Source organism: Trifolium pratense, linkage group LG7 (genome assembly GCF_020283565.1).
Source record: "Trifolium pratense cultivar HEN17-A07 linkage group LG7, ARS_RC_1.1, whole genome shotgun sequence".
NCBI classification, from domain to species: Eukaryota; Viridiplantae; Streptophyta; class Magnoliopsida; order Fabales; family Fabaceae; genus Trifolium; species Trifolium pratense.
This window is the reverse complement of record NC_060065.1, coordinates 4,182,714-4,243,661: the sequence shown is the minus strand read 5'-3', so window position 1 is coordinate 4,243,661 and position 60,948 is coordinate 4,182,714. Positions and strand designations below refer to the sequence as shown.

The window sequence follows — 60,948 nt, the reverse complement described above, 5'->3', positions numbered from 1 at the left end:
AAACTCACCGGAACAATTATACTTTCTATATTGTGGTAATCAGCCTACTATTATGATTTAGAACACTGATTTCTATTTGATGAAATTCTTATTCCATGAAACCAATTTTTTTTAATCAAATTTTGAACGAATTGAACATGCCATTACAAGCTAATTCCAATTTTATTTTCTGGTTCTTGATTTTAATTTTGTGTTGTAGCCTATATTATTAAATTGATTTTGGCTACAACGATTCCAAATTGACAACTGCTACAGATGCAATTTCAATTCCTATAATAATTGTCTTGATGGGAGGGGATATAAATGTGTTCTTCATAGTTCAAACACAAAAGATGTTCTAATCTTTTTTCCTGCACTAGAATTTTTTCTCTTTGGATTTTTTTAGTAAGGTTTTAATGATCCATATCTTCGATGAACATCAAGGGGGAGTGTTATGAATAATTAAGAGGGAGTGGTCTTTAAATATATTTGATCATTCACTCGCTTATTTGTGTCTTATAAATAAGACTCATGTTTTAGTGTAAATGTGTAATAACACAAATATGAAGAAAATAATACAAAGTTCTCACATTCTCTAGGTCTCGAAGTTTATTTCTAACAATTATAAAGAGATTGAAGTATATTTAGGATAAATGCAGAGACAATTGAGAGATACAGAGAATAGTGCCTCTAAAGGAAAGTATAGAGAAAGGTTAAAAGACATGATCCAAATTATACATAGTTTGTTTAGGAAGAACACTAATTGAATTTATGCAATCAAATTTAAAATTTATTGTAAATGAAAGGTTCAGACAATTCAATATAATAAGAAAAAAATTCAACACTAATCAAACTAGGATTGTTTATAATAAATAGCCTTACAAAAAGAAATTAACCAACACAAAACTATAATTACCGACTCCATTCAGCTTTAAACAGAAGACATATGCTTCTAATGGGGACGCTGTTTCTTGCACATCTGGCATGCGATGGCAGATCTGACATTCGCAAAGGTACATTGCTCACAAAACCAATGATCATCAGTTATTCCATTGCTATTCACATCACATAAACCATTCTCTAATGCCCTAACCAAATTCTCAAAGTAGTTTCTAGTGACAATGGTCAATCCAGTTAGTTTTTTACGAAAATCAATGAATTCTTGAGATGTGGTGACATAGTCACTGTTGAATTCTTTAGATGGGTTGACATTGTCACTGAGGAATACTTGGATTTCCTGTTCAGCACATTGATGAAGTCTCTCCAAACCTGATTCTGCCTCACCTTGTAAGTACTCAAATAATTGCTTTTTAGTATGTTCATTTTCGGGTAAATAGTATCCATATGCATATGTCCACTTCAATACCCGCCTGCACTCAACTATCTGTAACCAGGCCTCAGTTATGAACTTAAGCTCCGACTTAAGTTGGCACTGTGTGCGTATAAGCTTCTCAATTTCAACAGATTGCGTCTTTTGTAGATCAGCAAGAGCTTTTTGCCTTGAAGATTGGTTGCTAGCCCATCGCTCATAATAATGTGTGTACCTCTCAATTGATTTCTTTGCCCTTTCTTTTCTTTTTTCAGTTTCATTTTGTTTATCTGCTTCATAACGATTGCAAGAACCCCCATGTTCTCTCCATGCACCAAGGCATAGCCAGCAAAATTGAAAGTTACAAGGTGATTTACATGTCATATGGCTGCACCCTTGGTTTTTTTCAATCGGTTTTTTGCACTCGGGACATGGCTTTGTGTAAGCAAGTATCCAGTTGGTGTTTGCGGATTCTGCATTGTTTTTTAGAATCCACTTTGACACCGTATCACAGTCCACCGGACGGTGAGCATCCTCAGTGCAATTCCAACAAAAGCTATACGAACAGAGACAAGATACATCATAATTTCCAAGTCCACCGTCGAAATTAACAGCATGTTCACAACTAGGAGCAGGACACCACTTGGTCTTCTTATTGTCTTCAACGTATGATCTAAGAAGGTAACGATCATATTTTTCTTTATCTTCACCAGATGCTACAAGATTAATCATATCTTGATCAACAGCTGCTTTACAAGCAGGATCAGGACATCTCAGCATCAAGCATCCCGGACCATCGCTAATTGAAGTCCTGATATATCCTCCCCAGCATGAAAAACAGAACGGATGACCACAAGAAGCCGTTTCAATCTCAGAAAGAGGGTAAGCATCAAAACAGATGCCGCAAGTAAGCTCATTGGCATCAGCAGGATTCTGGTAAACTGGCTTCTCCAACAAACCAACTGTCATTCGAACTTTACTTTCGTCGGCGAACCAAGCATCATTAACCTTATTGACACTCCAATTATAATGACGAAGAAGAAGGCTTGCAGCAACATGCGATATGGAAAGAAAATCTGCTAATCTACTGATATCATCTTCCTGACGTTGCCGTATATCTGATTCTTTCAATACAGTGAAACTTTGCTCGGTTCGACGAGACTCATCATCATCATCATCATCATCATCATAGTCGCTGTAGTTATCCGCGGGATCATCGGTTTTTCTTTTTTTTGATACAGGAACATCTTCGGTTTCACTATTGTAGAAATCGTCATCCAGAGACTCAATATCATTGGCATCTTGCATATCATCTTCGGAATCCATGGAAGAACCCTAGAGGGAGAGAGAAGATCGAATTGATTGAAAAAACGGTCGACAAAATCTAGGGCATAGAATTAGGATTGGGAATCGGAACGATGAAGAAAGAAAGAGTGTAGGTTTATCAGTTTATAAGCCCGCTGATTTAAGCCCAAGATTCAATTTTAAGATGAATCTTTCATATTAGTCACAAAAAAAAAAAGATGAATCTTTCATAATTGAAACATTATTTTACTTAAATAATTAAGATGCGAGGTCTAAGATTGTGATATCGGTTGATTTACTTAAATAATTAAGATGTGAGGTCTAAGATTGTGATTAAGATGTGATGTCTAAGATTGTGATATCGGTTGATTTACTTATTACATGGTCTTGATTAGATTTTTTCACCCTGTAATAGGTTACTCTCTGACGTTAATCGGAAATCATTTGATACGTTCATAAGATTCATCAAAATTAACTCATTTTTTGAAAGTACTTAAGAAGAAGGAAATGCGCGCTCAATTGGAAAACGAGGGAAGGAAGAAAGGGAACATCGGTTTTATGAAATAAAAATTAGGGATATAATAGTAATTATATAATTTAATGTTTTCCATTCCATTGGATACATTCCAATTTGGGTGGAATGGAAAATTGGATAAATGGTGGTATTGGATGGAATGAGTTTCATCCTATTTCATTCAATTTTTGCAAAATCAAACAACGGAATCTAATTTCATTCCATTCCGCTTCATTCCATTCCACCACTTTCCATCAATCCAAATAGAGCCTTAAACCCGAATCGATCCAATCCGGTGGTGAGCGGATTGAGTCAGGTTGGATCAACAGGTCATTACATATAAATTTATTAAACAATTCTCAAAAACATATATGATATTTTATTACATGAACATTTTAAAATTTAGACTGAATTTTACTATTTAAAATTTAGACATTTGAAATTACATGAAATACTTAAAATTTAATATAAAAATTTAAGATTTTAAAACATAAAAATATTAAGCTATATTATAAAAAATATTAAATGGATTTGCGCGTTCATTGGTTTAAAATCATATAACCTACCTGAACCAAACCGCTTCGAGTTTAAACGGATTGATTCGGATTGAACTCGCACATGAATGAGTCCGGATTAAATGCAGGTTGAATTGGGATTGAACGGACCACCCGCACTCGCGAACACCACGAGTTAAGTATACGTAACTAAAATAATAATTTGTTCTCTTTCACATATAAATGTTTTTAATTAATTTTTTAAAATAAATAGAAAATGAGTATAAAATAATAGTGGCAATATTGTGTGTTGTACTCCCTCCGGCCTTAATTATAAGCAAAAGTCTTAAAAAAAGTCTGACCTTAAATATAAGCAAAAGTCAACAAATTCAACTCTATTTAATACTTGTATTCCAAAACTACCCTTTCTTTTAAATTAAGTTAATTTTTAGGCTTAAATGCAGTTTTACCCCCCTATTTTGATTAAATCGGAATTTTACCTCCCCCGTTTTAAAACGCGGACTTTTACCCCCCATTTTATAATTTTTTGGATTTTACCCCCCTTAAAATTCTGCTTTCGAGTAACAACTTCAAAGCGTCACACACAACTCAATTTGGATCAATAATTCGCCAAACGTATACTGAAATGATCGTAATCGAGTTATCTTTCCACATAATCAAATCCCACTAAATTTGGAGTTACAAAGAGAGATTAATTACCATTTTACTATAGGTATGTCCCCCAAAATTCTACACAAAATCTGCTTTCGAGCCACAACTTCAAAACTTCAAAGCGTCGCACACAACTCAATTTGGATCAATAATTCGCCAAACGTATACTGAAATGATCGTAATCGAGTTATCTTTCCACATAATCAAATCCCACTAAATTTGGAGTTACAAAGAGAGATTAATTACCATTTTACTATAGGTATGTCCCCCAAAATTCTACACAAAATCTGTTTTCGAGCCACAACTTCAAAACTTCGCACAAAATTCCATTTAGATTCATAATTCACCAAAATGGTACCAAAATGACTGCAATCGAGTTAGTTTTCCACAAAATCAAACTCCACTAAATTTGGAGTTACAGAGAGATATTAATAATCACTTTAGTGAACGTATGTCCAAATCAATTATTGTATGGAACTACTACTGGTATGTTTGTCATGTCTCTCACCCTATAGCTCATTTTTCAATAGTATTTACATGCCCGGAAAGCTAACGACATTACCCTTGTTGTCTTTTAAATTTTGTCAAATTTGGAGTTACGATGTGTTTGGTAGACGATGTTGAATTTGAAGGTCATAAGTAGATTTCTGCAAAATTAGTAATTGGACAGACATTCACTAAAATGTTAATTAATCTCTCTTTGTAACTCCAAATTTAGTGGGGTTTGATTCTGTGGAAATCTAACTCGATTATGGTCATTTTGGTATCCGTTTGGTGAATTATTGATCCAAATTGAGTTGTGTGCGAAGCTTTGAAGTTGTGACTCGAAAGCAGAGTTTGTGCAGAATTTTGGGGGACATACCTTCACTAAAACGGTAATTAATCTCTCTTTGTAACTCCAAATTTAGTGGAGTTTGATTCTGTGGAAAGATAACTCAATTACGGTCATTTCGATATCCGTTTGGTGAATTATTGGTCCAAATTGAGTTGTGTGTGAAGCTTTGAAGTTGTGACTCGAAAGCAGAATTTTAGGGGGGGCAAAATCCAAAAAATTATAAAACAGGGGGTAAAAGTCCGCGTTTTAAAACAGGGGGTAAAATTCCGATTTAACCAAAACAGGGAGGCAAAACTGCATTTAAGCCTAATTTTTAATACTGACATCTTTTAAAACGCGATGAAGAGAAAATTATTCATATCCATGTTACGGTAAAAACTACCAAATATTAGTTGGTTCGGTGGTGATTGGTGCTGAACTCGGTAGGGAGGATCACGGTTCGATCCCCCGCAACTGCATTTGAGAGGGGACTGGAAATGCCAGAACTCGTCCCGAACTCTGGACTACTAGAGCCCCCTTCTCCTAGGAACGAGAGGGTAAAAACAAATAAAAAACTAACTAAGTGAAGGGAAAATTATTCATATCCATGTTACAAATCATTTTATAGTAATTAGGTGTACTTAGTTTTTTTCTTCAACCAGTCTAGTGGCTAGATATTCGATCTTAAAGGTGAATAATTAAGTTTGTGTCTTGGTGGATGTCCATCATTGATCTTTCATTTTTCTATGACTTCCATTAGTGTGTGATCTTTAAATGTATTTGATCATTCACTTGCTTATTTGTGCCCTATAAATAGGACTATTGTTTTAGTATATTAACACACATACGAATAGAATAATACAACTCTCGTCTTCTCTATCTCTATTTTCTAGCTCTCGAAAATTTATTTTTAACAATTATAAAGAGATTAAAGTATATTTGAGATCAATGCAGAGAGAATTGAGAGATAAAGATAAAAGAGTATAGTGCTCTAAGAGAAGAGTTAAAAGACATGATCCGAATTATACATTTGTAATAAATTTAGGCAAAAAAATTAAAATTTATTGTAAATGAAGGTTAAGACAATTCAATTAAAAAAAATTCGATGATAATGAAATTAGGATTGTAATCGACTATGGTTAAATAGCCTTACAAAACTATGTCTATGATTCCTGACTCCATGGACGCTGTTGATTGCACATCCGGCATGCGGTGGCAGATACGACATTTGCAAAGGTACATTGCTCACAAAACCAATGATCATCAGTTATTATTCCATTGTCATCCACATCAGATAAACCATTCTGAAATGCATCCACATTAGATGAACCATTCTCTAATGCCAATTCCTCCACATCAGAGAAACCATTCTCTAATGCCTCCACATCAGATAAACCATTCTCTAATGCCCTAACCAAATTCTCAAAGTAGTCTCTAGTCACAATGGTCAGTCCAGCTAGTTTTGAACGAAAATCAATGAATTCTTTAGACGGGCGGACATCGTCTGCAGATGGGGCAACATTAATGTCACGGAGGAATACTTGGATTTCCTGTTCAGCACATTGATGAAGTCTCTCCAAACCTGATTCTGCCTCACCTTGTAAGTACTCAAATAATTGCTTTTTAGTATGTTCATTTTCGGGTAAATAGTATCCATATGCATATGTCCACTTCAATACCCGCCTGCACTCAACTATCTGCAACCAGGCCTCAGTTATGAACTTAACCTGTGACTCAGGTAAGTCCTGTGAGGCTCTAATCTTGTCAATATCAACAGATTGCATCTTTTGTAGATCAGCGAGAGCTTTTTCCCTTGAAGATTGGTTGCTAGCCCATCGCTCATAATAATGTGTGTACCTCTCAATTGATTTCTTTGCCCTTTCTTTTATTTTTTCAGTTTCATTTTGTTTATCTGCTTCATAACGATTGCAAGCACCATTATGTTCTTTCCATGGACCAAGGCATAGCCAGCAAAATTGATAGTGACAAGGTGATTTACATGTCATATGGCTGCACCCTTGGTTTTTTTCAATTGGTTTCTTGCACTCGGGACATGGCTTTGTGTAAGCAAGTATCCAGTTGGTGTTTTCGGATTCTGCACTGTTTTTTAGAATCCACTTTGACACGGTGTCACAGTCCACCGGACGGTGAGCATCCTCAGTGCAATTCCAACAAAAGCTATACGAACAGAGACAAGATACATCATAATTTTTTCGAATTCCAGCATCGAAATTAACAGCATGTTCACAACCAGGAGCAGGACACCACTTGGTTTTCTTATTGTCTTCAATGTATGATCTGAGAAGGTAACGATCATACTTTTCTTTATCTTCATCAGATGCTACAAGATTAATCATGTCTTGATCAACAGCTGCCTTACAAGCAGGATCAGGACATCTCAGCATCAAGCATCCCGGACCATCGCTAATTGAAGTCCCGATATATCCTCCCCAGCATGAAAAACAGAACGGATGACCACAAGAAGCCGTTTCAATCTCAGAAAGAGGGTAAGCATCAAAACAGATGCCGCAAGTAATCTCATCTGCATCACCAGGATTCTCATAAACTGGCTTCTCCAACAAACCAACTGTTCTTCGAACTTCACCTTCGTCAGCAAACCAAGCATCATTAACCTTATTGACACTCCAATTATAATGACGAAGAAGAAGGCTTGCAGCAACATGCGATATGGAAAGAAAATCTGCTAATCTACTGATATCATCTTCCTGACGTTGCCGTATATCTGATTCTTTCAATACAGTGAAACTTTGCTCGGTTCGACGAGACTCAACAGGATTAGAATCACCTTCGGCAACATCAGCAGCATCTTCATCATAGTCACTGTAGTTATCCATGTAGAAATCGTCATCGAGAGACTCAATATCGTTGTCATCGTGAATACTCCTATCATCTTCAGAATCCATGGAAGAACCCTAGAGGGACAAAATCTACGGCACAGAATTAGGATTGGAAATCGGAAGAATGAAGAAAGAGTGTAGGGTTTATGGTGTTTTTTTTCCCTTGGATTGGACTGAGAGCTGTTTATATAAAAGATACACGTAAATATAGTAACTTAATGTAACATATAAAACTATTTATACACAAAAAAAAAATCTAATAAAAGAAGATACTTGTGGAAATAAAAAAGATTTTTTTAAAACAGTTGGAAAAAAGATTTGACCAACTTATATGAAAAAATATATATAATATCTATAATAAAAGATTAAGAAAATATATTACCAAAAAAAGGAATTTACTACTAATAATATACTGTATCTAATTTGTTGTCATCAATTTTAATAATATTTTAAATCTTCTACACTTAAATGTAGTTTTACCTCTGATGATTTAAAAGATAACATATAGCAACTTTTTACTTTTTTATAAAAAATTATGCCAACAATAAAAGATTAATAAAAAAAAAAAGAAAGAATAAAAGATTAATAAGTGGAACAGAGACGACATAATTGTAGGTATCAAAAAAAGAAAAATAGGAACAGAACGATCATAAAAGATACACATTAAAATAGGAAATCAATCTAATAACATCAAATAAGTTATTCTAAAGCTTATCAAATAAATAAAAAAACAAAAATAAGTTATTATTAAAAAATAAAAATAATATCAAGGCATAAAAATAGGATAAAATAAAATATTACGCAAAACAAAATTATGAAGAATAGTATATAGAATAAGGTTTTTTTTTTTATATCTATTTTATACCTGTATATAATGAGGATACAAGATTTTTTTGTGTGGACTTTTCATGATATCAACAATACCCTTGTTTTTTTTAATTAGAAAAAAATATTTTATTAATAAACTCACCGTAACATAAGACATGTCTTTTTTTTAACATAAGTTTACATTATCGGAAATATGGATCACACAGACGGGCGCTGTCTGGCCGCTGGTAGTCTATAAAGAATAGGAACCAAATCTAATGTATAACAATTTTTTTTTACTTATAATGTATAACAATTGAATATCTATGTCAAAAAAAAAACAATTGAATATATATTTGTTATTGATAATTATAATTTATTATTAAAATATACAAGAGCCATATTTAACACTAATCAGTAAATTAAATTTATTCCTTCAAAAAAAAAAAGTAAATTAAATTTATTAAATTTAATATAATGCAGTTAATAACATAATGAAAAACGTAAAAATATTAATAATCAACTATATATTTAAGAACTATATAAAAAAAAACTATAAATTTAAGAAACGCAAAAGAAAGATGTGCTTATTAAGGTGTGCTTATATTGCTTAAAAAAAAGTGTGCTTATATTAATTAATATAATTATATTACAGCATAACATAAGTTTCGATAAACTAAGTAGCTAAAAAGAAAGATGGTCTAAGTGAGGATATAAAAACTCTAAAAGAATCTCCAGACATAATTGATATTTCATTTCTATTAGAGACTGATCAGATACCTGAAATTCATTAAAATAAGGAGATTTCAATAAATTATGTCACTAATGAAATATAATGGAAACGCCAAAAGGAAATCAACGTTGACGATATTTTATATCGATATATGTGATAAGAGATAATGATGATTATGAATCAAAGTCTATTGAGAATTATAGACGATACAATGATTAACTAAATGAAAAGACGTAATTGCTATGTAATTAATCTCGCTTTGAAGATGAGATACAAATCAATTTTTTCGTGTGAGTAAAAAATTATGAAATCCAAATATTAAAAGTTTAAATTGTTATTCAAGAATATTGGTAAAAGTTTCTCATTAACAGTGAAGAGAAATATTCAACTGAAGTGAAATCAATTTTTTTTTTTACTTGATTAAGTTTAGTAACACATGAAAAGATTCAATTTATTTGAAAATTGTGTTAAAATATATTTGTATGATTCACTTGTTTTTAGTGAGGATTATATGAAACTCCTTAAAGTATTTAATTTCCATGTGACATACAATTCGAACTATTGAAGAGATCACTTAATAAAATGAATATGTATTTGTGTGAATGTTGTATAATATTTTTAGTGAGTATTTCCAAATGAGGAAGATGAAAATGACAACATTGTCTATTTTTAAAGGAATTGGAAATGAGTTTTTTTTTACTATGGAAATGAGTTTGTTATAATTTATTTTTATGATGATAATATAAATTGGATCAAAACTCCTAAAGAGCTTATGAAATCTGTTGATTAAAGAAAAGTTTGAAAGGTTATATGTTGAATGGTCAATGTTTGTTTGGAATTGCAAACTTAATATTTTAACGAGGTTTCGTGCATCAACACTACAACATTTTTTATCATAGACAACATGTCAAAAAGGGTGGTCCAAAGGCAAAAAAACAGTGGCCTAACGTTTAGGCCACGATTTTTTCACGTTAGTCCACGGTTTATTGGATGTGGTGTATGCAGCCGTGGCCTTTTCTCGAAAGTCGCGGTTTTGTTCAGTTTAGTCCACGGATAGCAAAAACCGTGGTGTATAACTTTCAAAAAAGCCACTGTTATTTGACTAGTATTAGGCCACGGTTTGGGTTAAGCACAAAATTCAAAGGAAAAAATATTTAATAGCCAAACTATTTATAATAGTAAATGTGGGTTATTTATATGCTTCCTTATTAACTTTCAGCTTTAGGTTATCTTATCTGCATGCTTCCTTTCTGTCTAAAATAGCCAAACTATTTATAATAGACAATGATAATGAAGAAAGAATTAGCAACTTAGCATGTACCAGTGACAAGAGCCACACTGCATAGCAGATACTTTTTTGCATGATTATGCAGATGAAATATTGAAATCAAAGCACAAACAAGCCACTATTCTTAGATGGTATCAAAATGAACTCCACCCCCTCTTTACAAAATGGTTTTTAAAAACTATGTCAGAAAGAACAAACTTCAATGTTTTTCTAAGCCACCCCCCACATCTGCTACATCATGACAAAGTTTCTTTTCTTTTACTTCTAAAGCTTCCTTTCTACTTCCTTATTAACTTTCAGCATATAAAAAATATTGTAATTGAAACTAAATGTGTTCAACTGCGATCGGGAGGGGGCTGGAACCACTTGATGCCAGAACTGACCCCCGAACCAGATTAAACTGGTGGTGAGAAACTAAATGTGTTCATAATTCATCTTACACTAAATGCGTCTGTCCTTAATTCATATAGTTTTAACTTGGTGTTAATTGTACTTGTACATCATATGTAGGACTTATTGTACTTCTATTTCTTTAAAAAAGGAAGGAAAAGGATTATTACCGAGGGTTTTGTGATGGAAGATGATTTGTAAAGGGATTGGGAGAGATTTTGTACATTCAGAGCCTCCAATCTTTTTCTATTCTCTTCTATCTTTTTGTTTCATGCATCCAAATATGTCGATCCCATCGTGAGACTCCAAACATGCAACACTGCAAGCATTGATAACAAACAAGTCAGAACGATGCAAATAGCTAAATTGAACAAAGTGGAAACTAATAGGGGAAGGGACAAATATTATTAAAAAAAAAAAAGACGTGAAATCAACATATTTCCAAAGTTAGTCTTTTTAGTCCATGAAGTCTAATAAAGTATCATCCAGATCAGAATCATCTTCAACTTTGATCCACCTTTTGTCCATCACTTTAAATCTAATAGGAAAAAAAAAACATATAGTTTGAAACTACATACGAAACTATAATACCATTGCAATTTCAACAGGGTAACAAAAACTAAGCAAACATTGAATGGAAAGCTAACAAAAACTATAACAACATCTCTAAAAAGATAGATACATTTTGCTTTTGCTCAATGAGATTAATTAGTATCATATTAGAGTTCATATATAACAGAGGTCAAAAGCACCCAAATCACAAACATACATGCTAACTTATAACATGTGTTTATAAGGTTTTGTGGCTCACTTACCTAAAGGTTCAAAGCAATGCAAATATCAGGGAAGAAAACATTGCGACTGTCTGGGTAAAGAGAGGTTGAGTTCTGCAGAAACAAAAAATTGATTAGAAATCAGAGGTTCTAAAGAAAAAGACAGACCACTAAGAAACATATATAACCATAGTTACGTAATCGTATATGCATGATCTAACACATTGTTCTCTAACTTGTCAAAAGAAACATGGAGTTTCTTACTGAACTGTCAAAAGAAGCTATCTCAAAATTTGGAGAATTGGCACTTGAGTCTAAGGTGAAGCAGTTTGAAAAAACAACCCAATACTATCTCTCAAAACAATCAGAACCACTACTAGTCCACTACTATTTGTCACAATAACATGAAATGAAACACTCCTACTACTCTCTTAAGTCCAATTAGTCAAACAACAAACTCCACAATTGTTAATCTTAAATTCATCATATTTAGCTTCCCAAATTCCAATTAACCAAACCACAAATAAGGCAACAACAAACAATGAGCTACAACAGTCCGAGTTTGAGCTTAATAGAGAAAGATAAATAAAGAAATAAAGAAACAAATAAACCAAACCAAATGGGATTCACATTTAGCACCATAACACTATTTTTTTTAAATCAGCAAACACTATATTAAAACTAGTTAACCCATCACAAGGAATGCTAGGGAAAACCAAAAGTAATTACAAACAGGGGAGACCTTATGCACCTCATTCTTTATGTTTAAGACTAGAAGTGCTATATAGGCCACCAGAGTACAAGAACAAATATAGTGACTTCCTAGTCCAAAACAAGCAGACCACGGGCCATCAGCAAACAGCAAAATAACAAAGCTAATACAAATAAAGCATGCTAAAAAGTTGAAAACAGCAAACTACCCCATCCTAGAAATAAGCATCAGCAGCTAGGCAACAACTGTGAGCCGAATGGCAGAAAAACAGATCTATCTCTTGTGTTTGAATTAATTTCCCCATCTCTATATTATGGAAATTATTAAGACACATTTGGAAGTAAACTCTACCAAGAAACCTTCCTTCACTAACCAAATTACAAACAAGATAATTATAGTCTCAGGTGTTATTAATTTCAGCTTATTTTTCAAATAGTAATTATTTACTTTTCACAATTTACTTCCTATACAATTCTAATGTCATTCACACACACAAAATAGCTATAGCTTATAGGAGTAACTGCAAAAGATAAAAGAAAACTGTTAAAATGCCTAACTTTGTGATTCACAAGTACAAATTTTTTCCTCCCAAAATAAGAGAGTGGCAAGGCAATTAAGCACACAAAAACAAACATTCCACACTAAAATAATACACCAGCAGAGGGTAAAAAGGGGAAAATAGAAAGAAAAAAAATATTAGTAACAGATGCCTTATAATGAAAACAGTTCAGATCTATTACTATACTCACATCTCTAACCAATTGTTTCATCTCAGTTCACAAAATGGTAATCACTTTAACTCAACAATAATCACTTTATACCAACAAAAAAAAAAAAAAAATTGAAGTCAACCAAACAAAACAAATCACTTTAACTCAACAAAATAAAATAAAATCAAAACAAAATCACTTCAACTCAGCAAAATCAAACCAATACAAAAAATCACTGTCAAACGAAGATGTTGACATTTGAATCAGTAGAAATCTGAAAAAATGAGTTACCTAAGTTAGGGATTTTGAGAAGCTAAACTGCCTAACACAAAATGGCGAGTTTTTGAATCGGTCTTGTAGTACCATATTTTAGTTTAGTTGAGAACACTATTGGATTTATCTAATTATATGTCATAGTACCATATTTTAGTTCAGTTGAGTTTTGTGATTCTACACATACAAGAAACTTGAAGAAGATGATATCGTACCACTGGCTAATTCAGAGAAGAGTATATTAAAGGAGATAAATAGATCTTTCTACAAAGTCACCATCAAGTGAAGTTTCTAATCAACTATATAGATGATTATCTTTCTTACAAAGTCACCGTCAAGTAAAGCTTTCGATCAACTATATATAAAAGATTAATTTGTCTCTTTCGTCTCATATATAATTGTGTGGAGATATAAATGTGTTCTTCACAGTTCAAACACAAAAGGTGTTGTACTTTTTTTCTTTCACTATAATTTTTTTTCTATGTCCATCATTGATCTTCCACTTTCCTATAACTCCCATTAGTGTGTAATCTTCAAATGTCTTTGATCATTCACACATATATGAAGAGAATAATACAAAACTCTCATATTCTCTATCTCTATTTTCTAACTCTCGAAGTTTTTTTTAACAATTATAAATAGATGGAAGTATATTTAAGATAAATGCAGAGTGAATTGAGAGATATAGAGAATAGTGCCTTTAAAGACAAATATAGAGAAAGTTAAAAGACATGATCACATTTGTACTAAATTTATGCAATGAAATTTAAAAATTCAACAATAATCAAATTAGGATTGCAATCGACTATGATTAAATACCCATACAAAAAGAAATTAACCAACACAAAACTATGATTACTGACTCCGTGGACGCTGTTGATTGCACATCCGGCATCCGGTGGCAGATATGACATTTGCAAAGGTACATTGCTCACAAAACCAATGATCATCAGTTATTCCGTAGCCATCCACATCACATAAACCATTCTCTAATGCCCAAACCAAATTCTCAAAGTAGTTTCTAGTCACACTGGTCAATCCAACTAGTTTTGTACGAAAAACAATGAATTCTTTAGACGGGCGGACATCGTCACTGTTGAATTCTTTAGATGGGGCAACATCGTCATTGAGGAATACTTGGAGTTCCTTATCATTGAATTCTTTAGATGGGGCGACATCTTGAAGTTCCTTATCATTGAATTCTTTAGATGGGGAGACATCTTGGAGTTCCTTATCATTGAATTCTTTAGACAGGGCGACATCTTGAAGTTCCTTATCATTGAATTCTTTAGATGGGGCTACATCGTCACTGAGGAATACTTGGAGTTCCCCGAGGAGTACTTGGAGTTCCTTATCATCGAATTCTTTAGATGGGGCGACATCTTGGAATTCCTTATCATTGAATTCTTTAGATGGGGCTACATCGTCCCTGAGGAATACTTGGAGTTCCCCGAGGAGTACTTGGAGTTCCTTATCATCGAATTCTTTAGATGGGGCGACATCTTGGAGTTCCTTATCATTGAATTCTTTAGATGGGGCTACATCGTCCCTGAGGAATACTTGGAGTTCCCTGAGGAGTACTTGGAGTTCCTTATCATCGAATTCTTTAGATGGGGCGACATCTTGGAGTTCCTTATCATTGAATTCTTTAGATGGGGCGACATCTTGAAGTTCCTTATCATTGAATTCTTTAGATTGGGCTACATCGTCACTGAGGAATACTTGGAGTTCCTTTTCGGCACATCCATGAAGTCTCTCCAAAACTGATTTTGCCTCGCCTAGTAAGAACTCAAAGAATTGCTTTTTAGCATGTTGATTATCGGGTAAATAGTATCCATATACATATGTCCACTTCAATACCCGCCTGCATTCAACTATCTGTAACCAGGCCTCAGTTATGAACTTAAGCTGTGACTTAACTTGGCACTGTGAGTCACTAAGCTTCTCAATATAAACAGTGTGCATCCTTTGTAGATCAACAAGAGCTTTTTGCCTTGAAGAGTGGTAGGTAGCCCATCGCTCATAATAATGTGTGTACTTCTCCACTGAATTCTTTGCCATTTCTCTTCTTTTTTCAGTTTCATTTTGTTCAGCTGCTTCATAACGATTGCAAGGACCATTATGTTCTGTCCATGCACCAAGGCATAGCCAGCAAAATTCAAATTTACAAGGTGGAATACATGTCATATGGCTGCACCCTTGGCTTTTTTCGATCGGTCTCTTGCACTTGGGACATGGCTTTGTATAAGGAAGTATCCAATTTGTGTTTTCGGATTCTGCAATAATCCACTTTGACACGGTGCCACAATCCACAGGACGGTGAGCCTCTTCATTGCAATTCCAACAAAAGCTATACGAACAGAGACAAGATACATCATAATTTTTACCAGTTCCGCCATCGAAATTAACAGCATGTTCACAACCAGGAGCAGGACACCACTTGATCTTCTTATTGTCTTTAACATATGATCTGAGAAGGTAACGATCATACTTTTCATTATCTTCACAAGATGCTAAAAGATTAATCATATCTTGATCAACAGCAGCACCACAAGCAGGATCAGGACATCTCAGCATCAAGCATCCCGGACCATCGCTAATTGAAGTCCCAATATATCCTCTCCAGCATGAAAAACAGAACGGATGACCGCAAGAAGCCGTTTCAATTTTAGGAGGAGGGTAAGCTTCATAACAGATGCCGCAAGTAAGCTCTTCGGCATCAGCAGGATTCTGGTAAACTGGCTTCTCCAACAAACCAACTGTTCTTCGAACTTTACATTCGTCAGAAAACCAAGCATCATTAACCCTATAGACGCTCCAATTATAATGAACAAGTAAGATGCTTGCAGCAACATGAGGTATGGAAAGAACTGTTGCTACTCTACTGATATCATCTTTCTGCCGTTGCCGTATATCTGATTCTTTCAATATGGTAAAACTTTGCTTGGTTCGACGAGACTCATCAGTAACAGCATCATCACAGGCGCTGTAGTTATTCATGGGCAAAAACTAGGGCTCAGAATTGGGACTGGGAATCGGAAGAAAGAAAAAAGTGTGTAGGTTTTTATGGTGTGTGTTTTCGTTTTCCTTCAATTGAGAAAATAATTTATATATTAAAAGATTAAGAACGGAAAAACTCTTCAAATTAATAACTCTCTAAATTTATAAATTTATTAATTTAGAGAGTTATTAATTTATCGATAAATTAATAATTATTAATTTAAAAAGTTTTTAAGTAATTATACTGTACATACCAAACAAAAAGGTAAATTAGTCTATGTCTCTTAGAATTACGTTGCAGCGAACCTTGAGACTCAACGTAAATTAGTAACTACTGTGTTTATATGCTTTGGAAATCAATAAGGGTTTTTGAACTTTAAAGGAAACCAGACAACTATTGAATCATATTTAAATAGAGTGTAATATATTTTTTTTTCAGTTTCTATGAATTATTAATTTATGATTTTCTTGGGACCGGAAATTTTAAAGGGATCTCCCGAAAAATTATTATCTTATTATTTTATCGAATTTTTTAATTTTTTACATTGGCCCAAGTTAGGACCGGACAAATTTATTATTTTAGAGAGTTTATTAATTTACCGAGTATTAATTTAAAGAGTTTCTACTGTATATTAAAAAAAACAAATAGAAACAGAAAGTGCAATATAATAAAAGGAATTTACTAAAAACATTTTTTTTTACAATATTAAAAATAATTACTGTTGTAAAAAAATATATTAAAAATAATTACTACTAAAATAGATAATCTGTCGTAATCCAAAAAAAAAAAAAATTAATCTGTCCTTATTAATTTTAATAATATATCAAAAATTTTACCCTTAAAAAATTATGCCAACAATAAAAGATTAATACAAAGAAAAAAAAAATAAGTGGAACAAAAACGGCAATGAATGGTAGGTACCCCTCTGTTTTTTTTTTTAATTGTCCATTTAAGAGTCCGTTTGGATTAATTTATTTTTGAGTTTATGCAAACACCTAAGTTGGATTTAGCATTCCTATTTAATTGTTCATTTGATATTTTAAGAGTACGATTTGTCAATCGTACCCTTTGTCAATAACTCTTATTCCTATTAAAAAAAATTTGTACATGATATATTAAATTTATTGGAAAGAAAAAGTATGTGCAAAAAAATATGAATTTATTGGTAGATTAAAATTAGGATATATCACGAAGATTATATTAACCACTTGGACCAGTTCATCATTGGTTAATTTCATTATGTTTTTAAGTACATTCTATTAACTTCAATAAACACAGCTTAGAGTAAAACAAATAATTTGTAACATATGTGTAAAAAAAAATTATTAATTAATATAAACACACCTTATAAAATAATTTGTAACATGTTTTACCATAAAAATAAAAATAAATTGTAACATGGATATGAATACTAATATTAAAAAACTATCCATTGAATCTCTATTCTATGCCTGTGGTTTACTCACCTGCATATTTATCTTAAATATACTTCAATCCATTGAATCTCTTTATCCATTGTTCAAAAAGATTAGAAATATATCAATATGCATACATTATACATAACAGTTTTCAAGTGAACAGAATCAGGAAAAATAACAGCATCATAGTAGAGCTTAATCAAAGAAAACAAATAAAGCATGTCTGCATTATTGTGGACAAGAACCATAAGCCAATTCACAGAAAACAGCTTAACTGCACACTAGTTCTTCAGTTTTTACAGTCATCTAAACATTTTACAAAGTTAGTGGAAGCTAAACATTCGATCCGTTATCCAAACCTAATTTTATGTGTGCTTTGTAAATAGTGCCTAATAGCCAATTTATGAAAATGTACAAGTCTATGACTCATCTTTAAAGGAATGTGCATTCAGAGGTAACCAATTTAGACCATCACAATCATACGATGCGTAACCAAAACCTTCCGCACATCCAGCCGGTCAAACCAAACCAGTCGTGATTCGTGAACACTTCATCAAACAGCAAGAAAAGAAAAAGATAAGAACATAGTTCAGTTTACAGTCACTGCTTGCAGTCCGAACTTATATGGAAAGAAAATAAAAACTCATTAGGATTTTGGTTAGGGAGCCCCAATAACCAATGCGTCATGTGGCTCATGTCTGCCTAAGGGTATCTATGCTGCATTAAACACAGAAAAGTATTTCAAATGTGATTACAATCTATTTTCAAACTTACAAATGCACACTTTCTTCTCCTACCTCCCTTAAAATTAACTATAGCACGGTACTAAGGCTAAAGATTTATCAAATTCAGTAAGTGTAAGTTTTATGGTATATGAGTTTCTATCATATTTAGGGGTGGGAATACACTAGGACGACAGACAAGGGCTTATGGCCTAGCATTCATAATGAAGTTCATGAAACAATTTCCAAACTCATACAAGCGCATTCATCAACTTGGAACAAGCAACCCTCTAAATAATTTCACGAGGGTTTTCCGCATACCTCAATTGTAGCAAGGAGTTTTGCAGATAACTCGGTTGTATACTCCTTAAAATTTTGAAACCTAGAACTCAACATAAAGAAGCAAGAAACAAGGTTGAAGTTTTTTCTAGTTTTTTCTCAAAATTTCTCTCTTCTGAAAATTTCCATCCTAAAAAATTATCTTGAGCGAGAGTTGAACCATTGCAGATATAATTATGGTCTCGTATCCTCTAACTTAAGTGATGTTTTTCTTTTTCTGGTTCATATCTTATTGAAACAGCCAATGAGAAAATTGTTGATTTTAGTAGTCATAACTCATAACACAAGCAACTATTCCAATGCAACCCTTTGAACTCAACACGCCAAATTCTAAAGAATAATCACTGTTGTATAAATAAGTGTGAACTGTGAAGGCCACATAAATCTACCCATGGACTTATTATATCCTTAATATCTCAAACATTGAATTACTAATAGCACAATTTCAAGAGAGCAATACAATACAAGTATACAACATCAAGTTTCAAATAATACATTACAGACACAAATAACAACTACAAACAAACATAAACATAATAGATGCATAATGCATTCACATTCAACACAGATTTTCCTTAACTACTAGTACATATGTATAACCAAAAATCAAAGACAAAGAAGTTACCTAATGCTTGGAGGTCTTATTAAATCTTCCAATCCTAAAATGTTTCAAATCAACCTCATTTGTTCCCCCATCCACCACAAGCTCAGTCAATATCTTCCCAATAACAGGAGCCATCTTAAACCCATGACCCGAAAACCCGGCACCCAAAACAACCTTTTCACCAAACTCACCACCCAAAAAATCAATCACAAAATCCTCATCAGGAGTCATAGAATACATGCAAGATTGTTTCACAACAGGCTCACTTGAATCAACCAACCCACCAAATCTCCCTTCAACCCACTCTTTCATCTCATTCATCATCACACCTGATCCCCAAGGTCTCTTATCCGGGTCACACGGGTTACCATCATGAACCGCAACTTTAATCAAACCCGGAAACTCCAAACTTGGTGATCCATACAATAAAACACTGCCGAAGCTAGAAAACGTCGGAAAATCGCCGCTAATTGTAAATTTACCTTCATGTCCTTCCTTTATCCTCCAGTAACAAAGAAGAGTCTCCAACGGTTGAATCGGAAGTTCAACTCCACTAACCTTCTTCAGTAATTTGTTCACCCATGCTCCTACCGTAACCACACATTTTTTACCGCGAAACTTTTCACCGTTCGCGGTTGAAACAACAACACCGGCACCGTCGTTTTTTATATCTGTAACTTCAACATTGTCCTTTAACACTGCACCGTGGTTACGTGCGAGTGTCTGAAACATTGTAACAGCTTTTGTGGCTTTGATTACTCCGCCGTACTCTGTTGACAAACCAACCCAATCGTCTGGGATATTAACCCTGCCGGAGAATTTCTCGTTGACTTGTTCACGGCGAAGGAGTTGATAAGGGAGGTTATTCTCCCGGAAGTTTTCAATGATGGAAAGAATAGTGGGATCATTTGATGGGCCCATATCAAAGTGATGGGCTTTGTAATAAACGTTGAAGCCCACTTGGGCTTGGGTTTGTTCCCAGAGTTTGTATGATTTGATGACTAAAGAGGAGTAATAGTGTTCGGGATAGGCAGCACGGATGTTGCGGGATTCACCGTGAGAGGAGCCACGGTGATGGAGGAAGTCGAATTGTTCAAGCAAGAGAGTTTTGAGGCCTCTTTTGGAAGCTTGATATGCGGTGGAACTGCCCATGACTCCGGCGCCGATGACAATGACGTCATAGTCGGAAGGTGAAGAGTCCATCTTTAGTCTGTAATTTTGATTGATTGATTAGTGAATTGGTGCGAGTGTGTTTGGAGGTGAAGAGGTAATAAATAAGTCAACATATTATAAAGTTCTTAAAATATAAGAGTATTTTTCTTTTATAGATAAAAACACCAAATTGGTGGAAGTGGTAATTGTCTTGGTCCTCTTAAATATGTGGTCAGAAGTTTGATTTCTCACTTATGCGTATTGAGAAAATTCAATTAGGAGGAGAGAACTCACCTTGTGTGCCTCACATGTTCTCCGACAGAGATTAGTCATCGCTAACGATAGTGGAAATTTCGTAGATAAAAACAATAAAGTGAATACGAAATTGAGAGAGAAGAAAAAAATTGCATCTTAATGATTGTTCGGTAGGTTTAGATTACAGAGATATATAAATTGTTGACCTGAAACTCGACCTGCATTAGACCAAATGCTGCGATGTGTTATCGATTATATCGAAATCGAATCGTGAGTATGTGCTCTACCTGTCAAAACTCTCACAAGAGCTAATGAGAATACCCAACTAGCATTAAGATGCAGTCCTCTCCTCAAATATATTTTTTACTACAAATTTTTATTAGTTGTGCAAGTTGAATGTCTGCCTTGCTCTAGGCCTTTGACCAAGCCACCACTATGACAGCAGTCGGCTATCACGGTGAATGAAGCAACATGAGAACATGTTTCGTTACATCGTAGCCACACATCATTTATGTTGTTATTGTCTGCCATAACCACATATTTCTTGTAACGAATGTTTATCGTAACATATTTAAAATGTATTAGAGTCGGTTAAGGACTACAATGATGAGTAGGTGAGTGTTGAATATGTAGTTGTGTTGTTGAAGTTTATTTGAACTCTCACATTGCTTGAATTCCCGAACAGTCGAGTGTATGAATATGTAAAGATTGTTTAACATTGCTGTGGAGTTTGTTTGAAGTCCCAACTAAAAAAAATGAACCGTTAACGTGTTTATGTTAGTAGAAAATTGAAGAATTTCATTCGCATATCACTTATATGGTGGTACAGTGGAAACCCATGGTTGAGGATAACACCGAGAAGAAGATCCAATCACTATGAACATAGTGCAATAGTAAAATAAAAGTGAATACATCATTTTATTAATAACTATTAATTAAAAGACGGTGGTTGTTTTTGTTGTGGTGGTGTCGGTTGGCTTTGTGTCGATGAAGATGGTGATTGTTTGAGGAAGTGATAGAAGGAAAGATTTGATGTGAAAATGTGCACGATAAATTTAGTGGTAAAAGACACGTATTACCGTGTTATTGGCTAACAACGCTCCATTAGCGCTCTTTAAAAAAAATTAATCGTAGGGATCAACTTTGATAACGAAAAATATTGTATGATTATTTTTCACCATAAAAAAATAGGGAGTATTATTGACTATAACCCAAAATATAAAGATTAAAAATATATTTAATCTTTGTACATAAGTCATAACTCAACTGATAAAAATGCCGAAATTGTTAGGCCGAACGTCGTGACCCCGGGTTCGAATCCGATATCTCACAATTATATTTGAGTTTATTTTCAGTGGATTACCACTCCATCTAAGACCAAAACAAAAAAATATTTAACCTTTGAATTATTATATAATTTATTGATAATAACAATTGAGACAAAAATAATGAAGACATTGAACTCAAGTGATTAATATAAAAAAAATTGGTACAAAAGTAATTAATAAATTTCTCAATAACAAATTGTTTAAAATAACTCGAGTTAATACAGATAAAAATAATTCTTAGACAAAATTTAATTATCTCGCAACCAAATTTTAAATTACCGAGAACCCAAGTTAGGTAAAATAAGTGGACTAGAGTTGTAATTAAACCAAAATATTGGGGGCGAAAAAACACAAAAAGTGTATGAAAAGAGTTTGTTTTTAGAGAGTGTGCAATAAAGTCAAACTTGTGGATGCGGTTTCAAATTTGTGTACGTTAGTTGTTCAACTCGATTAACAAACAAACGAAGCTGCCGCTGCAGCAAGCAACTAGGGTTTTTCAATTTCAATCTTCAGGTTCAATTTTCTCTTCTCAAACTCGTTTAATTTCTCATTCAATTTCAAACCTGCGTGGTTCAAATTCTTGAATCCCTTTGTTAATTTCTGAATATTTTCTTCTATTTTCTCATTCCCGATTTTGTGATTTTTGTGACAGTTAGGTTTTTCGTTCGCTGAAACGATGACTCGCGTCTATATTGGAAATCTTGATTCGCGAATTTCTGAAAGGGATCTTGAAGATGATTTTCATGTTTTTGGAGTTATACGAAGGTAACCAATTATTAGGTCACTAAGCAGTATCATATTTCTCAATTGGATTTTGTAATTGAAAATTTTGAGTTTAAATTTATTGGATCTCTCTGTTACACTATCGTTTATACTTTATAGTTCATAGTACTTTTGATTAGGTCAGAATTTAATTCTATAAATGTTGTATGTGTAGCGTTTGGGTTGCAAGGAGGCCACCTGGTTATGCTTTCATTGATTTTGATGACCGCAGAGATGCGCTCGATGCTATCCGTGAATTAGATGGTATGTTGAGAAGCATTTTTCAGTTATTATAGTTTGTGAGTTTTACTTTTGCACAATTTTAAGTATTTTACTGTTTTTTTAAATTTGTGTTGTGGTGCAGGTAAAAATGGTTGGAGGGTAGAGCTTTCTCACAACTCTAAAAGTGGGAGTGGAGGGGGAGGCAGAGGTGGTGGCGGTGGTGGTCGTGGTCGGTCTGGTGGGGGCGGTTCTGATTTGAAATGTTATGAGTGTGGTGAACCTGGTCATTTTGCACGGGAGTGTCATTCTTCCCGTGGTGGTTCTGGAAGACGTCGGAGCCGTAGTCCGCCTCGATTGCGCAGGAGCCCAAGTTATGGGCGAAGGTGAGATTGTTTTATTATGATGCTACTAGGACTTCTGTACATGGTTGTATTGTTAATTGAGTGAGTAACTTCCTTTTCACACCTTTAATTGATATGCAACAGGAGCTACAGTCCTCGTGAGCGGTCCCCTAGGCGGCGCAGCCCTTCTCCTCGTCGACGCAGTCCTTCACCACGTCGCCGCAGCTATAGCAGGTCACCACCTCCTTACCGTGCCCGTGAGGGGGTAACACAAGCTAACGGGTTAGGTTCCATCTCTCTGTCTGGGTTTATCTTGCTATCACTTGATGGTTGCCTGTTTTAAAACTTGTGTTTTTTTCCAATTACTGATTGAAATCTTGATTTTTTTTAATCTTGATGTCTTCTTTTTATGTTATAGTATTTAATGATTTTAGTGAGCTTGTAATAGTGTTTGAAATTTTGTGTTTGATAGCTGTGTTCATATGATATATGATATTTTTCTCGAGCTTTATTCCAAAATGTCTAATTTGTGTTGAAGTGTTCTTAGGTTATAAAGAGTATTTCATGCTCTGGCACTTTTCTCTCCTCTCCTTTTGTTCCTTTTTACAAAAATCTTGTGTTTGCTCAAAATTTATGGCATCTTGTCTTTATATTGTCTCTTAGCAGCAGAGATGAACGGAAATTAAATCTGATGGCCATTGTAGGGCCTGGAATTGCTTTTTTTTTTTAATATTTGTATGCAACCTTATGGTTTTAATATTTGCATGCAACCTTAAGGTGCATAAGTCGTGTCGTGACAACTTTTAGTATGCAAGCTTAAGGTGGTGCATAAGTATGGAATCTTGAGTTTCTGAATTTTTTATTCTGCAATAAGTGGCTGCTACAATGCATTTGTGCTGACACATGATGATGTCCATATTGTGCAGAAATGGGATAAGGGATGCACATCGGAGCAGAAGTTGATTTTTACCAGTTGGTGAATGCGACTGTTCAGAAGATATCGAGAATTTGTTAATCTAGTTTTTTCAACTGCAGTACACATCTGTTTTGTTGGGCAATGCCCTGAGTTTCTACCCTAATCGGTTTTATTACTTTCTTGATTTATTGCCTTGTGTTCTTTTATCTACACCGTATTCTTCTAGTTTTGTTGCAGGTAAAACAGTCTTTAAGGTAGTTGCTACTAGGTTGTTAAAAAGTGTTGCGGATCTTGATAAAATATATGCTTTTCTTCTGGTACTTCTGCCTTGGTATTGTGCTTCTATGTTCACCGGGATATATCTTCCCTGGCTGCCCTTCTGTGTGATTTTGAATGGTTGATATTACAGGCTGCTACAAGCTTTATGTTTCATTGAATCTCGTCACTTGTGCATACCTCAATCTCTAACAGAATTTTTTTAATTAAATTATAAGTTGTTGACGACATCAAATACTTCTGGCAGGTAAATTATATCTATTCTACAGAAGTTGGGCTTGTGTGTTTTTGCTAGACACATGAAAATATAGATCATTGATAGAGCACCAGAAATTATACTTAATACGACAATACACATCCTGCAATCACATATTTTCAAGAAATGGATATTTAGAGAGTAATGGATCAGCCTCTTAGAATTATTTTTGGTTGCACGTCATCTGGCTGAAACCACAAATTTGCAGAAATCCCAGGATCTGCGGTATAAGATTCAATGTCCTTCTAAAGCAAAGACATGAAAAATTTGATGTAGGTGGTCAATGCAACTTGTGGAAACCGGCTCTTATTTTTCCTATAATTTTGGAATACCATGACGGCGAGCCAATTTCTGGTTGATGGGCTTAGCAATAGATTGTTCTTTTTGATCTACTTTTATCTCCTGATTCCTAAAAAACGGTATCTGTCAGAACACCTTTTTTACCCGCTAAGCAGATGAGGTTCTTAAGAATCACGCGAGATAAAAGCAGAGCTCTCTTGGTCTTTATGCTGTTTCAACTTTATGAAATCCTATCTTGTACAATAAATTGGTCATAGTTAATTTTCTTATCCGTGAATGTTTTCATATATGCTTCATGGGTATAGTTAAATGATTATTCGATTGAGTGAGAGTCTCATCTCTAACCCTTTAAGGGTCTGTTTGGGAGTTTAGGAAAAGAGGAAAGATTGATAGAGTTTCATTTTCTTCATAATACATAATTCCTCAGAAGGGGAAGAATTCAAATTGTATTGGAATCGGAAAATGATTTTGTAGAGTTTAGATTTTTTTTAAAAAAAAAAAGGATTTTAGAGGGTTCAGTTATAATAATATTCATTTATCATTTTTTATAAAATATTCTCTTAAATAAGATGTAATATTTTTCTCTATTTTCCCTCTCTCTTAACTGGTTCCTGTTTCCAACGAAACCTTTCAATAATAGTGTAAGAAATTGGCTCAGTATTATGAAAAACATGATAGTTTTTTTTTTTTTTGGGAAATGATATATGTCTTGAAAAACTACTCACGAATGCATTGCAAAAAGCAAAACCAATTTGGTGGCACTACCAATGTGCTATTTTCTACCGTGTTTTCCGGCCAATTCCGAAGTTTAATTGGTTAATGAAAAATCGTGATACATTTGTGAAAAAGTGAGAAAATAGGTCGCTATATTTAGCAATGCTTTTTTTTTTGAAGCAGAAAACATGATAGATAGTTATTCACTTAGTATTGATACCATGTTTATGTTCAATAGTTTCTTGTAAGCCAAGGCGTCTAAGCTGGCACAATTGATCACATTCTTCCCGTTGATTGAGCCTCAGATCTAGCTGAGTGGATGATGAGATTATGGACACACTCAACTTTATATGATTATTTTATCATTTCTTGATGTTTTAATCAGTAAGAGAAGTTATTGTTATCTTAAGTTGGTGGCATAATAATGGCCTCTTGTTCCTAAAAAAATCCCAAGAGAAATTTATAGACAAAGAGCATTTTCTATCTACTAATTACTACATAAAAATATAAGCATGTAATTATATATATACTTGTCAACGATTATCTCAATTATTATGAAATGGCATTTATATGATCCGTCAACGTCTGCCTTTGTGCAGGTCACAAGTTTACACGGCCTGCTTTAGTTTCTTTTCTTCTAAAGCAACCATTAGTCTTCATCACAAAAAGAAAAGGAAAAAAAATGGAAATGTTTCTCAATTTTTTTTAATAATTGATTTGAATGACCTTTAGTAACCACCAAACCAAATAGTAAATCAGCTAGTTTCTGGTTCAACCGGACAATTGAAACAATTCGATCATATTTTTTAAAGGAAAATGCTAACTAGGGCACCTGGTATACTAGTTAACGAACTGGTAAAAAAAGTTTTAAATTTTGGGTATTCTACTTTTTAAAAATATAAAAAAATATTTTCAATGTAAAATTTACTTGTTTTGATTTTCTTAACTAGTGTCCCTGTCTCGGGATTAGGGGTGGGCATGGTTTGGTTTTTAAGGAAAATCGAACCGAATTGAAACAAACTGTTTTCAAAATTCATAATAACCGAACTGAAACGTTTGTCTTTTAAATCGAACCAAACCGAACTGTTAAAATGGTTTGGTTTTATGGTTCTGAACCAAACTATAACTAACTTTTGACTAAAAAGAACTTAACCATTAAGAGAACCGAACCGAACCAAACTGATAATCATGAACCGAACCAAACTGTTTCATTTTAGTTTTAAAACTGTTAGTTATGGTTTAGTTTTTTTTTGGTTTGGTTCGGTTTAGTTCTGCAGTTCGGTTCAGTTTTTGGTTTTTTTTGCCCGCCCCTACTCGGGATCATCAGCTAACATTGATTAATGATAATATAGAAATTTGAATCTATGACATTCATAGTTGCCTTTAAAGAAGTGAAACAATCTATAGATGGATATGATTTTATAGCTACTTTCTATTTTGCGTTGTTAACAAACAAGTACATATGTGTGTATTTAAATAAGCCGTTTATGATGGTATGCACGTTGCTGATACATTTGTATTGTATTGTATCATTATAATATATACATAGCTTTGACTATTTTGAGCTATGTTAGTGGGAGGCAGTTTTGTTGGTTACTACTCTTTTAACTTTGCAAGTCAAACAGATCCATGTTGTCTAAATCCTCAAAAGCCACATCTTAATTTCAGTGTTGATTCATACTTTATATCATTTCTCTCTCACTTTTTCCTTTACTTTGGTTTCATTGGAAGAAGTTCATGACACGTTTTTGTTGAATAGTTGACTCATTAGAGTTTGCTTTTCTTCATTACATTGTTGCAACAATGCATTATGTGTGAGGGCATTTCAACAATACTTCATTTTAAGAATTCATGGAACTCAAAAATGAGAAACTAGCCAGGTAAATTAAGTCTCTAGTATAATATCCTTTGATTTTTCTTCCAATTCTCAATGAAACTTTGCATTGATTTGATTAGATGTTTTAAAAACTCACAGGTTCTCCAATGATGGAAAGCTTAATCTTGAGAAGCCAATGCAAGTTTATAAGATTCCGAAAGTTTTTGTTCCGGATGGCAAAATTAGTATTGGTGATACCGATAATGATAAGAGTAGAATGAATAATAACAAGTATCCAAGAAATCATGAACAATGGAAGAAGAGAATTCTTGATCCAGGAAGTGATATATTTCTGGAATGGAAAAGGGCTTTCTTATTTTCTTCCATACTATCACTTTTTGTTGATCCATTGTTTTTCTACCTTCCCTCAGTAGCAATAGCAACTGATAAGAGTTCATCATGCATGGTTACTGATTTGAATTTAGGAATTGTTGTTACATGTTTTCGGACATTTGCCGATGTTTTCTATTTGCTCAACATGATCATAAAGTTTAGGACAGCCTTTGTGTCACCAAGTTCTAGGGTTTTTGGGAGAGGTGAACTTGTCATGGATCCAAGGTTGATTGCGAAACGGTATTTGAGATCTGAGTTTTTCTTAGATCTTTTTGCTGCACTGCCTCTTCCTCAGGTACCATATCTGCAATTGAAAATACTGATTTTGTATATGTATAGGAATGACTATTATTATTATACAATGAATGCGATAAAATAGACACACTAAGTGCAATAGAAATACGAACAGACGAGAGCACCTAATTCTTTTATGAGACTATTTGCTATGCTAGGTTTTGTTTTATGTCTTTATATTTTGTACCTAAATTGATGTTATATGACACTGTTAATGTTAGCTTTTCTTTGTTGACAGATTGTGATTTGGTTTATAATGCCAGCAATTAGAAGCTCCCATGCTGATCATACCAACAATGCTCTTGTACTGATTGTTCTGATTCAATATGTCCCTAGATTGTATATGATTTTCCCATTAAGTTCTCAGATTGTTAAAGCTACCGGTGTTGTCACAAAGACGGCTTGGGCAGGAGCTGCTTACAATCTTTTACTTTACTTGTTAGCTAGTCATGTATGTTGAGTTATCTTCAATCGCAAATTGCATTTTGTAATTATTTATATATTTTGGATTATTACGAAACAATTCTTATACTTGTAGGTGTTGGGGGCATCATGGTATTTGTTATCAATTGAAAGGCATGCTACTTGCTGGAAATCTGAATGTAGAAATGAAAACTTACCTGTGAAATGTGTTCTTAGCTACTTGGATTGCAGTACTATAAACGATGTTGATCGCGCGAAGTGGGCGAATACTACTTCTGTGTTTGGTAACTGCAATCCTGAAAGTAGTGCTTTCAAGTATGGAATTTTTGGAATTGCAGTGGAAAATAATGTTGTCTCTTCTGTGTTTATAGAGAAGTACCTCTATTGTTTGTGGTGGGGATTGCAGAATTTGAGGTTTGATTCTAGGATTTGTTATTTTTCACTTTGTTCCATGTTGTATTTTCTATCAATTATCTTTCTTTACAGATGAATACTTGACATGAAATTTAGTTATTTATTCACATTCAAATTTGATTAATATCTTCCTTTCTGTATTTTCAGTTCCTATGGTCAGGGTTTGACTACAAGTACGTTTGTTTGGGAAACTGCATTTGCGATACTTATATCTATCGTAGGTCTAGTTTTGTTTGCTCACTTAATCGGTAACATGCAGGTAATTAGAATTTTCAGATCTTCAATATAATGCATTGTTTCTCAATCTTTTGAACTGTTATATCTGTGTTTAATAAGCATGCTAAACTCAATGCAGACATATTTGCAATCTATTACTGTGAGACTTGAAGAGTGGAGGCTCAAGCGACGTGACACAGAAGAGTGGATGAAACATCGCCAACTCCCACAATTTCTTAGAGAGCGTGTCCGGAGATTTGTTCAGTACAAATGGCTTGCAACTCGAGGTGTTGATGAAGAAACAATCCTAAGAGGCCTCCCTACAGACCTTCGTAGAGATATCCAACGCCATCTTTGCTTAGACCTTGTTCGACGTGTATGTTCCTCCCACAATTAGTATTTGCTCAGTTGATTTGTCATTTGTTAAGCTATTAAGGCATTTTTGGCAGAGCTTATCGACAGTTTATGACATGTCCATAAACTGTTTTCGGCTTATTTTCATAAGTTGTCTAGGATAACCTATCACAACAACTTATAGCTTATATACTATAAGCGATTAATTAAGTTTTTTTTTTATCCAAACATGACTTTGATGCAATATGTGTTATAATAATTTCCTTGATGCAATGGCTTTGTCCACCAATTACAGGTTCCCTTTTTCTCACAAATGGATGATCAACTACTTGACGCAATATGTGAGCGGTTGGTATCATCCTTGAGCACTCAAGGCACGTACATTGTCAGAGAAGGAGATCCAGTTACCGAGATGCTTTTTATCATCAGAGGGAGACTTGAAAGTTCAACCACAAATGGTGGAAGAACTGGTTTCTTTAACTCTATAACCTTGAGGCCTGGTGATTTCTGCGGAGAAGAGTTACTTGCTTGGGCATTGCTTCCAAAATCTACTCTCAACTTGCCTTCTTCTACAAGAACAGTTAAAGCACTTGTTGAAGTTGAAGCCTTTGAACTCAGAGCAGAAGATCTTAAATTTGTTGCGAACCAGTTTCGACGTCTCCACAGCAAAAAGTTGCAGCATACGTTCCGTTTCTACTCTTACCATTGGAGGACATGGGCTGCTTGTTTTATACAGGCTGCTTGGCGCCGGTTCAAAAAGAGAGTATTGGCAAATAGCCTTAGCTTGAGGGAATACAAGTCCTTCATTAATGAACAAGTAAGAGATCAAATGGAACGTGAGGAAGAAGAACGCGGTTCTGTGACTTCAAACACTGCACAAGTAAAACAGAATCTCGGTGTCACTATACTGGCTTCAAGATTTGCTGCAAACACAAGAAAAGGTGTTCAGAAGATCAAAGATGTAGAGATGCTCAAATTGCAAAAGCCTGAAGAGCCAGATTTCTCAGTAGAGCCTGAAGATGATTAAGCTCAATACTGCAATGCTATTATGTTAAGTAACTGATACAACAACAAATGCAAGGGCCAACACCTAAGACTTCCATTCCCATATAATCTTCCAAGAGTTAAAAGTATTGTTACTCGTTCAAATAAGAATTGTCGTATATCTATAACATGTGTGCATTGGTTGTTTGTTGGTGGAAAAGCTTTCAGGTTGTCTTTTTGAATTATGATTTCCATCACAGTTGATGGCTTCTTACAACGAGTTATTTTTCTTCGTGAGGTCAACTTGTACATCTCATTCACAAAATTGTTTGTCCTCTTGTATATTAAAATTTCTTGATACACTATACCATTTGTATATTACCCTGCATTATTATTAGTATATCTATCCTTTTTGTTCCTGTCTTGAGACATCTTGTTTTGCTTATTTTTATGTTTGTCTGGTAATTTTAACTTTTGGTGGCATTTCCAAGATTACTCCATTTGATGGCTTCAAAACATATTATCCTGAACTTTTTGTTGTTATATTCAGATTAAAGTCTTACACTGTTGTTATTTGTAAACTACTATTTCTTTATTTCTTTTTAGGTCTGTGTGATTGGGTAAACTATATTATCATGACAGACATATCTGTCCAAAGAAATGGGCCAAGCTCTTCCTTAATCATAATAGTGAGTGGTAACCTTTGTCGTCAATAGATTCAATATCATAAGCATGTTGGGTCAGTTATGGAAATATCATTGGCTAATGACAATAAATCTATTTTAAGCACATGAAATGGTTAGAGGGGCCACATGAGTACTGTATGATCAAAGCCACTAAAACTTTTCTCTAATATTTCCTGCCGACACTATTTTATACACATAACTAATGTTCACACAATTAAAACACAAATTGAATTGCATAGTAAGAATATAGAAATGGGTGAAACATAAATGAAGGAATAGAAGTTATTGTTTATATCAGATACTAATTAATGTACAGAGAGACGCACTTTGCTTAAACATTTGGAATGGTAAAACAGAATAATACAATCAGAAATTGAATCCCAAATACAATCAAAGAACAAAATGAAGAAAACTGAAGATTTTATACACCTAATTGTAATAGATTAACAAGAATTCAATATCTGTAAGAGTACAATGAGACCAGTGTCCTATATGGAATACTTATGTGACGAATCGTGTGAATGAATGAAAAATGGATAGAGTTGAATAACAAAGAAGCCTTGGCTCGGTACTTCAAATCAAATATGTTTACTAGACCTGTACTGAGAGATTCAGAAAGCAAAAAAGGGGACCAAATTTTGTTGCTCAGTGAAACACAGAACCAAACACGACACTTATACTGAAATGTCGACACAGATAATAAGTTTTGAAAATAAAATAATTGAATGTAACCACATGTGTTGGTGTCGTGTTGGTGTTGGACATTGACTCGTGTCAGACGCCTTCCATGTGAAGTGTCAGTACTACATAGAGTCTGCAACTTAGATGATAAATCGACGGAGGATGTGGTGTTTCCCATTTGTCTACTCTGAATGAAAATTAACTAGCTCATCTGCTCTCCAATCAAATCAAGGCCTACAAGGAGGAATGTCACTCCCTGAAAAAGCAGAAAGTAGAAGTGAACTCCTTGTGCAGATAATAGACTTCTGACAGAAGCTGTGAGAAGAAGGAATGCCAAAGTTAGTTCTTTCTTATATATCTTATTAGCTTTCTTAACAGGTGTTGTAGCTTCTGCTTTGTGTTCCTTCAATTGTTGTAGCTCAACAAGTTCACTCTCCGAAGCTCCTCTATGGATCTTTTGTTGTTCAATTGACTTGGTTTCTCTTTCTGCAGCAGCAAGTAAATCAGATTCTGATGATCTTCCAGCTTTCTTTGTGACAATCCATTCATAAGAGCTTCCCAATTGGAAGAGTCCAGATACCATTGCATTGAATTTAGTCACAGACATGGTGTTTTCAAAAAGGAGGTAGGGAACAATGAAAGGAAAAGACTTAGGTGCAGGAAGAATGTTAAGGATTGACATGAATACAGGAACATAGCAGATCAACCACAAAGGAAGTTCTGCCTCTGGAACAAACATTGTTAAAGGAAGGATTATGCAAAACAAGGTGAAGGAGTAAAAGGGAAGGATTAATTTCCTTAGGAGGAAAAATAGCAGAATTAAGTTTGCTTTTTTCCATGGTGACACCTGCAGTTAAAGAGAATTTAAGAACCTTTAGGCAGTGCATACTATAAGCAATACTTGCAAATACTCGGTACTGGTTTGTTTTCATCACTGTGATATTTACTTCAAGATGTGTATCAGATATACCTTAGATTTCAAAATTGCTGGAAGACACAGCCTAAAAAGTTGCATAGGCCCTGAATGCCAGCGGTGTTGCTGCTTCCTATAAGCTTCATATGACTCGGGAACTTCACAAAGTACCTGAATTTTAATGTTTAAGAGAATACTTTAGGGATCTCAGGTGAACACAGAAATTCGATTTTATGATAGCGGCATAAAACATTTATCATATAAGTGTTTATATACAAGTATTTTTATAACCAAAAATAATATAAAGTCAAATTGTTTTCACATAAGCTATAAGCTGTTTTCAACTATCTTGGAGAGCTTAGGAAAATAATTTGAAAACAACTTATGGACGCTCTGTCAAATAGTCTCACAAGTGTTTATGCTAGTAGATAGGATGAAATAAGTCAATCCTAATAGACTCTAAAAATAAAGGAGATGCCAGATATAGATTGAAAAGAAACTGCCATTTATGATCACCTTGACATCATTTAGGAAGATAAATTTCCAACCATTGAGATGAGCTCGGACGGCAATGTCCATATCTTCTACAGTTGTCCTTTCCAGCCAGCCCCCAGACTCTTCTAGTGCTTTGATTCTCCAAACACCAGCAGTTCCATTGAAACCAAAAAAATTAAGGAACACTCCATTGACTTGCTGTTCTACTTCAAAATGGAAGCATAAATTTATGTTTTGAAGGCGAGTCAACAAATTCTCATCCTTGTTCACATAAGACCATCTAGCTTGGACCAAACCTAGTTCGGGATTGTCCTGTAACAAAAATTCATGCGGATATTAAAATATGTTAAACACTTACCAATAATATATATATATATATATATATATAGGGGAGGGATCAAATTACACCGGTGTAACATTTGAGTAATGTTACACAATTCAATAACGCTTTAACGAATACAAATTTTACAAAATTCACCGTTGGATTGAAAGCTTATATCGTATAGATCATCCATGTTAAATTTTACAAAAATCTAAAATCATTTGATATGTTATTGAGACCGATGAAGATTAATGGTTTATGCGTTTTTATTGAATACCGTTAATCTTGATCTATCTCAAAAACATATCAAACGATTTTAAATTTTTATACAATTCAACATAGATGATCTATACGATATAAGTTTTCAATTCAACGGTGAATTTTGTAAAATTTGTATTCGTTAAAGTGTTATTGAGCGGTGTAACATTACTCAAATGTTACACCGGTGTAATTTGATCCCTCCCCATATATATATATATGTGGCACAGTTAAAATTCACGATCTTCACTTTACCTTGAAATGTGGCACAGTTTGCTTAAGAAAATCAGGATTGGGTTGAAAGTCTGCATCAAATATTGCAACAAATTCGTAGTCTTTCACATAGTCGCAGCTCATAGCAGAATTAAGATTTCCAGCTTTATATCCAGTCCTGATCAGGCGATGCCGATAGATAATGTTGATTCCCTTTTGGTTCCACTTAGAGACCTCAGCCTTAATTAACCACTGTATGCTCTCATCATCAGAATCGTCAAGTACTTGAATCAGTAAGCGATCTCTCGGCCAATCAATTTGGCAGACTGCAGAAATAGATTGCTCATACACCTGCATAAAGTCAGCACGTGCAAAGTGAACAAAAGATAAACTCCGTATGTTGTCAATGTCACTGATTTCTTGTAATAATTAAAAACTCCTAATACAACCACAACATCGTATTGGAAACTCGTCTACTGCTGCTAGGATAAAACTTACCTTCTTTAATTATTAAGAGTTTTTATGTATTACACAAAACAAAAGTAATGATATCAATACTCTATGTTAGTACAATGTCGATTCAGGCTTAAATTCAAGGAAAGTATTTGTGTTTCTGAGTTTAGAAAGTTGCAGATAATTTCCAAGGGAGTTAAGAAAAACTTGAAAATATAATGTGTCGTATATGTGACTCCTTTATCTTATTATGACATTTGCAAAATTTACTTTCCACTTAAAAACTTAGTTAACACTATTACATTAAAATTTGCCAGGTAGCTCAGACATCAGATACAGAAAACCTCTTTTAGAAAAAAATAGAATTTAGTAGTTTGGTGCCATACCTCTCTCTCATTACACATTGGAATTTGAACCAAAACCATTGGATAATTGCATACAGACTGTTCAACATCATCAACCTTGAAAGGGTCTCCATTAATCCTTGGCTTAACCTTCCTAAATTTGATCCAAAAGCACCCGAAACAAAGAAGCATACGGTCCACAGATTGGATAAGAAACAAAACAATACAAAAATTCGAAAGAGCCTTAATTGGTGGAGCAATGTACTCAGCACGAAACGTCAACCAAGCAACATAAGCCATGTGGAACAACCTTTCAAAATCAGAAGTATGAGGAATGTGCAAATTGGGATTCCCAAAATGCCAACCTTGAAAATAAGCAACAACCTCAAAAGCTAAAACAGCCAAAGAAATTACTAAAAACAAACTAATGATTCTAAACAACAATTTCCCTTTTTCAGCAGCCACACCTTGTCTTTGAATCAACCTTTTCTTAATAGCTCCAAGCAAATCCCAAAGAACAGTAGCTAACCAAGCAACACAACCAACAGCACGATGAGCTTTGAGAAGCAAAACCCATGTTACTTGTTTAGCATTTTTACCACGGTTTTTCTCTACTGGTCTAAATGCAGCATCTGCACCATTAATCTCAACAACTGAGAAACTGGGGTTCTCCATTTTCACCACCACTGGTGTTCCTTTCTGTGTATCCTTCACCCACCAACTTGAAAAATCCAATCTTGGAGCCATTGGATAATAATGGATATAGATCACAGTTTCACAGAGACAAATAAACAAACACTTTGTGTGTATAAAAATTATATGACTCAAGACACTAACTTTATATGAATCTTTTCAAGTACACATCATGGTAAAGTAAAGACACTACTAAAGAGTAAAGACATGGATCTGAAAAAACACAAGCTTAAGATTGGAACACTCTTGAAGAAAAGACATAGAATTTAAACATAAAAAGTGAAATGAGTGAGTGAGTGAGTGAGTGAGGGTGTTTTTGAACTCTAGAAGACACCTAACATTGGAAAAGCCACATTATGAGGGAAGCAAAGTATCAAATAATCTTATTATTATATATTCTGTAGCTGTAAGAATAAGACACTAATTTTCAAGTGGGTTTCTTTCATCTTATAAATCCACGTTGCCCTTTTTCATCATCCATTTGACTCATAAGAAGAAAAATATTTGTAATTACTATATGATGATGATCATCATTGAATCTCGTAATCAAAATTAGTATTTTTTTTATCCTTCACAACTGCGATCGGAACAGAGCTAAAATCACTTGATAATTAACCTCGAACCAGATTAAATTCGTGGTGAAAGCAAAAAAAAAAATCAGTAATTCTTCCTACTATAATTAGAAAAATTTTAAATGGTACCGTTAATTAAACATATTAATATAAAAAATTTATTTATGTTAATTTTATGTTTTATTTCCTTTTTTGATAATGATATGCTTAACAAATATTTGAGACACATCATCACACCTATTATATAAGCAAAATTGAATTTTTCAGATTTATCAAATAACTTATATATTTGATCGATATATTTTTGACAGAATATTTAATCTATATATATATATATATATATATATATAAGTTATTTGGTAAAATACATCAAATATAAATATCTGATTAAAAAAAATGAAGTTTTACTTATAATTTTGATAAGTACCGATAGTAGTAGTAACACTTAATTGGATACCAGGATAAAATGCACCTGAAAAGAACATTGTTAAAATGGTTGACTTAAATGAAAAAATGCAGAGTATAATTTTATGATTTTATAGTTAAAAATTATTAATTTATATATTTTTGTTGGGTTATGATTTTAAATATATATTTCCATGTTAGTAGATTACAAAAAAATTAGGGTCTTGTTAACATGTGCCCTTAGGGCACATGTTAAGATATACCAAAATAGAAATTCAACATTTAATGCTACAAGAAATTAAATGTTTCAAAAAGTCAAAATGCACAAATTAACATTTAATAATTTCTATTTTTGTTTTCTTAACATGTGCCTTAAGGGCACAAGTTAACATTCTCCAAAAAATTATTATGGGTGTACCCACCCACTTGTTAGAAGGAATTGAGATTTGGACAATAATGTGAGTCATATGAGCTTGGCTTGGCTATCATTACAATAATCTTCATTTAGTCAATAGTCAGAGCATGGAAGAAAAGCATGTGAAAAAAAGAGAGAGGTGGTCTTTAGATTTAAGATAGATCAATTTTTAAATAAGATGTAAAGTATGTTTGATTTTATGGTGAATAAAATTGAGTTTGAGTAAATTGTTTGTTTTTAGTGAAAATTGAATTGATGGTAAAATAATTTATATTTAAATTAAATACATACATATAAAAATAAGTTACACAATAAATTTAAATATAAAAATTAGAAACTTGACTCCTCCAAAATTGAAACAAAACATATACTGTATTTTAGGGGATAAAATTCATATTATTTCGATAACTATTGTAAATTAGTCATTTGAAAACCAATAGTGGCCCAACAATCAACCACACAACATAGTCTAGGTAGATAGTTTATCCCTGGAAGCGGACGGTGAGATTGATTCCATTGAGTTAGTCGGTTCTATTGCCGGATATCAAGTTTTTAAGAAGAAAAAAAAAGCAAAAAAGAGGTAGACAGTTTGTAAATCTTTGTAGAATTTGTTTGGACCAGGAGAAAATTTAGATTTATGTCAATAAAATTTGAATAGTGAATCAATCGTCAATTGATTAAGTGGTAATTGATGCTGAACTTGGTAGAGAAAACCATAATTTGATCTTGCAACTCTAATCGGAAGAGTGCTAGAATCACTTGTCAGAACTGATCCCGAATAAAATTAAACTGCTAATAATTTAAGTAGGCCCCTTTTAGAGTGGGCAAGTATCATCTTGAATAAAAGATTATGAATAATTTCTTTTTTTTTACTATAGATCAATTGAATAATTAGATTTAAAAAGAAATGCAAATCGAATCGAACCAACGATTAAAATCAATCCATTATTGAGCAAAAAAAATAAACCAATCCATTATTTTAATGTTAGATTGGTTAAGGTTGGTCAGATCATTGAATTAACCTAGATTAAAAAAGGAGAACGATAAAAGAAGGAAAATAAAATATGTACCCACATATAACCCTCTGTAAAGCATTGTTTAAACAAGATACAGAAACCTTAGATTGGATGAGTAGACAGAGGTCCCATTGGATAGCAAAAGATATTCTCTAACTTTAGAGTGCCAAAGTCACATGACTTTCAACCATTTTTTTACCATTAGATTAATCTAAAAGCACCGATACATTAGTACCTATTAAATCAGTATTTTTTAGCAACTGGCTTAGAAGATAAAGAATATGAATTGGATAATAAGTCCAAATAGAAAGATAATTCGTAGCCCGATTAGCTTTTTTCCAAACCTAGCCAAACTTAATCTCTACAAGATGCAGATTAGATGGTTTAGAGATATAGAAAATTTCTATAAAAATATAGATGAACAACTGTCTAAAGAATATAGACAAATGGTTAAACTATTCCAGAAAAACCTCAAATTTATGGCAAGATGAGTGGAGATAGTATAACACTTAGATTACAGAAAATTCTGGAGAACTTTTCTGACCTTCAGAGTAGGGTAGAAAAACAAACATCCTATTTAGAAAGACAATTTAAAGAAGATAAACCCCATGACACATGGAGTTTTAGTAACGAAAGTTTCACCTGCTATGAAGAAGATGAAAGTCATAAATACCCTCACCTTTTTCATACAAGAAATCCACAACTCAACAACATAGCATGTATGATAACTTACATGATAAGAAACCTTTGTCAAGAGAAACTTGTTGAAGAAATTCAACCTGTTAAGCTAGAATGGTATCAAAGGGTAGATATGATTCTAGAAGAACAAAGAAAGAGTCAAGAAAGGATAGAAGACCTTTTGGAACTTTTAGAAAAAAGATATTTAACTCAGGATGAGTTAACTCAAATTCTTAAGAGGGGGGAAGATAGGGGAAAAGCAATAGTTATACCGGAACCAGAAATTCAAACCCAACCTAAAGAAAAAACTTCTGAATCCAAACAATTAAGTATTAGACCACCTTCTACTTACTTTTAATGGAAGATACAGAAGAAACCCTTAATAGGCAACTAGAAAACCTAGAAAGACTTATGGTCTCTTTAGATATAAGTGGAAAAAATCAGGAGATCCCTGATAACAAATCTGAAGATAACAATCAGATCATTTATGATTTTAGCTCAGAAGAAGCTAGTGAAAACGAAAATGAGAATCCTCATTTCGTAAAAATAGAAGAACATGGAGAAACTTCAGGTACCAAAAGACCTGCAGATTTTGAAAAGGAATTTACCAAACAAAAATTCCAAAAAGTACCTCATTACTATAAGCCTTCACAAAACCCTTTCCAAGGACAAGGTGTTTTGGACATAGATTGTAGTTTAGACACTGCAAAGGATCTTAGAGATTGGTACAATACAAATAATGTATTAATCCATCTAAATGAAGATCTAAGAAATTTAGGATCAGTTGATATTTTCAATTACCTACAATATAAAACTAGAGGAAATGCATTCAAATATATTTCAAATTTACCACCACAAGTTATTGGAACTATGCCTTTAATAGGATCCTTAGTTACAGACTGGGTATATAGTTTACTAGTCAAAGAATTCAAAGGATGGAAGGATACCGTCCAATCCAAAGCAGCATTTTCCAATCAAAATCTTTGGAAAATAACTAATTTAAAAATTTGCAATATGTGTTACATTGATAACTTTATTTGTGAATTTCAGAGTTATTATTATAACATAGACAATGAAACAAGACTATCAAGAGGATTGTTAGATCTCCTCTATGATAAGCTTCCAGGAGGAGTGTCAACTCAAGTCAAACTATACTTTACCTCAATATCATCAGAAGGAAAGGTAGATGATACTCTAGGAGGAAGAATAACTGTTTTAAAACAGTGGCTCACAGATAAATGTAGCGAAAAGATAGCAAAAAGAGAAGCTAAAGTATCACTTTGCTGTGATAAGTTACAAAACAAAGTAGGAAACTATGGGTGTAACTCTAGAAATCCTAAAAAGAAATCTAGAAGAAATATAAGGTCTTATAAGAAAAAGAAATTCAGAAAAATCCCTTTTAAGAAATTTAGAAAAGGAGATAAGAAATTCTTTAGGAAAAAACCACCTTATCCTAAAAGAAAAAAATGTCCGCAAGATAAGAAATCATGCACATGTTGGTTATGTCATGAAGAAGGACACTATGCCAATGCGTGCCCTAAAAGGGATAACCCTAAGAAAAATGTCCTACAAGCCATATACGCAATAGGATATGAACCTATAGAATCAGATGTAGAATCTGATGAGGAAATTTATGAATACTGCACAGAAACAGATTCAGAGATAGACTTAGATGTCAAAGAGAGTACTTGGTGAAGGAAATCCAAGTGCAACATTTATAAAAATAGTGCTAGAAAATAAAAACCTTTTAGCCTATATAGATACAGGTGCAACCCTTTGTTTTGGAAGAAAATCGATCTCTAGGAACTGGGATAGATTAGAAAAGCCAAAAGAAATAGTTGTTGCAGACAAGTCAAAACATCAAATATGGTTTAGCCTTAAGGATGTATCTATAGAAATTGAAGGATATAAGTTTTTTATCCCTACAATTTATTTACATGATTCAGGTCTTGATCTAATCATTGGAAACAATTTTCTAAAATTATATGAACCCTTTATTCAAAGGAGTAATACAATTTCTCTTCGATGGAAAAATCTTGGAAATCCAGACGAAAAGAAAATGATTACTACAAAAATAATTACTAGAAATGAAATTTTAAAAATGATTTCTGGCAATTTGAAAAAACTTAGTTCTATTTGGGAAGAGTATAAATTCTTTTCAACTTTAGAAGAAAGACTCGATGAAGTTTGTTCTGATAATCCATTAGATAATCAGAAAAATACTAATCATGAATTAATAATAATTCGACTTAAAAACCCGAATGAAGAAGTCAACGTTCCTAATAGAATTCCATATACTATTAAGGATGTTGAAGAATTCAAAACTGAGTGTAAAGATTTACTTGAAAAAGGATTAATAAGACCTTCTTCAAGCCCACATTCAGCTCCAGCTTTTTATGTCGAAAATCATAACGAGATAAAAAGAGGGAAAAGAAGAATGGTAATTAACTATAAGAAACTCAATCTTGCAACCATTGGAGATTCTTATGGGTTACCTAGAAAAGATTTTATTTTTGAAAAAATTAAAGGTTGTAACTATTTTTCATCCCTTGATGCAAAATCAGGATATTATCAGCTAAGACTTTCTGATGAAACAAAACCTTTAACGGCATTTTCATGTCCGCCACAAAAACATTTTGAATGGAATGTTTTACCCTTTGGGATAAAACAAGCACCTTCAATATATCAAAGATTTATGGATAATTCTTTACAAGGATTAGACCATATATGCCTTGCATATATTGACGATATACTTATTTTTACAAAAGGAACAAAAGAACAACATATCAAGGATGTTGAAATAGTTCTTTTAAGAATTAAAGAAAAAGGAATTGTTATTTCAAAAAAGAAATCACAACTTTGTAAAACTGAAATTGAGTATCTCGGAGTAATCATAAAAGATAATGGAGAACTCAATTTAGCGCCACATACCCAGGAAAAGATTTCCGCTTTCCCTGATGTATTAGTGGATAGAAAACAAATTCAAAGATTCTTAGGATGTTTGAATTATATTGCCAATGAAGGATTTTTTAAAGACTTGGCAAAAGAAAGAAAAATTTTACAAAAGAAAATTTCTGAAAAAATTCCTTGGTCATGGACAGACAAAGATACTAAGATTGTGAAAACAATTAAGAGTAAAATTCAAGTCCTACCAAAGCTTTACAATCCCACAAATGATGACTTTCTAGTTGTCGAAATTGATGCATCCAAAGATACATGGGCAGGATGTATGAGAGCTTTCCCTAACGGAAAAGCAACACTAAAACTCAATGAGTTTGGTGAAAATCTGAGCGTAACCTCAGATATACAATCTGATCTAATTTCGAAAGAAAGAAAGACAGATAAAAAACAAAATTTGGTAGATTACTCTGCTAAATTTAATATAAAAGAAAAAGAGTTATTACTCTGTAAATACATATCGGGAACTTTTTCTGATACAGAAACAAGATATCCGATAGCTGAGTTAGAAACACTTGCATGTGTTCGAGTATTAGAAAAATGGAGAGTAGAACTTCTACCCTCTAGGTTTCTTTTGCGAACAGATTCAAAATATCTAACAGGATTCTGGAGATATAATATAAAAGCAGATTATAAAAGCGGACGATTAATTCGTTGGCAGATGAAATTACAACAATTTCAACCATACATTCAGTATATAAAATCTGAAAACAACAGTTTTGCAGATACTCTTACACGGGAATGGAGCAAGCAATAAAGATCTTGCAACATAATCTGAAACAAAAAGACGAGCAGATTGAAGCTACTCAACAGCGTCTTACAAAACTCTCTTCTGAGAGGGGGGAGATAATTACAACATTACAAAATTTGCAACAATATACAGCAAACATCAGTGAACCAACTGAAGAAAAAAGCAGCAGCAACACCAAAGAAAATTGGGACTTGCTTGGACAAGATTCTGGAAAATACAACTACTATGTAAAGTATTCAGCTCCAGAAAGCTCGAAGATTCCAATTGAAGCAATAGCACCAAGTGATTGGAAAAAGGAACAAGAATCTTCAGAAACAACTTCAGACAGCAAGAAATCATGGGCTGATGAAGTAGAAGAAGAAGATGAAGCAGGAAAAAATGGTTTGTCAACAACCATCCAAACAAACGATCCCGTAGACAATGAAATGGGAAAGTTCGAAGCTTATGTCATTTTCGATGGTCCAATGAAAGGGATCTACAGAAAATGGGCAATAGCAAAACAGCACATCATCGGAAAAAATGTACGCCACAAAGGCTACAAAACCATTAAAGAAGCAGAACAAGCTCTTTACGGTCCTTACAAGGAAATTACAGCAGCAAAAGATATCCAAAGATCTTCAACAATGGAGTCAAAAAAGAAGCTGTCAATTGATAAAATCCGCCAGCTAGAACATCAAAAAACATTCCACTTAGCAGACCCAACTTTCACAGAGTTTAGTCTTAGATGGAAATGGATAAATAACTATATAGAAGAATTCTCTACAGATTGCTTCTACCCAACAAACAAGTATGGATGTTCAAAAACGGTCCTACTTCCAGGAATAGACAATCAGCTTTGTCTATCATTCTTTCAAAATGGATTGATCAGCACAATTTATCTCGAAGAAAAAGAACAAAGAAGTTTTGGAGAACTCAAATACTTTCCAGGAGAACTTCAAAACCTAGTACAAAAATTCAACAATCTCTTTGCCAAAGGAAAAGAAATATTCCTTCAAATTGATTCAACATATCCATGGTACGATGAAATTACTCTGGATTTAACTATAAAACCACAATATCTCATCAAAATAGGGATATCAAACAAGACATATCCAACTATGTCGAAAGAGAAAAATGAATGGCACCCAGCCAGTTACATTGCACAGATGAAACACTTCAGACAAAAGGTTACCAGGTTAACCCAGCAAACAAACTACAGGGTTGTTTACGACGATCCATCAACAGTCGTTTACAGCGATTCCAGAAAGCCAGCCAAGGAGAAAGATTTACAGGCTGTTAAAAATCTTGAAGAAAGAGTTGACCAGCTAAAGGAAGACTACACAAAACTACCCATGGTAATTAGAGAAGAACTGTGTAGAAATTTTACACAAAGTTACAAAGGACACGTGTGTGAAATCTGTCCGCCAAAATCGTCGGCACAAAACGACAAAGAAGCACTCAGTGAAAAACAACACATCACAATGTAGTGGCAGACAAAGAAAAGCAGCCACCCACTATGTAGGGTCGGATAAGACTGCCTTATCACTAAGGCATCTACTTTATGTAAATTATTGTTTGTCCGTTTTCTTTAGTGCGTTTTTCTTTTGCTTTAATAGCTGTCACGGATAGGGACATGTGAACCACTTGTGAGTCCTACTCCGCTATAAATAAGAGCCTTGATGCTCGTTTGTAATCAGAATGAAATTAAGTTTGAATGAAGTTTTTCATTTCTCCTAAAATCTTAGAATTTTAGTGTTGATAGTTGAGGTAATACTCTGGAGCTATCAGAACGTTGAGGTAATACTCTGGAGCGTTCACAAATCAAAATTCGAAAGAATCATAGACGGTCGTAGTGGACTGATAACAAAGACGAAAGTCATCAATTCAAAATCAAATTCAAGAATATCAAATCAGGTATAAACATGTTTATGTTAAATTTATTTAACATCTTTCAATACTATAGAATATCAAAGTTCTGTTTAAATAATGTTCAAATACATGTTAAAATATTTCAAAGATCAATATGACTGAAGTATCATATTTCGAAGAAACATCTAGCTATCACACAGATGCTATCTGTAATAATAAAATAGAAAGTGCAGAATTATCTTTAACTGCAGAAGAAAATTTCAAAAGAAAATATAACATGTTCAAAAATATTTTCTCAAGAAAAAATATTCTGAAATTTGGAATAATGACAGGAGAAGAAGCAATTCCCATTGATTCTACTCATGGAAATATAGTTATATCTACTATAGATACAACTCAACTTAAAGAAAGAATTAAAACCTTTTCAGAAAATGAAAGATCTAAAATTGGTTATATTCATATATCAACCATTCAGATTTTAATTAAAAGTACTTTTATGAAAGGTATTAATTCACCTCTAGAAATAGCTTTAAAAGACTCTAGAATTCTAGACACAGATCAAGCAACAATTGCAAAAGGAAATTGCAATCTAAAATATGGTAAAATCAAATTTGATATAAATTTACAAATTGGTTTATCCCTAAAAGATAAGGATCTTGATAGATCTATAGTTTTTCATTATAAAATGAAAAACAAAAATTTTATGAAAAAAGGTAATCACCCCTTTACCATTTACTATAGAATTAACTATGCCTTGAGTAATTCACATCATAGTATAGAATTCAAAGGAAAAGACACAATTCATATTGACGAATTGTTTGCACCTATAGTGACTCTAAAGTCACCTATATTCAGAAGCCTAGCAAGGAATAGTTGTTCTTTAATAGAAGCTGACAGAGATCTGTTTGAGGAAACAGAAGACAAATCGTTATTTAGAAGCAAAAGCCTTAGAATAACACCACCCAAAAGAGATTTTTATATCTCAGAACAAAAAGAGCTAAGTAAGCTACATAGTTCAATAGAAGGACTATCCTTACAAGTCCAAAATTTAGATAGAAAAATCTAAGAGATGCCTGGAGCAACTTGGGCATACATTTTAGAATTAGAGTTAAGAGAATACCAAAAAACTCTAAAAATGATTCTAGAAAGAGACCCCACACATATCTACGGATTCTATGATGTGGTTAAGTATAATATAGAGCGCCTTGAAGGCACTATAGAATGGGCATCACAAACCCAAACATATGATGAAGACGACATTAGAAGTTTTCAAAAATGTCTCCAAAGAGACTTAAATCTCTCAAGGATTCAAAAGACCCTCGAAAGATTACCTTCCGCAAATGCAGCTACCTAGCAAGAAAAATCTGGTATCAGAGCATAACATCCATCCAAGGTTTAAAAATAAAAAGAAAAATCTTTTTAAAAACAGTTTGGTCAAGAACCGATTTAAAAGAAAATCTTTTAAAAACGGTTTTGTCAAGAACCAATTTAAAAGAACAACATTTGCTGAAAGTTACTTAACTTTCCCGCCACAAAGTCAGAGAAAAGCAATCCCATTGGATAGTGCATTGTTTTATATAAATATCAATATCAATATGGAACTTTATTTAATGAGAAATGGCAACTTCTTGGAGAATATTCCTTTATCCTTTTTATTACAACAATATAATCTGATGCCAACACATCAGCCAGGGTAAAAAAAACCTTAAAAAAAAAGAAGGAAAACTTATAGAAAAGAGGGAAATTTACTGAGGTAATTCGAAGTTCGACCAGCGCCATATGCATAAGATTATGAGATGAATAATGCAAACAAATTAGATGTTAAAATTACAGTTCGATTATCGTAACAACAATCGAGTGGGAGATGATTGAAACAACTTTATGTCAGAACTAACTTCGAATTAGATTAGACGGTCTAGTGGACTAAAACTAAAAATAAATTTTTTTTTTTGGTCAACCATCGTTCATGAGCTCACTCATGTCAATTTGCAAGATTCAAAGAGCACATATCGAGATATTTACCGACTATCCATCAACAAAAGCATTATATCAACAAAAAAAATCAAATGACTTACCTTGTTATCGAATCATATGCACATAAAATATAAAAATAATATCATTTTATTAAGTAAGATTTCAGTTCAAACCTCGAACACTTTACTTATTCACTTTAAAAAATGTAAAATTCTAGCTAAGTGGTTACATGACAAAAAAAATTATCATTTCCATATGACTTTGATTACATAATATTCATTTATTAGTGTAATGTTCCTTGAAAGATATTAAGGTATCTTGTTCCAAATTAAAAAGGTGCATACTGTCTCATTAGTTTAACTCAGTAGGTAGAGACATCATTGTTTTTAATAAACAAAATGTTGAGGTTCAAACTTCAGTCATCCTACTTATTCATCTTAAAGGTGAAATTTCTAGATCCACTAACCTATTTGACAAAAAAAGAGGGTTAATTTTTTCTATTACATAATACTAGCTAGTAATACTTTTTTTACCATACAAAAAAAAACCGGTGTCCCACATGTTCATGATAGCCACTATATGTCATTTTTTTTATTTTTTTTACAATTTGACTTCCTAATCATCATATATATCATTCTAATTCTACCTTAATTAATCATAAAATAGAGGGTTTATTATTTTTTTTTTTTTGAAAATAGAGGGTTAATTAATTACAACCAACTCTATATTGTTGTTGTTAGTTAGAAGTAGAAGTTAGAAATAGAAGGAAGGACAATGTTAGTTTTGGAGATCATGGTATCTGCATAATGCATTGCAATTGCATGCTCTCTCTCTCTCTACCTATGTTGCCCGGGTGCGGGTACGGTACCGGTACCGGTATCGGTACGGGGTACGTTATTTTTAGAAAAATTAAGGTACGGGTACGTCCCTATAATTTTTTTAAAATATAATTATATATATCAAATAATATAGTTATATTGTTAAAACAAATAATTAAACATAAAAAAGATCACACCACACTTTAAATGTAATTTTAATTGTTCGAAACATCAAAATATGAAATTAAAAACCAATTAGCTCAAAAAGAGTCAATTATTTCCCTCTTCATCATCACTAAAAAGAGTGACCTCTAATTAGGTTCACCGCGAGTAAGACTAGCAATTTCAAGAATATCAACTATATATTAAATAAATCTCATTCATCTCTACGAATATCAACTATATATTATAAACAAATAAAAATCGTAAATCTTCCTATAAAAAGAAAACTAATAATAAAAGAAAAAGGAGAAAAAAAAATCGTGTTTTTTTGATTGGTGTACCACGCACGTACCACAGGTGTACCACGCGTGTACCCATTGCAAAAAACAAACAAAAAAATTAGGTACGGCGTCGGTACGTATCGGGGGAGTACTATACGCGTACCGGTACCCGGTCTAAACATACAACATAGCTCTCTACGTTCTCCGTGCATGTGACACTAGATTGTCTCTCTCCGACAAGTACAACCTCAAATCTTGACAGAACACAGACACTATATATCCCATCCCCACCAGCTGGATTATTTTCAAATTAAGGTGCACGCACGTGCGTGCGGTACGTGAGAGTGAGTGCACTGTTGTAATTAGAAGATGATTCAACTTTTATTTTCAACTTTATTATATATATGATGAGTTTAATTATTGTGCACCGTCGGTGCAATTTTTTTTTACACATGCATCAAATGACGCGTTGCCACATCATTTAATAAATGTGACGCATAATGTATTTTTAATTACCATACATGACGTGTCTGTATATTATTGGACGCATGTGCAAAATAACTTTATACCGACGGTGCATATAAATTAAATTCATATATGATTTATATAAAGGACATTTTAGTAAGTAAATTCCTTTGTATATACATGATTTTATTTTTTTTAAGGGTATATATACATAATATACTGTTTGACAACTTTGTCAATTGAAAACAGGCATGGCTGCTAATTAGGAAATGGGGTAGAACATCAAATATATTGTTTATAAGTTCTAGTTTATTAACTAATAACAAAATTGTTGAAACTGTTAAACTTAACATCGTGATTGGAGTTCAACCTTCGATTCCTTCATTTATGTATGAAAGTTTAAGATGGTTTTGTTATTTCCTTTATGTAAAAAAAAAAAACCATAAAATATATCATTCTGCGAAGCTAAGGAATGTAAGGAACAACAATTAATTACTTTTCCCCTCCACAAGTATATAGGATATGACTTTGATAATTCTTATCTTGAGATGAGAGGAAAACCCGTTATCGATTTTTTGTTCAAACTCTTCTTCTTCACTAAAAGTGAAATGAAAAGAAAAAGAAAAGTAGAAAAATTTCATGCACAAGTTCCACATACGTCAAAGCATATTAGTATTATTATGGCCAGATGGTCTATATGGATCAACCACTACGTAGTAGGACCATTAATTAAAAACATAGGACCGCACCCCACTTGAGATTTTGATGTTACGTTCGAAATTAGAAAATGCCATTGCTCTATTTACTACTACATCAATTCGTCCATAATTATAAGATTTTGTTTGACCACTACATGTATACCAATGCATAATTTTGATCACTAATATTTTTGCCTACTAGTAAAAATTATAAAAACTTAATATTTTGAAAATACTCTTCAAAACAAATTGAACAAAATCTTATATGCTAATATTTACATTTATATATCATTGAAAAAATACGATCAAAACAAGGTAAATAAATAATAAATTTTTATCAAACAATGTCTTATAATTAGGGACGGAGGAGATAGTAGTTATTTAAATATACATGCATATTTAAATGTAATCTTGATCTCTTATTATTAATTTTTTTAAAATTTTGGTCCTTATATTTTAAAACAAGTCTTATGGTCTTTCTAACTTTTATTCCGCATTCTATTTTGAGTCAATTTTAGTAACATGACAAAGTTAATTGTGACATGTCAAATGCCACATATGTCAGAAAATTGCATTTTTTATTACAAATTAAAGTCAATAATTTCATTTTTTTAATTTTTTTTACAAATTAAAGTTATCAATATATTGAGTATTACTATTCTATTATTATTATTGTTTTGACTAAAGTATTTTTTTACTTTTACTGAACTTCTAAAAAATCTAACTTTCTTACACAATTTTAATTTTGTTTTTATAGGAAACTTAATCAAACAGGCCTAAGAGTGAGATGGATGGATTTTCATTTAATTTGATAAATTAGGCGCTAAAGTTTCTTTTATCCACTTGATATATTAAAAACCGGCAATTTTCAGCTAAGACTTTGGTAAGTCCAATAAGCTAGTTTATAGCTTATTGAACTAGCTTATAAGCTTGTTTGAAAAAAATGTGAAGTGTTTGGTAACGAGCTTCTCTAACTAGCTTATAGCGTTTTTTGAGATGCTATTTCAAGTAGCGTATGAGCTTATAGCTTATAGCTTTTTCATTTTATTCCATATTTACCTCATTAATTTTATTTATTTATTTTTTAAAAATTATAATAACAACCCACTAACACTTACCAAAAAAAAAAACTACCCACGAACCATGTATTTTTATGTCATTTTGTACTTACAATATCTAAATTTGTCAAACACTTTAATTTTATTCTACTAACTTTTCAGTTATAAGCTATCAGCCATCAGCTAGTTATAAGCTAGCTTATCAGCTATCAGCTAGCTTATAGCTTATTTTTACCAAACAGAGCCTAAGTTAAATTTCACATTTTTCTACTTTTTTGTGTGTTAATATAATAAATAAAACTAAAACAAATAGAGACAGCAGATATATAGCCAGCTTTTGTTTTCTAGAGAAACCGCAGACAGTACACGTAAAAGAGAGAGCATAGATGGCATGGCTGAAGTGATGAACCTTAATCACATGTAATGTTATGTTTTCTTTTTTTTTTTGTTTTGAATCACAATCTCATGTGTTCATTAATTGCTACATTGTGCTTAGTCCCTCTCTTTAGTTCATCCAGCCTTCTCTAGTCAGTCATTGCATCCTTGGCATCACGGGATATGTCCCTTCCTTCCTCCCATGTCCCAATCCCTTTGCATATTATTTTTGTAGTAATAATAAATAATATATGAAGGGTGACCTACTTAATTAACCACTAGTATAAGTGTCAATTACATTGGACCGTAAACGACAGGACTTACTCCGTTTGGTCCAATGCCCTTATTATACTATCCCCAGGTCATTGCTTTGCTTGCGACCAATTTTCAACACTAGGTTTTTTTTTTTTTTTTTTGTAAGCATTTTCAACATTAGGTGATGTTGAGTTGAGTGCAGGACCATGCAAGACCTTGCATTTAATTCCTTTAGTGTTTGAAAAATTCGTGTGTTTCATATTTAGTTGAAAGTTATTATTATATATATGTATATGGTTTTTCTAAATTGATAATTAATTGGAATAATTGATAAATATAAAAGATTATAAAATGATGTGTTTATAAATTAGGGTCATGCTAAACAATGCCCCTGGGGTACTAGTTAAACATACTATAAAAAGAAATAAATGATAAAGTTAATGATGAGAGAGAATAACTTTTCACATCATTAAAACATTGAATGCACAATTTACGAGATAAAACTTCTATATTTGTATCCTTAACTAGTGCCCCGGGGACACTGTTTAGCATTTTCCTATAAATTATAGGAGTACTTTTTTAAAATTACGATGTTATAGATAACGAATTTCCACCACCGTTTAGTAGCAGCTAATTACTTAAGGGGGCGTAAATCTCTTATCACTTTGAGAAATTTATTGTTGGTCATTACAGTACTTTTTATATTAAAAAAAATTGTATGTGTAGGTAATCGTAATTTTGGATGTTTAGTTAATTAATACTCCTTCTGTTCGAAAATATAAGAAATGTATTTTGTTCGAATTTTTAATCCCTTGTGCACATTAGAACCAATTCACCCATCTTTTTTTTGCTGTCAAACTAATCCATCCCTTTTTAGTGATCGACTAAAAACATGTCTAATATCTCTCCAACATATTCAGATTGTATAAAAGGATTGCTCTCATGATGCAAAAGTTCCTCAATGACAGTATACTAATCAAGGTATCATTATTTCTAATACATCTGTGGAACAGGCTCGGACACATTGAGTACATCGTATACATGTATCATAAATCTTTACTGAACGGAGGTTTTAGGCATGTTGTTTGATTCTGGGATCAAACTAATCTTATGAACAAGAACAACCTTGATGAAGTGATAATTTTGTCTAAACAAATTTTGTATTTCAAGATTACACAACCCGTAATCACTAGTGTAAAAAATCAAGACCAAGTTATACTGATGACATGACATCAAACGTTCAACTTTTGCCATTCTATGCGCGCACGCGCACACAGTACCATCAAAACACATCAAGATATAATTGTCATGTAGTTGAGCAGGTGTAATGTTCTGGAACACTTTTTTAACACATTTCAGTTATAGTGAAATCCTTGTAGCTAGTTTCCACCATTTTGAAAAATAAGTTTCATGAAATGATGGAACCCGCATGAAATTAATTTACTCAATGAGAGTGATTACTAAGGGTTCCCATGTATCAGAATAAGCATTAAAAATCACAAACCAAAAAACACTAATAATTGTCAAAATTGAAATGGGAGGGGCCGGGGCAGGGTGATCACATATTTACAACTACAAGTTGGACAATTTGAATAAAGATGCATTCTTGCTAGTTGTTAGTACCATGTTTTACCACAAACCATTGAACAATTCAACTTCCTGGGTCAAGATAACAGCGCAAATAATAAAAAAGACACCACCCATAATGTCCCAATCTGATGTTCTGCTGTATTTGCACAACAGAAGTACAATCATTTTATTGAATTCTGAACACCGTGTCAGTATTACTACCTCTGGGGCTCCAAACTATGTGATTCTGTGTTTACTGTAAAATGATGAGAGAGAGAGAGAGAGAGAGAACTACAAATACATTCGTACAACTAGTAAATCAAATTATAGAAAAAGAAACATTTATGCAACTGTTAGTTTTCACTGTAAGTCATCAATACCACTTCTATTTACGATGAGCCTCCACATCTGTAACTAGCTTCACTGTTTTGCTCTTTTTCTGCTGGTATTTAGCATATGAATACCACACACCACCCGCTGTATTGATAACCAAGCCGGTCACATTCAAAGCATGGACTTGAACACCACCAAGTAAGAAGAAACCGAAGGTCTGAAGAAACAATAAGAAACAGACTTAGTGTTTGAGTTTAATGTAATGCAAGTATGCAACATAAAATACAAACAAAAGATGGATAATGGCTATGCATCAATATTACGTGCCAGGACAACTATTCCAAATTAAGTTTTTTTTTTTTTGTTTTTTGCTTTGACAGAAATTGTATGGCAAAAACAAGATCACTCCTAGCTTACCGTGGAACCAACTCCTTTAAGAACGCCCACAATAGTTGTAGTTAAAGCAGAATTAACAATAGTGCACAAGAACATGGTGAAGTTGAGAACAATGCCCATCACCAATGAAAGAATAAGGATCACCAAAAATGAAAAAGAATAACTCTGTGAAGGAAAAAAAAAAGAAGTCAGATATTAGCTTTCACGTCAACATATAACTAAAATAATGACACAGCCATGTCACATAATCAGATATATGCGAACTTTTAGTCTTTCAAAAATATGTTGCAAGCTATGGTTTCAGATATCAATCATCACAACAAAGTTTATACAATCTTTGATTTATTCTCACTTGAGAAATACACTTGGCCAAGGATATAATTTAAAACTGAATAAACTATCCATTGATCTGAAAGTTAATCTATGATTATGGAGCATCTAATTTATTATAGATTATACACAATGTGTTCTGTTACTGTATAAGACGTGTCTTATCATGCCAAAATAAAGTTGCTCCCACCAGATGTCTGTAACTTGGTTTCCACCACACATCAAGTGATTTCACAGTAACATAACTTATCCCTATTTTCTTTCACCAAGTTGTGTTTCATGCCTAATCCCTAGTTTCCCACAAACTTGAATTCACTCCAAACCTCAATCCCCCCTCCCTCCTCCCCCAACAGGTAGGTGTTATTTTGAGAAAATATCCAAGAGTGAACAAATAAGTAGAAAACTAGCATAAAACTTCTCAATGGGCATTATCAGACTGAGAAGGGGAGGAGTGGTGCTGACATAATTGATGATTCCCCTTGAATTATCCAACAACTCAGAAAGACGATCACAAGGAAACAAATAAGCAATTAACATTTACTGTTGGGGATAACTAGATCAAAATCATACTATGATTGAGACTTTTAGCACTTCCTTTTGGAAGTGTTGTATTTACCGGATTATATAGATCTAAAGACAGAAAATGCCAAAATTCAAACAATGGTAGCTACGAATCAATTTCAATACCAAGAAACAGGTTAAGAGTATGACCTTTGCAAATAATACAGATAAAGAATCTGGGAATTCCCCTGTGGCTATAATAAGAAACATCAAAAATGGAAGAGATAAAAAACTGTTGTAGAACATGATTTCCACTGATGAAAGTCCATTCTCAGCACCAGATTTTTCCACCAGCACAAGGTACATGGTCTGCATAGGAGAGTAGATAACACTGAGAAAAGCATGTATAATTATAGTCACTCCATTTAAAGGATTATGGAGAACAAAACATCAGCGTATTACCTGGAAGAAAACAGAAATGAAAGCCATGCTATACCCAAAAAGGTCAAAGGAAAAATCTCCAAGGGCCGCTATGAGAACTCCAGCAGCAGTCAATATCACTGAGAGAGTCACCTGATATTTGACATAAAGAAACATCAGTTCTATTGAGTGTAAACTCTACTAAAATTGGTAGTGAAATCAAAACTACAGCCCACTAAATAAATACAATTGTAGTTTAGATTGAGATTTGTAATTGTTGTTCTACCAGAAATTCATAAAGATAACAGGAAATAAAAGCTTTTTCGTCAGCTTAACAGAGGGAATTAATCAAAATCCTACCAATTGTTTTGGTAAGCACCCAATCAAATTAACATAACATTTTTATACTGGTCAGTGGTCACTGTTGTAGTATAAGGGCTCTGTCCCTTCCACAGATTTTAGAATCCATTTGGGATTAATGTTTCCACGCGAAGATCAAGGTGTGTTACTAGCTTAAATACCACTTCATAACCTCAAGAAAACCCCGTTACAAATGGTTATTCCTCTTCTGCCTCTTTAAAAGCTACAAATACTTTTTTCTAATAACCCTCTTTGATCTTTGTTGGCCACAGCCTAACCAAGAGATTTCGATGTTTATCGTTCATAAACTAGCTTAAAATGGTGACAGATCAAATACAAACCATTAACAAACTAAAAATTAAGAAAATGATAGCAACTATTACCTGAACTGTAGGTCTCCCCTTTCCCAAGAAAGATCCAGCAATAAGTACCGCAAGCGGTGTAAGCCTCTTTATTGCAATATACATTGGGATATTCACTCCTTTCAAACTGGCCAAAGCAAATGCAACATTGGCATTATAGAAAAATGAAACCGGAAACAGTTGCTTGGCTGTTGCCATATCCACTCCTCTCGCTCTTGTGTATCCCATTTTTCGACCAAAGTGTATCAGCAAGGTGGTAACCAGTTGCTAAGTAAGACAAAAAAATATGCAATAAATGAATGTTATAAATCAATATCCATATCCGACAGACTGACACTAAATTTAGTATTTTACTCCTGCAATTTCAAACCCCGGTCATGGCATCCGGCCTAACAATTTCGGCATTTTTAGTCGGTTGAGCTACGACTTGTGGACAATCTCGTTTTAAATTACTACATACATTTATTGTTTTTTTTCTAAATATACTCGTACGTCAGAATTAATACTGCTAAGTCAGAATTGAACACATGCAATGCAATAGCATGATACCTGCAAAGTGAGGAGAGTCATTGAATTTGCATATTGCATAAGAACAGCTTTATTGATAAAAACCATCGCCATTGAAGCAAATCCATACGACACTGCCGCGATCAAACTGCATCATAACAATATCATTATGATCGGTTACATTACATGCATACAATTACAACATCAAGCAATTAGTTTAACAATTAACAGTTAATTACAAATTCTAGCGAATTAAGAAAATGTAAAGTAAATAATTAAGAAAGAATGAAACCTTGAAGAAAATGAAGTAGTTTCTGTTGCTGCATCGGCACGGATCTCCATGGCCGATTAATGCGGAAAACTAGATCGATTAAATCCAATTAACACCGTTTGAATTAGGATTTAATAATAAAACCCAAAGTGAAACCCTGAAAATGAAAATTGAATCTGTGAAACAAAAATAGTAAGTATAACCGAATCAAGTGTAATTAATGGAAATGAAGATAATACCGGTAAAGTTTCGTTTACATGCTTGAAGAGAAATAATAAAAAAAAAAATAGAAAGAGGTTGAAGTAATATAATATAATGGGAAAGAGATGAGGGTGAAATTGAAAACTGGGAAAAAAGGGGATAGATAATTAAAGAGGAAGTGTAGTATAGTAGTAAAATAATGATGAGAAAAAATGTATAAAAAAACAAAAGAGATAGTAAAAAGAGTGGTTTGTGAAACAAGTGGCGTAAAAGAATCGGCATCGCAAGGTAAGGTTTGGTAGTTCCCTAAAATCGGAGCAAGATGGAGACTCCGGTCCCGTGCTTCACTGTGGGCTGGCATTGCCCTCTATTTCACCTTTTTTATTTATTTATTTGATAGTTCCTCGGTCACTGAATCAGTTGACTGCGTCACACATGCCGATGCATAATTTTGACGATTAATATTTTTAATTGTATAAAAATATGATATTTTGAAAATACTCATCGAGATGGATCCAACAACATCTTATATGTTAATATTTGTTTTTATTTATTAATAGAAAAATAGGGTTAAAGTAAAATATATGAATAATGTATATAGTCAAAATTACTCACTCATTTTGGGACGGAGGAAGTAAATGAGTTTATTAGAAATTCCAATTTTGTATCTATCAAGTGTTTAAGATTTGAATTAACTTTTCATGTATACTTTCTCTTGATACTCCCTCCTGTCATTTTTATAAGAAACAAAAGTGAAAATTTTTTAGTCCTTTATATAAGAAACTTTGACCAATATTTAAATGTATTAGATGTTTAATTTTATTTGTGTCTCTATTTATTAGTAAGAGAATCTTAAAAGTAAGTAAGTTTGTGGAATTAGAGTGATTAAATAGGGGTATTCAAGGAATACATTTAAATTTATAGGAGTATTAAAGGAAGATAACTATTTACAATGTGTTTTCTTGGTCTGTGTAATTTTTTCAAAGTGTTCCTTATAAAAAAACCGGAGGGAGTACTTTTTAACAAAAATATATGTGAATTTTTTTGTTTTTTTTATAAAAAATGTTGACCAATTTTCAAATGTTTTATATGTTTAATTTCATTTATGCACTTATTTATTATGAGAGAGAATATTAAAAATAACTAAGTTAGTTGAACTAAAATTAATTAAATATGTTATACTTGAAATAAATTTAAATTTATAAGAGTATTAAATGAAAATAATTATATACGATGAGAATCAAATTCAAATTTATAAGAGTAAATTTGTTGAATTAAAAATAATAAAATATGTTATACTCAACCAATCACAACCTGTGCCAAAAAAAAAAAAACAATCACAACTATGTTTTCCGCTACGTCACCCCGCTTAACTCCACTTTCTTAATATGACAAGGAAGGTTAAAGTATTTTTATTGATTGAGTGTATAAGGTTTGTTTACTCTTTCTGTTCATTAAACTCTTTCTTTATTAATCTAGTAATTTCCTCACTCCATTTTCATATATTACTCCAATTTTAAATATAAGGAATTTTTCTAAGGAAAAAAGGTTAATCGAATAAAGCAATGTGAGCAAAAAAGAATTTACATTGAATAAAACATATATTTGAACCATTTTATGATTCAGATACATTTTTTATTCAATGAACTTAAATAATTGTTTTTTGCTTATACTCAAAATTGGAGGAAGTATAAGTAAATTTTTCACTTTTTAAATTTATTCAATTATTAATGTATCGGTATATAATTGAAGGGTTAAATATGTTTTTGATTATTTTAAAATTACTTATTTTCAAAACATGTCATTATTAGGACCTTAAAATATTATTAGTTTAATACTTTTAACTATTTAATCTTTAATTTTTATTAATTTATCTTTGACTTCAAGTTAAAGATTAAATTGTTAAACAGAAAATAAATAGTTAAATAATTAAATCAATATTATTTTAAAGTGTTGCTAATGACATGTCATTAAAATAAATCATTTATAACATGCTACATAAACTTTTAATGAGACGAGACTAATCAACCATGTAATGAACTTAACTAACCAAATATTTTAACGTCATTACTCATTAGCCATGTCATTAAGCATGTAAATGAGCTAATATGGTTGTGCATTCCTCGAGAGTGATCGTTTTTTTGGGCTAGTCACAATGTTACTCCTTATATATATTGTACATTTTTATTGATTAACGATGTAGTACAACAAGTTTATTTGTATCCACAAAAAACATGTAAATGAGCTTACCATGTGAAAGAAGCAATGTTATCATAAAAAAGCCACTAAAACTTTTCTTCTACTATTTCCAGCCGAGCGCTGACACTATTTTACATACTTAACTCATGTTCACGCAATTAAAACTAGTAACAACAAAAAGGAAAAAGACAAATATTAAGTTCGTAAGGTTACCTTATAACAGTTTCGGTACATTCCCCCTAGACAAGTGGCAGATTTATACATGGGTTGCACTTTGGGGTGATGTGGACCATATGGTCGAGCTGTAATTTTTGGTTTTCAAGTCTATGCCTCAATAACGTTAGAGGCGGTCAAATTGAAAGCTTGTGTGTGGGTTAATGCAAAAGTTTCAGGTTTTCAACTACTCGCTGCCTAATTGGTTACAAAATCATGAAACATGTATGAATCTATAACCTCATCTTTCTCATACTGTCACTCAATGAGGAAGAGACGACGCGTGGATGTGCTAAAATTACAAGGTCTATGAACTGGTTGGAGCAAGTTGTTCTCTGAGCTGTCATTTGCTATTAAGCCCGATTAGGGAGATGACGCATCTGTTTTGGTTTGCATTTTGTATTCTAATTCAGCAAAGCGTGTGACTATGATAGACGATTTGAAGTTTATGCAATAAAATGAAAGAAACAGACCGAAAATCAATGTAATAAAGGGTGGTCCTAGTGCCTTACAAGTTACAACAACACAAACATATAGAAATGCAGTTGTTATATGAGCAGAAATATCATAGTACGTCATAAGGGCACCATGTTTTTATTATTTTCATTTTTATTGTTATTAGTAGGAGAACTTGAATTCTCTCTATCACAAATAACAGACAAGAATCCTCGATTTAAATTATTCGATCTACAATGCCAAACATGAACATGCAAAGTATATATTCTTGAGGATTATGCTCTACTCTAAACCCAATAATCATGTAATATGGTCAATGGTGAAGCTAGTAATCTTATCTAGTTTAAAGCAAAGTATTAACAGAGAAGGCAGAACATAAACTACTAACCATAATTGGGTCAAATATGCGATTAACCCCTGGACTTGAAACCTCGCCAGTCTCGCAATCAAAGAGTAAACCCTCCCTCCCCATTTTCATCAACGAACAATACTCTTCAAAACCATAGTATGCTACATTCAAATTTGATCAAATCTGCCAAAAAATGCAAATATAAGGTATTTTTTGTATTGCAGTAAAATAATAAATATACTTTTTTCTAAAAGTAATTAATGTTATAGCACACTTTTGTACCTGCTTGGAAGTCATAACCATGTTGTGCTGTTCATGTAGCTTTTTTTCAACAATGTCACAGTCAGCAACTGAAAATAAACTGAGATTTATTATAAAAGAATATTAGAACAAATGAAGAGAAAATAGTAGTATATAGTTGGTTTTTGGAAGTTAAATGGCACTATAATTGGTTTTTGGAAGTGACTGTATTAGAGAAGAGTTTGAATTATTTTGAGATTTTTGAAAAAAGGCTACCAAAACATAATGTTTTGCCTTTATTATATGTATATATATAGATTTATTATTTTTTTTATGGAGAGGTTATTAAAAATTAATGGTTATCCCGTAAACTTAATTCAATTGACAAGCACCATGGGTCTGTTTGTTTTAAATTTTGAAAAAATGAATTTTTCTTTGTATTTTTGAAAATATATTTTCTAAATTTGATTTTCAAAATATTACAAGTTTTTTATATTTGTTTTTTTAAAATTGAAACACTAATTTTGGCATCATATAACATAAACACACATTATTGAAGATCAAAATCGCAATTTTTACAAAAAGTTGTATTTCAAAAATGATTTTTATGAAAATCAATTTGAAATAGCTTCAAAATTAAATGATTTTTCAAAATTTTGATATCCAAAAAAAGTTTCCATAAAATGATCAAATACCTAAAATAACATTTTAAGAATAACTATTCAAACCAAATTTTCATTTGAAGTTTTTATAAAAAGTTTCTTTGTAAAATTTTTTACACAAAATTATTTAACATTATAAGAATCTATTTTAAAAAAACTATAACAAACAGACCCTATATTTTATACGTAGAAAACATAACTCAAAACTTCGAACATTTCACTTATTTATGGTTGAATAAGTTTGTGGTTTATAAATATTTCAAATTGCCAACAATAAATTGGTTCAATTGATAAATGGTAAGTATATGGCCAGAAGTTTGATTTCTAACTTGTGCGTATATAAAAAGAATCCGGTTTGTTTTGCTCTCCAAATATTTTTCCTCGCAATTTTTTGCTATTGCTTTTAAGTCAATCCTGCCGTGTATTAATACGGAAAATACTTTTGTGAATTGATAAAAAATGAGACAAAAAAAATGCAATTATACCGTATATTAAAATAAGGGTCTTGCTAACGAGTGTCATCGAGGGTACTCTTTAAGCATTCTATTTAAAGAAATATTTGATTCAAAAAATTAAACATTACAATTTCCAATGCGTTAACTTTACGCATTCTCATAAAAATTCTATAAAAAAACTTATTATTTAAGGCCTTAAAAAGTGC

The 60,948-nt window shown here is 32.8% G+C and overlaps 9 protein-coding genes across 16 annotated transcripts; 3 read left to right on the top strand and 6 right to left on the bottom strand.

Annotated features, from left to right (window-relative positions):
* Nucleotides 1-622: 622 nt before the first annotated feature.
* LOC123896789 (probable E3 ubiquitin-protein ligase ARI8) lies at nt 623-8,011 on the bottom strand. Its single transcript, XM_045947164.1, has 2 exons — nt 6,245-8,011; nt 623-885 (listed from the first exon to the last, which is right to left on the bottom strand). The coding sequence occupies exon 1, from the start codon at nt 8,009-8,011 to the stop codon at nt 6,251-6,253; it is 1,761 nt and encodes a 586-aa protein (XP_045803120.1). The 3' UTR covers nt 623-885; nt 6,245-6,250.
* On the bottom strand, nt 883-2,921 carry LOC123896790 (probable E3 ubiquitin-protein ligase ARI8). The gene has a single exon (XM_045947165.1). The coding sequence runs from the start codon at nt 2,612-2,614 to the stop codon at nt 932-934; it is 1,683 nt and encodes a 560-aa protein (XP_045803121.1). The 5' UTR covers nt 2,615-2,921; the 3' UTR covers nt 883-931.
* Nucleotides 8,012-11,347: 3,336 nt separating the features above from the next.
* Nucleotides 11,348-16,726, bottom strand: LOC123896788 (probable E3 ubiquitin-protein ligase ARI8). Of its 4 annotated transcripts, XM_045947163.1 has the most exons (5): nt 15,134-16,706; nt 15,060-15,070; nt 14,495-14,777; nt 11,979-12,050; nt 11,348-11,482 (listed from the first exon to the last, which is right to left on the bottom strand). In XM_045947163.1, the coding sequence occupies exons 1-4, from the start codon at nt 16,629-16,631 to the stop codon at nt 12,004-12,006; spliced, it is 1,839 nt and encodes a 612-aa protein (XP_045803119.1). In that variant the 5' UTR covers nt 16,632-16,706; the 3' UTR covers nt 11,348-11,482; nt 11,979-12,003. The 4 variants fall into 4 exon arrangements, with proteins under 4 accessions (XP_045803119.1, XP_045803118.1, XP_045803116.1 ...); XM_045947162.1 differs by having other exon boundaries at nt 15,060-16,706; XM_045947160.1 differs by having other exon boundaries at nt 14,495-15,133; nt 15,254-16,706.
* Nucleotides 11,355-20,985, bottom strand: LOC123896791 (probable sarcosine oxidase). Of its 4 annotated transcripts, XR_006804610.1 has the most exons (3): nt 19,737-20,985; nt 11,979-12,050; nt 11,420-11,482 (listed from the first exon to the last, which is right to left on the bottom strand). XR_006804610.1 is itself a non-coding variant. In XM_045947166.1 (2 exons), the coding sequence occupies exon 1, from the start codon at nt 20,916-20,918 to the stop codon at nt 19,737-19,739; it is 1,182 nt and encodes a 393-aa protein (XP_045803122.1). In that variant the 5' UTR covers nt 20,919-20,985; the 3' UTR covers nt 11,355-11,482. The 4 variants fall into 4 exon arrangements, 3 of the variants coding, with proteins under 3 accessions (XP_045803122.1, XP_045803123.1, XP_045803124.1); XM_045947166.1 differs by lacking the exon at nt 11,979-12,050 and having other exon boundaries at nt 11,355-11,482; XM_045947167.1 differs by lacking the exons at nt 11,420-11,482; nt 11,979-12,050 and adding an exon at nt 18,140-18,598.
* Nucleotides 20,986-22,803: 1,818 nt separating this feature from the next.
* Nucleotides 22,804-25,011, top strand: LOC123898326 (serine/arginine-rich splicing factor RSZ22A-like). 2 transcript variants are annotated; one of them, XM_045949253.1, is made up of 6 exons: nt 22,804-22,963; nt 23,103-23,215; nt 23,388-23,476; nt 23,577-23,817; nt 23,920-24,057; nt 24,702-25,011. In XM_045949253.1, exons 2-6 carry the CDS (start codon nt 23,127-23,129, stop codon nt 24,736-24,738), a joined length of 594 nt encoding a protein of 197 aa, XP_045805209.1. In that variant the 5' UTR covers nt 22,804-22,963; nt 23,103-23,126; the 3' UTR covers nt 24,739-25,011. The 2 variants fall into 2 exon arrangements, with proteins under 2 accessions (XP_045805209.1, XP_045805210.1); XM_045949254.1 differs by having other exon boundaries at nt 22,840-22,963; nt 23,107-23,215.
* A 2,571-nt stretch (nt 25,012-27,582) lies between these two features.
* LOC123895713 (probable cyclic nucleotide-gated ion channel 14) lies at nt 27,583-31,562 on the top strand. The gene is made up of 7 exons (XM_045946197.1): nt 27,583-28,117; nt 28,213-28,741; nt 28,979-29,191; nt 29,279-29,577; nt 29,725-29,836; nt 29,933-30,169; nt 30,443-31,562. The coding sequence occupies exons 1-7, from the start codon at nt 28,089-28,091 to the stop codon at nt 31,172-31,174; spliced, it is 2,151 nt and encodes a 716-aa protein (XP_045802153.1). The 5' UTR covers nt 27,583-28,088; the 3' UTR covers nt 31,175-31,562.
* Nucleotides 31,563-32,085: 523 nt separating this feature from the next.
* Nucleotides 32,086-36,724, bottom strand: LOC123895712 (probable xyloglucan glycosyltransferase 5). The gene is made up of 5 exons (XM_045946196.1): nt 35,539-36,724; nt 34,742-35,050; nt 33,928-34,218; nt 33,469-33,582; nt 32,086-33,345 (listed from the first exon to the last, which is right to left on the bottom strand). The coding sequence occupies exons 1-5, from the start codon at nt 36,241-36,243 to the stop codon at nt 32,701-32,703; spliced, it is 2,064 nt and encodes a 687-aa protein (XP_045802152.1). The 5' UTR covers nt 36,244-36,724; the 3' UTR covers nt 32,086-32,700.
* A 7,194-nt stretch (nt 36,725-43,918) lies between these two features.
* Nucleotides 43,919-46,542, top strand: LOC123893742. Its single transcript, XM_045943543.1, has one exon. The coding sequence runs from the start codon at nt 44,987-44,989 to the stop codon at nt 45,896-45,898; it is 912 nt and encodes a 303-aa protein (XP_045799499.1). The 5' UTR covers nt 43,919-44,986; the 3' UTR covers nt 45,899-46,542.
* A 6,081-nt stretch (nt 46,543-52,623) lies between these two features.
* On the bottom strand, nt 52,624-56,530 carry LOC123899164 (UDP-galactose/UDP-glucose transporter 7). Its single transcript, XM_045950233.1, has 8 exons — nt 56,207-56,530; nt 55,989-56,124; nt 55,739-55,844; nt 55,211-55,456; nt 54,510-54,620; nt 54,258-54,416; nt 53,238-53,381; nt 52,624-53,037 (listed from the first exon to the last, which is right to left on the bottom strand). The coding sequence occupies exons 2-8, from the start codon at nt 56,036-56,038 to the stop codon at nt 52,873-52,875; spliced, it is 981 nt and encodes a 326-aa protein (XP_045806189.1). The 5' UTR covers nt 56,039-56,124; nt 56,207-56,530; the 3' UTR covers nt 52,624-52,872.
* Nucleotides 56,531-60,948: the final 4,418 nt, after the last annotated feature.

Excerpts from the sequence above, each read along its gene's own strand:
- LOC123896791 (XM_045947166.1), bottom strand. The coding sequence starts at position 20,918 with ATGGACTCTTCACCTTCCGACTATGACGTCATTGTCATCGGCGCCGGA.
- LOC123898326 (XM_045949253.1), top strand. The coding sequence starts at position 23,127 with ATGACTCGCGTCTATATTGGAAATCTTGATTCGCGAATTTCTGAAAGG. Across the intron at positions 23,216-23,387 it reads GTTTTTGGAGTTATACGAAG|CGTTTGGGTTGCAAGGAGGC; the intron begins GTAACCAATTAT and ends TTGTATGTGTAG. Across the intron at positions 23,818-23,919 it reads AGCCCAAGTTATGGGCGAAG|GAGCTACAGTCCTCGTGAGC; the intron begins GTGAGATTGTTT and ends GATATGCAACAG.
- LOC123895713 (XM_045946197.1), top strand. The coding sequence starts at position 28,089 with ATGGAACTCAAAAATGAGAAACTAGCCAG. Across the intron at positions 28,742-28,978 it reads CTGCACTGCCTCTTCCTCAG|ATTGTGATTTGGTTTATAAT; the intron begins GTACCATATCTG and ends CTTTGTTGACAG. Across the intron at positions 29,192-29,278 it reads TTTACTTGTTAGCTAGTCAT|GTGTTGGGGGCATCATGGTA; the intron begins GTATGTTGAGTT and ends TTATACTTGTAG.
- LOC123896789 (XM_045947164.1), bottom strand. The coding sequence starts at position 8,011 with ATGGATTCTGAAGATGATAGGAGTATTCACGATGACAACGATATTGAG.
- LOC123896790 (XM_045947165.1), bottom strand. The coding sequence starts at position 2,614 with ATGGATTCCGAAGATGATATGCAAGATGCCAATGATATTGAGTCTCTG.
- LOC123895712 (XM_045946196.1), bottom strand. The coding sequence starts at position 36,243 with ATGGCTCCAAGATTGGATTTTTCAAGTTGGTGGGTGAAGGATACACAG. Across the intron at positions 33,583-33,927 it reads TCTTCCTAAATGATGTCAAG|GTACTTTGTGAAGTTCCCGA; the intron begins GTGATCATAAAT and ends ATTAAAATTCAG. Across the intron at positions 33,346-33,468 it reads CAGCAATTTTGAAATCTAAG|GTGTCACCATGGAAAAAAGC; the intron begins GTATATCTGATA and ends CTTTAACTGCAG.
- LOC123893742 (XM_045943543.1), top strand. The coding sequence starts at position 44,987 with ATGACTGAAGTATCATATTTCGAAGAAACATCTAGCTATCACACAGAT.
- LOC123896788 (XM_045947159.1), bottom strand. The coding sequence starts at position 16,631 with ATGAATAACTACAGCGCCTGTGATGATGCTGTTACTGATGAGTCTCGT. Across the intron at positions 12,051-14,494 it reads CAATCAACAGCGTCCACGGA|AACTCAACCTCTCTTTACCC; the intron begins GTCAGTAATCAT and ends TTGTTTCTGCAG.
- LOC123899164 (XM_045950233.1), bottom strand. The coding sequence starts at position 56,038 with ATGGAGATCCGTGCCGATGCAGCAACAGAAACTACTTCATTTTCTTCA. Across the intron at positions 55,845-55,988 it reads ACTACTTCATTTTCTTCAAG|TTTGATCGCGGCAGTGTCGT; the intron begins GTTTCATTCTTT and ends GTTATGATGCAG. Across the intron at positions 55,457-55,738 it reads TGACTCTCCTCACTTTGCAG|CAACTGGTTACCACCTTGCT; the intron begins GTATCATGCTAT and ends TGTCTTACTTAG.